A 72,089-nucleotide genomic window follows, 5' to 3' on the forward strand; every position below is an offset into this window, starting at 1 on the left:
GTTCAAGGCCTTTGCACCAGTGTGTGATGTAATCGCCACAGCTCAGCAGATTGCTGAAGGAACCACCCAGCTGCTTCTTACAAGTACATACATATCCATGGTGAAAATGTTCTCTGTGCTTGTTCCCTGGGCACAATTCACAGCAGAATTTAGAACTGTACCCAACATGCCTCCCTGCACTAAATATGTCATTGCTAACGTGTGGCTCTGTCACAGAAGCCTCCGAGCTATTCAGAAATTCTCAGGAGGTCAGAAGGGCTCCCCTTGTCCAGAGCTCTGGTTAAAGATTAACAGGCTGGAGTCTTTGGGCCCGGCAGGGCCTAATGTAGGCTGCTGTCACCTCTCCGGGGTGAAGGAGCTGTGCGGGGCAGGCCCAGTGCCCACCAGATGACAAGAACAAAAGCCACCACACCCACAGGCAGGATCTAGCATCTTGACCCCAGCTCTCCCTGAACTTCTCGGGGCCTCTGTTTCCTCAGTTGTGACATAGTGGGGTTGGACCTGACTCCCAGGGTACATGACAGAGGAGGTTTGCAAGGGAGCTGGGCTGGGGTTTGGCCTGCTGCTGGGGCCCTGAGCCCTGACTGCCCCATGGAAGCACAGCAGTGCAGCCCACTTCTGCGTCTGTTGGGGCCTCCAGCTTTCCTCTTCAGGGTTGCTGAGGAAATTCTGGCAAGTTCCATCCACAGGAAGGTGTGCTGGGGAGGGATAGCAAATGGCAGATGCAAACACTAAGCCACAGGAAGCTCCCCATGGGACCACCAAGTGAAAACTGAGCTTGGCCTTGCTCAGGGGAGCAACCTGACATGGGTTTTTTTTGTTTTTTTGGGTTTTTTTTTGAGACAGTCTTGCTCTGTCACCCAGACTGGAGTGCAATGGCATGATCTTGGCTCACTGCAACCTCTGCCTCCTGGGTTCAAGCGATTCTCCTGCCTCAGCCTCCTGAGTAGCTGGGATTACAGGAGTGTGCCACAACTCCCGGCTAATTTTTGTATTTTTAGTAGGGACAGGATTTCACATGTTGCCCAGGCTGGTCTCAAATACCTGACCTCATGATCCACCCACCTTGGACTTCCAAAGTGCTGAGTTTACAGGCATGAGCCACCACGCCCGGCCACCTGACGTGGTTTTTATGTTCTGTGAGAAGTTTTGTTGTTTTCTTCTTTTTAACGAGAAGATTTATGAGAATTCCTGCATCTTAACATCTATCCTGACACCGAGATAGAAGGCATTCTGAAACTACACGTAATCCAGAAATGTGAACTTCCACCTCGTACCCAGAGGCCTCGCCCAACATCAGGTGCTCTCAGGCTCCAGATCCATTTTCAGTCAGGAAAAGAAATGAAAATACAAAACCAAGCAATTGAGTGAGCCATCTCTTAAGGACTGAATTATCAGGCATCTATGATGCTCTTTACCCTTTTTTCTTTCCCAGTCAGCGATGCTGCTTACATCACACATAAGATAAATGCAGCCTGGAAATGCAGCCTTCCCATTTTTGTTCCAAGCAGATGGAAGCTTCTCCCTGCTGCTGTGTGGTCCGGACACACATACCCCAGTTAAAAACAAATAAAAACAGAAATGGCCCCACCAGCACTAAATAAAACACCATGTATCTCCTTTGGTCCAATCACCCCATCTCACGTGGCTGAGTGACGCTGGCAGAGCATGGACCCCTGGATGCTAGGTAACTGCAGCAGAGATTCTCTCCCTCTGTAAACAGGCTGCAACCCGAGGAATGAATGTGTGCCTTCTTCTAGGGCTGCTCCTACCCTTTGCTTGCACAGCCTCTCTCTGTGCTCTGGTTCATTACAATGCTGAAGTCACTCTGCTTATCAGGGACCTTTGAGCTGCAGAGCACTGGCAGAGGCTGTGAGGAGGGACAAAAGAAACAGGGGACTGTATTTCTGGCCCTGAGGAGTATACCTTCTAAGGAAGAAGCAGGTAAAGTGCATATAAAAGATAATATGTTACAACATACATAAAGAAATGCAAACTCCTCTGCTGTGAACGATACTCTCAAGTCCTGGGGGCTATGGGATTAGTGAACATCATCAACCAGGTAACTCAGGGAAAGCTTAGCCGGGTGGTGAATCCATCACTGATCCCACTAGCACAGATAGTCAGGTGCAGACATTCCAGTCAGTAAAGGCTTGCCCTCCAGTGTGCATGCTAGTGCAGGCATCCCAGGGTAGGAAACTGTAGGCAGGCTTGTTGCAGCAGTGTGGGAAAGAAACAGGGGTGAGCCACGCGGAAGGACTTACCCATGCAGAACATCAGCGCCCATTCACACATCTGTCCCTTTAACAAATGTGTATTGCCTGTTCTGACACTGACATGAGCATTCATTCATGCTGACAAATCTGGCTAATTCTGATAGGCAATCAGCAACCAAGCAATGATACAGTCAGAGTAGCATTGGAAGAAGAGATTTTTGAGATGACATGAGGAAAGGCTTAGAGGATAAGAGAGGCTGGAAATGAAAACTCAGAAAATAACAAGACTTGAGTGGGTTTTATTTAGAAAAAATATTAATGACACAAAACTTATAGAATTTTGTCCTCATTGTTTTGTGGTCTTTTTAATCAGCTTAACATGTTAGAAATAGACACATAATATGCTACAAGAAAATAGAGAGGACCCGGGCTTGGTGGCAGGAGCCTATAGTCCCAGCTACTTGGGAGGCTGAGGTGGAGGATCGCTTGAGCCCAGGAGTTCAAGGCTGTAGTGTGAGATGATCATGCCTCTGAGCAGCCACTATACTTCAGCCTGGGCAACATAGTAAGACCCCATCTCTTAAAAGAAAAAAACAGAGCGTGAGGTAGGTATTCACTAATATTAGTTTATGAAAAGCATAATTTTTTCCAGCAAATTCAGTAAAACCTGGAGACCATAACCTGGGATATTACCCAAAATGGTCATAGATCCCGCACGCTGTCCAACCACCTACCAACTCCACCCTACAGTCTTCATAACAAGTGATATGGTTTGGATGTTTTGTCCTCTCCAAATCTCATGTGAAATGTGACCTCTAATGTTAAAGGTGGGCCTAGTGGGAGGTGTTTAGGTCATGGAAGTAGACCCCTCATTACTGTCTTGGTGCTATCCTCATAGTACTTAATGAGTTATCACTGTATGGGCTCACACAAGATCTAGTTGTTTAAAAGATCCTGACACCTCCTCCCTCTCTTTCTTGCTCCTTCTCTCACTATGTGACATCCCCTTGCCTTCCACCATGATGGGAAGCTTCCTGACACTTCACCAGACGCTGAGCAGATGCTGGTGCCATGCTTGTACAGCCTGCAGAACCATGAGCCAAAGAAACCTCTTTTCTGTATAAATTTCCCAGCTTCAGGTATTCCTTTATAGCAAAGCAGAATGAACTAAGATAACACGGTAAAAGCAAAATGAAACAGAGACAATAGCTACTGGCTGAAGGAAGAGTCAACTGTCATGTTTGAAGCGTGGATCAAGCCTTCAGAATAACCACGTGGCCCATATTTCATGGCACTGTCTTAAAGTACATGACCATACTCCCAGAAGCTCCCACCAGCTGGCTTCTCACAGTTTTCCTTCACTGTGGCTGTGCTTACCTTCTGGTCTGCCCAGCTCCAGTCTATCAAAGACTCCATAGGCACAGACAGCACTGTCAGGGCTGAGTGGCTGCCACACCTTGACCAAGCCCGCAGCACCAACTTCTGACCCAAGGAGTGTCCCCTGAGCCTGCTCACGTTATGTGGCAGCCTTTTGTCTACCTAAAGATATTTCTTCAAACACTCTCTGGCAAAGATTCACTCAGGAAAGGCAGCTGCCTCTCACCCCGTCAGCTGCTATGTTCTGAAACACATTGGCCAAGAAGCACTATATGTGAAAATGCCTCACAGGGCTCCATGAGCTTACGAGCTGCAGGGAAATAAAACAATATTTTAACAGGCTTTCCAACCAACAGGGATCCTGGGACTCTTATATTAGGATCCATGACTAATCCTGTCAAAACTAACACTGGCTAGAACAATATTTAGCCAGGAAAATTGCTGAAAGCTGCCAGTGTGTGGTCCTCCGTTTAAGGACTCCTCAGGTTATTATGTTGGGCTGGGGTTTGGGGAGGAGAGGGCATTTCAGAGAAAGTTTTACCTTACATGGAACAATTCCTGATGTATCCCAAGAAAAATCCCATTACTGTATGGACAACAGCCCAGAGCCAGGCTGAACATTTGCAGGGGTCTTTCAGGCTTTCTCTTTGGAGAGGGCAAACTGAGGTTTCCCCAAATGACATGTTAATTTTGTTCTTACAGCCTTGGGGTTAGCAAATTCTATGTCATTTGCCAAGATTCTGAGCCTTCTCCCTGAGCCTGAGAAGGGAGGCAGGGAGGGGAGTGGCCGTGGCTCCTCCCAGTGAAGGAGGAGGGAGTAAAATCCTCCGTGAGCTCCCAGAACTGATGCCGGCTCTCCAAACGCGATGGAGAGTGGGACAGCACCATACAGGAGCTGAAGGCAGTCAGATGTAAACTCTGTCAGGCTGCAGCAGCCTCAGCCCTCCTTTGGGCTGTTTGTGTCTCTGCATCATGTCTTCTTGTACTCAAACACATACATGTGTATGCACATGCTCACACAAACATGTGTTACACATGGGCTCACATAGGCACACCGTTGTACACACACGCATGCAAAAACACACGTACATATACACTCATGCAAGCAAACACACACTCTGATGCCACAGGCACCTGTGTTCTCATATTTTACATCTTTTCGTACTCTGAATACATGCATGCAGACACACATGTACACACAAGATCACACAGCACACACACTTCTGTTTACACATATGTTTACATAAGTACACACATACCCTTGGTAGGGGAAATGGCAGAGATGGGCATGAGCGCACAGAGCTGAGCAGAGAGAGGCAGAGCACCTGGTTGTGTCTACAAAGGCAATCTGCACAGGCGGCCCAAGTCGAGGATCTAGGTCAGGTAACGTTCATGGAATCCCAGCTCCACTATGGGCCAGCTCAGTATTGTTGGGTTAGTAACTTAATCTGAGGTCCGGTTTCTTTGTCTCTAAAGTGAAAATGACACTATCTACTCATAGGATTTTGTTTTTCCTGGGGGATTAAATGAAATGGTATATGTTGGAGCTCTTTGTAGATTGCATTGCCATGAAAATCACAGAGGAGCCAAGGAAAAGGAAAGACATGCATCCCTATTTACCCCTATCAGAAGATCCTTGCAGATTTTGAACCAAGGATAAAAAGTTAATGAAAGCCCTACAATCAAAGGACATAGCTCTATCTAAAGCTCAGAACCACCCCATCTGTTTGCATGCTATTGTCAATCCTTGTACATCACCTGGTGAGGGAAGATGTGCCTTCACGGGTGTGACCTCGAACTGATTGGAAATGACTGTCCATTATATAACAACACAGAGTTACAAAACATACAAAAACATGCAGTCTTTATTTGAAATTTTGGTGCTGTGTTCATCATGGATTATTTTTTTTTAAACAGGGTCTTGCTGCTCTCTCACCCAGGCTGGAGTACAGAGGTGTCATCAGGGTTTACTGCAGCCTTAACCTCCCTGGCTCAAGTGATCCTCCCACCTCAGCCCCCCAAGTAGCTGGGACTACAGGCGCATGCCACCACGCCTGGCTAGTTTTTGTATTTTTTGTGGAGATGGGGTTTCTCCATGTTGCCCAGGCTAGTCTCAAACTCTTGGGCTCAAGTGATCTTCCCACCTCCATCTCCCAAAGTTCTGGGAATACAGGCATGAGCTACCATGTCTGGCTCATCATGGATTTGTTAAATTATTTGTACAAAAATAATTTTATTTTTAAAACATATTGAATTAAGATATTATTTATCTCGATTACTAAGTTCTTTGGTGCCCCCTTAAATTTTGCCCGGGAACCCCAGTACCTCTTCGCTTCCCCCAGCTTCAGGCCTGGTGAACTGCAGGTGCGTGTTACTCATCATCCTCGTGTTTGACTTCAGTACATCTTCTGGGCAGCCAAGTCACTCTATCTTTGCTCCCTATCTGCCCTATCTATAAAACAAAAAACTATTGCAAAGAGTATAAAAGAAATTAGAAAGCAGGTCCTTGGTGTCTAGGACCTTACAATTTGATTGAAAAGCCAACCTGATTCAAGCCACTGAGCTGCACAAGATGGTGCAGTACAAACTATTCTTGTACACTTTTGTAGGAATCAAGACTAGAAGGAAGAATTCTGGGTGCCACAGTCCCTCTCTAACAGGTTGATCAAATTGAACGTTAAATGAAATACACATTTGGATTAGCACAAAAAAATGGAGAGACATTTTCAACAGAGGAACATTGCACGGCTGAGATGGTTTGTGCCTCCTTTCCTCCGGCTCTGGGGCAGATTTCAGTTCTAAATAACCCTGGGTACACAAAAGCGATGGCAGTCAGAGTTCTTGCTCTAGAAAGAAGGGTTCAAATACCCTCAGTTGCTCATGAAACCTCACAGCAACTGGCAATATTTTTTTCGGGGCCATTTTGGCCATTTCAGCAACAGACCTTAAAAATGGATCTTGATTTTATGTGTGTGTTTTTTTTTTTTTTTTTTAACCACAATCATAAAAGAAAGGTAGAGGGAGACAAGGAGGATGAGAGGGATCTTTCTGGTCACAAAAAAAAAAAAGTCTGAGAAACAGTTATAGCTAAAGGAGCCCAGGAGATGCGACAACTCCACATAGTGAGGTATTCTAGATGAAGACTGGAACATGGTAAGGACCCGAGGTAAAAACTAAGGGAATCTGAATATAGACTTTAGTTAATAATAATGTATCAATCTGGGCTCATTAGTACTCTACTGATGAAGGATGTTAATAGGGTTAACTGTAAGGAGGTACATGGAGACTTTGTAACTTTTCTGTAAATCTAAAACTATTCTAAAATTAGAAGTTTATTAAAACAAACAAAAAGGTTTTGGTGGCTCAGTAAGATTAGAATCAGGAAGAGGGATAAAAATGTGTCCTACAGGTACCAAAGGTCACAGTAACTTGGGCTAAAGGCTCTTTTCCAAACCTCCCCAGAGGAGGACACGTGTGGGGGCCCGGACAGCAATGAACGCTTGGAGCAGGAGTCCAGTAAAACCTCAGGTAATTAACCACAGCTAGGGTGTTCTGAGCTGAAAATGACTCATACAGAAATCCCCCAGACCAAAGCACAGGATGTCATAGGCAAAGCAGAGTTCCTGCTGCCCCAGCAAAGGCCTGCGAGCTCCCAGGGCCGGTCCCGGAGGCTCCGGGATCGCCTGGACTCAGTTTACCCCCTGCCTCCTTGGCCCAGTTCCAAAGTAGAAGAGCACAGGGCTGATAAGCCTCAAAATGGAATTAAAATGAGGAGTAATTAGAGTAACAGCATAGTTCAGGGCACATGGAAATTCTACAGAAGCATGGTCCCATCCCAGCCTCTGGGGCCCCACTGTGTTTATTTAAGTTTCTTTATTTAGAAAACCATGGCAAGGCAGGGGCCCTCAAGCACTTAGATGAAAACACAGAATGTCATACTAAAAGCACAACCTGTGTGTTGATGTGCACACACACAGATGCATGCCCACACTCATGCACACACATATTGCCAGGCCTAGCGTGCACAAGCCGACAGTTCTGGACATGCAGAGAAAGGCCCACCAGCCCCAGTCCTCCGCTCCTGCACCCCGCAGAGGGAACCTGCGCTGTGCGCGCCACTCACAGGCTTCCCCTCCAGGGCACACCACTGCACACCACGTGTGTTTGCCTTTGGTTTCTCAGAACCCCGAAGAAAGTGCAGAGCTAGTCAGCTGAAGTCTGTGTTTATTCTTTCCATCTGATTGGGAAGTTTCCTGAGTACCCCATGCCAAACAGTGCTCCCTGGAAAGCAGTCAGAGCCCAGGAGCCAGAGCACAGAACCCCACCATCCAGGGAGGCAGCCCGCAAACAATCGCAGCCAACAGGCCCATGTGATTTCACAGCAGCCAGATGGAGACAAACCACCCAACTCGGCGAAGAGCCCAGCGGGCTGCCCGCCTGCAACCTACTGGGCAAGGCACAAACAGCCAGGTGAGGTGTTCTGAGCCCCAGCACTCTAGGGGCTGGTTGGTCAAGACCCACAGAACCAGAATGACAGGCCCCTGGCCCACTTCCCACGGGCCCTGCATCATCATCTCAGGGACACAGTCCAGAGGAATTGGTGTTGGCAACTCACTTCAGCACCTTGCCTCCCTCCAACTCCAGTTCTCTCTTCTCCAACACTAACTGAAGCGTTTCACTTTGGACTCCCTGAAATGTCTTTCATCCCACCCTTATTCCACCTTCTGAAGCTACCAGATAGTGAATTTATTCTGTGCACTGCATGAGGGCTCCTTGTAGGGTTTGATTTTCTCCAGAGTCTTCTTTTCTCCAGCCTGGCTTCACTTTCTGTGACCATTTTGTTTACCTCTTCTGGATGCCTTGATTTATCAACATCCCTTAAAACTAAAAATACTGTTTTTAGAGCACAGTTTGGAGTTTAGAAGGGGATCAATGTCAAGGAAATTTATCTATCCCATTGCTATGGTTTGGGTATTTGTCCCCTCCAAATCTCATGTTGAAATTTGATCCCCAATGTTGGAGGTGGGGCCTAATGGGAGGTGTTTGGGTCATGGGGGCGGATCCCTCGGGAATAGATTAATGCCCTCCCTTCAAGGCGAGTGAGTTCTCATTAGTTTCTGCAACAGCTGGTTGTTGGAAATAGCCTGGCACCTTCCTCCCCTCTGTCTTTCTTCCTGTCTGGCCATGTGATCTCTGCACACTCTGGCTCCTCTTCACCTTCTGCCATGAGTGGAAGCTCCCTGAGTCTTCACCAGAAGCAGATGCTCGTGTCATGCTTCTACTACAGTCTGCAGAACTGAGGGCCAAATAAACCTCTTTACATATATATATATATATATATATATATATATATATATACATATACATATATATATACATTATCCTGGCTCAGGTATTCCTTTATAGCAATACAAACGAATTAAGACACCTGTTCTGACTTTTCCTTTTTAAATACTATTTGATAACAAATAGGAATTTTAATTTCTAATTAACAATGAGAAATTTCAAGTCCATGACCTTCCTAATTCTATCATTCCTTCTGCATTTATTACCTGCATTCTTCTGTCAAGCAGAGCTTTCCTTTATCAACTGAAGTTATTTGGCTACCATAAAGTATATTTCCCATTGGAAGGGCAAGATTAACGATTATTATTCTTACACGACCTTCAGATAAGAAATTGATTATTTGCTGCAACAAATAGTGTGAATGGAGGACTTTCTTCTCTCTCCTTCTCTCAGTGATTAGTATATGATTGTTAGAGATTCATAGATTTTCTCCATTTTAGAAATGGAGAAGTCATAAAGCTAGGAGAGATTTTCGTCTTTCTTCTTTTTCCTTTTTTTTTTTTCTTTGAGTTGGTGTCTCTCTCTGTTGCCCAGGCTGGAGTACTGTGGCCCGATCTCAGCTCACTACAACTTCTGCCTCTCAGGCTCAAGGAATTTTCGTGCCTCAAACTCCTGAAATAGCTAGGATTACAGGTGCACATGACCATGCCCAGCTAATTTTTTGTATTTTTATTTTTTATTTTTTGTGTAGAAGGGGTTTTGCCATGTTGGTCAGGCTGGTCTCAAAGTCCCGACCTCAAGTGATTTGCCTGCCTTGGCCTCCCAAAGTGCTGGGATTACAGGCATGAGCCACCGCACCCAGCCAGTTTCCTCTTCCACTGTGATGTAGCTAATAAGTGGCAGAGCTGGGACTAGAACCCAGGCCGGTCTAACACCAAGACCAATCTCCTAACCATTATACTCTCCTGCTTCCTCGTAGCCTTTTTTTCTTTCTTTTTTTTTTATCTTTAAGTTTCCAAATATTGAGTTTGAAAGTACAAGTTCTTGCAGTTCATTTGGTTAATCCTAGACCCAGATACCTAAGTTAATGTCCCCTTTGTGGAGTATTGCCTATTCTGGGATTTCATTTACTCTTAATCATCATTCTATTCTTCCCCATTTTCAAAATCATGCTCATTGATAGGGGAGAGAGAAGCAAAACAGAAACTGAGAGACTCTGGGTTTTTTTTTTGGTTAACATTGCATTTCTTTCCCAATCAGTAACCTACCCCTTTCTCATTCATCTTTTTTTTCTATGAACAGAGCTATATATGTCCCAAATACAATCCAGAGAACTAAAAGAACTTCCAGATAAGATACACATTCCCTTCTTCTCCCAAATAGTTCTCCACTGCAATTCCACCAGCAGCTTCATGGATTTACTCTAATCCAGAGTTCCTTCTCTCTTCTCAGTTCTACTTCATTTCTTTTGAAGTACCTATACCTTTCCACATAGTATATATTCGTTTCATATAATAGCAAGTAATATTTTTTCTACTTCAAATTATCAACTTCTGTATCTGTTTATGCTGACTGTAAAGCAGACTATCTCCCAGTTCTAGGATAAGAAGAGAGGGGCGCTTGATATCTAGATTTTTTGTTGTTGAAATAAAATCACAAATATGAGTCACTAGTAAATAAACAGTTAATCAACTCATGTATTTGTGGGTTAAATAAAATCATGTTGACTGGATATAAGTCAATTATTTAGAACATTAATATTAAACAATAGCTAACACCTTGTCTTCACGTACCATGTATGAGTTATCAAAATGAGTCCCTTGCAGGGCACGGTGGCTCATGCCTGTAATCCTAGCACTTTGGGAGGCCGAGGCGGGCGGACTGCCTGAGTTCAGGAGTTTGAGAACAGCCTGGAGAACACGGTGAAAGCCCGTCTCTATTAAAATACAAAAAATTAGCTGGGCATGGCAGTGTGAGCCTGTAGTCCCAGCTACTCGGGAGGCTGAGGCAGGAGAACTGCTTGAACCCAGGAGGCAGAGGTTGCAGTGAGCCGAGATCGTGCCACTGCACTCCACCCTGGCGACAGGGCAAGACTCTATCTCAAAAAAAAAAAAAAAAAGTCCTTTACCTGAATTATCTCATTTTATTCTTACAGCAACCCTTTCAGATGAGTATTTTAACATCCCCACTTTAAAAGATGAGAAAACCAAGGCTTAGGAAGTCTAAAAAATGACCCACAGCTGGTAGGTAGCAGAGCCAGCATTCAAAACCGAGTCCCTTTGATTTCGGAGCCCACACTTTTAACCACACCCTGTAACACTATCCCTTTGCTACTTGGAATATGTTAGCCAATGGAAAGGGGTCTTGTGACATAAAGCCACTCACGTACAATACTGTCACATGAATTCTGAGAAGTGGACTTCCAGTTTCAGTAAGGATGAGTATCTTGGGGCTGATTAATGCTCTTGCCAAAAGTAACTTAGAAAGCTGGATAAAATATTTTAAAAATTATTTTCCGTGCATCAAAGAGTCACTGAAGTGAAGGGGACTAGAGGGTCCGAGATTCTAAGGAGGGAGGACCCATGTAGAAATGAGCTGACTTTGTGCAGCTACGTTAACCCTTGTGGCATTTGCTGATTCTGGGAACCAGTTATGAACTGAGAATCTGGGCTCTGCATAGGCAAAGGCTGCTTCAGGGGACAGAGGGTCGGCAGAGTTTTGGGAATTTTTCATTTACACTTGAAGGACCAATTATTTGGATGAGAATGAAAGGGCAGAGAAGTGGGCTTATCCCACTGCCTGGCTTCCTCTAAAAAAATTCCTCAAAATCTGAAGCCAGGCAGAGCAGAAAGTTAAAAGTAAGCAGACATCTCAGAAAGATGAAGTAGACCTCCATCATTCTTATTCTTTCTGCTAAGTACAACTAAAAGCCCAAGACAGTATACACAAATAAGACAAACCTAAGAAGACTTCAAAAGGTGGAGAGAGGAAGGCAGATGAGTTAGGGACCTTAGGACCTAACAAATAACATGGTGATAAAATCCCTAGGTTTGTTTTGATTGTTTTAGTTTTCTGTTAATTAGTTTGTTTGCCTCATGTATTCCATAATTGGTGCTGAAGGAGCCAGAAATCCAGAAATGCCAATGAACACGGACAAAAAGAAGTTCCAACAAAAGCCTGTTCTCTCTAGCCAAAGAGCCAGGAAACGGCAGCCTCGCAAGACAGGAAACACTTAGTTAATAATCACTCAACCTCAGCCAAACACTATAGAAAAAACATCCATGGTCTTACCCTCCCTCACTCACACCACCAAAGACCAAGTGGGGAGTCTAGACTTCACCCTGGCCAGGCTATCACAAGGTGCCCCAAAACTCCCACAGGGGTAGTACCAGAGAAGGCCAAGTAAGGAGCTAAGACTTGAATCCCCACTGGCTGGTGTGAAATCCCTTCTTCTCCCACAGCGTCAGTGGTAACCACATGGGGAGACTAGATGTTCACCCTACATGGCAGTCTTGAAACACCTCCTCTTGGGTGTCAACAGAGGCCAAATGGGAACCTGAACTTCTCTACTCCAGCAGGCAATACTGAGGCAGAATTGAGTGTCAGAGAAATCCAGGTAATGTAGGAGGTTTAGATGAGATCCAGAGTATCATAACATCAGATGAAGCTATATAGATTCTCATTGAAAATCACCTGTCATACTAAGAGCCAGGAAGATCTCAAACTGAATTAAAAAAGACAATCAGTAGATGTCAACACTGGGATGACAGATGTGTTAGAATTCCCCAACAAAGATGTTAAAGTAGTCATCATAAAAGTGCTTCAATAGTACATGAAAGTGAGAATGTATTTAATGCCACTAACTGTACACTTTAAAAAGTGTACTTGGAAACTACACAACACACTTCTAAAATGGTTAGAATGTATTTTATCATAATTTAAAAACTTCTAAGAGCTTCAGCAAGCAATTATGAACATACTTGAAACAAATAAAAAATAGAAAGCCTCAGCCATAGAGAATATAATCGGAAAGTTTAAAACTGAAAAACACAATAACTGAAATGAAAAGCTCAGTGAATGGGTTCAAAGAATAATGGAAAGAGCAGAGAAAGAATCAGTGACCTGGATGTTAGAACAATACAAAGCTCCTAATCTTTACAAGAGAGAAAATTGACTGAGAAAAAATGAATAGAGGATCAGAGACTTGTGGGATTATAACAAAATATCTAAGATTTATGTCATCAGAGTTCTGGAAAGAAAAGAGAAAGAGGGCAGGACTGAAAACATACTCAGAAAAATAATGGCTGAAAATTCCCAAATTTGGCAAGAGACATAAATACACAGACTCAAGAAGCTGATTAAACTCCAAATGAGATAAAAATAATGAAATCCACACCAAAACACATCATAATTAAACTTCTGAAAACTAAATATTTTGAAAACAAAAGATTAAAAAACAAAGATTATAAAACAAATGACAACAAATTTATAATCAGAAAACAAGGAGGCCAAAAAGAAGTGGCACGATATTTTTCAAATGCTGAAAGAAAAGAACTGTCAAATCAGAATCTTTTTTTTTTCTTTTTTTTTTTTGAGACAGAGTCTTGTTCTGTTACCCAGGCTGGAGTGCAATGGCGTGGTCTCAGCTCACTGCAACCTCCGCCTCCTGGGTTCAGGTGATTCTCCTGTCTCAGCTTCCCAAGTAGCTGGGATTACAGGTGCCCAGCTAATTTTTTTTATTTTTAGTAGAGATGGGGTTTCACCTTGTCGGCCAGGTTGGTCTCGAACTCCTGACCTCAGGCGATCCACCCACCTCGGCCTCCCAAAGTGCTGGGATTACAGGTATGAGCCACTGCGCCTGGCCAAATCAGAATCTTATACCCATAAAAACAAGCGAGCAAACAAACAAGTCTTCAGGATTAAGGGGAAATGAAGACATTGTCAGATGAAGGGAAACTAAGAGGATTTGTCACCAGCAGACCTACCCTAAAAGAGTGGCCAAAGGTTGTTCTCTACGTAGAAAGAAAACAATAAAAGAAGCAAGTTTGAAACATCAGGAAGGATGAAAGAAGACAGTAAGCAAAAAAAAAAAAAAAAAAATGGGTAAATACAATAAACTTTCTTCTCCTCTTGAGTTTTCTAAATAATGTTTGACGTTGAAACTAAAACTATAACATTGTTTGGTGTGACTCTTAATGTATATAGAGGAATACTTGAGACAAGTATGTTCTAAATGGCAGATGCAAGGGATGTAAAGGCAGGTAAGATTTTTTTGCTTCACACAAATTGGCAAAATATGACTGTAAGACTATATATAGACTACAATAAGTCATATATAGAAAATGTAATACTTAGAGCAACCATTAAAAACTATACAAAGAAATATATTCAAAAACATGATAGATAAACCAAAATAAAAATTTTAAAAATGTTTGTTACCCACAATAAGGCAGGAAAGAGCAAACAGGGAAAAGAAAAGCAGAGAGAACAAACAGAAAACAAAAACATAAAACAACAGACTTAAGTCCTAACATATCAATAATTACTTTGAACACAAATGATCTAAATACACCAATTATAAGACAGAGATTGGCAAATTAGAAACCATGACCTAAATACAGCTTGCCTAAAGACATTCACTTCTAATACAATAATATAAGCAGGTTGAAAGTAAAATAATAGAAAAAGATATACTACACAAACATTGACCCAAAAAAACAAAAAGCAGGACTGACAACATTAATATCAGATAAAACAGACTACAGAGCAAAGATAATTACCAGAGACAGAGAGGGACATTCTATGACGATAAAAAGGTCAGTTCACCAAGAAGATATGGCAACCCTAAATGTAAATGCACCAAACAATGAAGCTGTAAAATATGATAGAACTGAAAAGAGAAAAAGACAAATCTACAATTATAATTAAAGACTTCAACACCCCTCTTTCACCAATTAATAGGACAATTTGACAGAAAATTAGCAAGTATATAGAACTCAACCATACCATCAATCAATAGGATCTAACTGACATTTCTAGAACACTCCATCTGTGATGATTAATACTAGCTGTCACCTTGACTGAACTGAGGGATACCTATAGGGCTAGTGAAGCCTTGTTTCTGGGTGTAACTGTGAGGGTGTTTCCAGAGGAGACTGACATGTGAGTCAGTGGACTGAGAGAGGAAAACCCATCCTCTATGTGGATAAACACCATCTAATCCACTGCGGGTGCAGCCAGAAAAATGCCAGGCAGAACGAAGGAGATATTCAGCTTGCTCTTGCTTCTTCTCTCTCTCCCTTCCAGAGAAGGATTCTTTTTTCTCCTGTAGTCCTTGGACATCAGACTCCAGGATCTTTGGTTTTTGGACTCTGGGGCCTGAACCAGCAGCTTCCCAGTAGTCTCCCAGGGGCTCTCAGGCCTTTGGCCTCAGACTGGAGCTGCAACTGTTGGTTTCCCTGGTTCTGAGGCTTTTGGACTTGGACTGAACCACACTAGCTGTCTTTCCAGGGTGCCATACTTACCAGCTTCTCTACTCCTCCAGCTTGAAGATGGCCTATCCTGGGACTTCGTCTTTCTTATCATGTGAGCCAAATTCCCCTAATAAACTCCCTTTCATATATATCCTATTGGTTCTGTCCCTCTGGGGAACTCTGACTAATACACTACCCAACTGCTTCAGATTATACATTCTTCTCAAATGCCCATGAAACATATACCAAAATGGACTGTATCCTGAGCCATAAAACAAGTTTCAACGAATTTAAAAGAATTAAAATAATATAGAGCATGTCTTCCTACCACAATGGAATCAAACTAAAAATCAATAATGGAGAGATAACAGGAAAATCTCCAAGCACTTGGAAATGAAACAACATACTTTTGAGCAATCCACAGTTCAAAAAGGAGGTCTCCAGGAAAATTGTTTAAAATGCATTGAACTGAATAAAAATTAAAATACCATACACCAGAAGTTGTGAGACACAGCTACAGCTGCACTGAGGGGGAAATTTATGGCATTAAATGTATACTTTAGAAAAGAAAGTCAGTCTCAAATCAATAATCTAAGCTCCCATCTGAAAAACCTAGAAAGAGAATAGCAAAATAAACCCAAAGCCAGTAGGAGATGAGAAATAATAGAGATAAGAACAGAAATTAAAAACTGAACAATGATGGGAAAATAAATGAAACAAAGAGATGGTTCTTTTTTTAAAAAAGATCAACAAAATTGGCAGAACTCTACCAAGATTGACAAAGAAAGAAGAGAGATGACACAAATTGCCGATATCAGGAATGAAACGGGATTTCACTGCAAACCCTACAGACATCAAGAGGATAATAAATACTGTGAACAACTAACTCTACATACATAAATTTGACAACTGAGTGAAATTGACCAATTCTTCAAAAAATACAAACTACCACAACTTATTCAATATGAAATTGATAATTTGAATTATCTATACCTATTATGAAAATTGAATTCATAATTTAAAACCTTCCAAAGAAGAAATCTCCAGGCACAGATTATTTCACGAGAGGTTCTATTAAACACATTATAGAAAATTAACACCAATTCTACACAATTTTTCTGGAAAATAGAAAAGGAGAGAACACTTCCTAATTAATTTTATAAAATCAATATTCTAGTTTTGAAAAAAGAAAATTATATACCCAATATCTCTCATGAATATAGAAGCAAAAATCCTTAACAAAATATTAGCAAATAGAATTCAGTAATATGTATTTTTTAATTTATACACCATGACCAAGTAGGCTTTATTCTAGGAATGCAAAGATATTTCAGTAATTGAAAATCAATCAATATTAACATAACCATAGTATCTGGCAAAAAAGAAAATACCAGAATGTATCATAAATAATTTGTCTGGTCTTTGTCCTTGGTTCCTGGGAGGGATCTTCTACACCCTTCTTATCACCAGAAATTTCCCTGATGATAAGAATGCCTTTGTTATTCATTGCGGGACCATACCTGAGTTTATCCAAACGAGGTAACTCAGGGTGAGCATTAAAAAAAATGCTCACTAGAAAGTTTCAGGTTGGGGGCTGGCCATGCCAGAAAGACAAACATGTGATTAGAGGTTTGGAACTTTGAGCCATGTGACATCATCCCAACCTCCCAATGTTCAAGGAGGACAGAGAAGCTGGAGTTTGAGTTCAATCATGTGGCAAATAATTCCATCAATCATGCTGACATAATGAAACTCCAATTAAAAACTCTGGACACTAAAGCTTGATTGAGCATCCTAGTTAGTGACCATATTGATGTGCCAAGAGGATAAGACATCTTGATTTTCTAGGAAGTGAACACAGAAACTCTGTATTCATAACCCTCCAAGACCTTGCCTTCTGGATGTCTTCTTCTTGCTGGTCCCAATATGTATCTTTTATAACAAAACTTTATTCATAAGTGTAGCACTTTCTTGAGTTCTGCGAGTTGTTGTTCTAGTGACTTATTAAACTGGAAGAGGTAGGAAGTGCCACTACCAATTAGTCAGACGTGTGGATGGCCTGAGAAACCCAGAACTCATGGTGGCATCTAAAGTGAGAGCAGTCTTGTTGGGACTGTGCCATAAACCTATGAAGTTTACACTAATTCTGGGTTATTAGTTTCAGAATAGCATTAAAATACTGCATGTTATTATATCAATTGATACAGAAAAAGCATTTGACAAAATTCAATATCCTTTCATGATACTCTCAGGAAAATAGAAATAGAATTTCAACTTGATTAAAAAAAATGTACAAACAAACGAACAACAAACCCTATAGCTAAAAGCATGCCTAACAGTGAAAGACTAAATGCTTTTCCTTTAAGGTTGAGAATGAGGCAAGGATGTACACTCCCACCACCCATATTCAATATACTGTTAGAAGTTCTAGCAAGTGCAGTAAGTCAAGCAAACACCATATTGTTAAAAAAAAAAAAAAAAGGAAGAAATAAAACATTCCTTATTTGTAGATGATATCATTGTTTTTGTAGAAAATCCCAAGGAACTTTTACAATAAGAGATGTTAGCAAAGTTACAAGATATAAACATACAAATATTAATTATAATTCTATATTGTAGCAATGAACCCACATACACTGAAATTAAAAATATAATACCATTTTCAATTGTTCCAAAAATGAAATATTTAGGTATAAATCTAATAAAACATGTGTAGAACTTGTTACTGAAAACTACACAATACTGATGAAAGTAATCAAAGATGATGTAATAAATGGGGAGACATATCATGTTCATGGATCAGAAGACTCAACATAGTAAAGATGTCCATTCTCCCCAAGTTTATATACAGATTTTCTATCAAAATCCCAGCAATAATGTTTTGTAGGCATAGACAAGATTATTCTAAAATGTATATGGAAATGCAAAAGAACTACAATAGCTAAAACAATTTTGAAAATGAATGAAGTGTGAGAAATTCATTTACTCTATTTTACAACTATGAGGTATTGTCAAAGGGGTAGACACAAGCATCAATGGAACGGAATAGAGAACTCAGATATAGGACCACAGAAATATGCTCAACTAGTTTTGACAAGATGCAAAAGCAATTCAGTGAAGGAAAGATAGCTTTCTCAACAAATGATGCTGGAGCAACTGGACATCCATAGGCAAAAAAATGAACTTCAACCTAAATCTCATACCTTATACAAAAATTAACTCAAAATAGTCATAGAGTTAAATGTCAAACTTAAAACTATAAAACTTTTAGAAAAACTACTAAGAGAAACTCTGAGATCTAGGGCTACACAAAGACTGCTTACACTTGATACTGAAAGCACAATTCATACAAGGAAAAATTGATAATTTGGACTTTGTCAGAATTTAAAACTTTTGCCCTGAAAAAGACCTTTTTTGATAAAAAAGACAAGCTACAGAGTGGGAGAAAATACTGGCAAATCATACATACAACAAAGGATTAGTATCTGGAATAAAAGAAAAAAAAACCTCTCAAAACTCAACAACAAAAGCAAAGAATCCAGACAGAAAATGAACAAAAGATATAAAGAACAGCTAGATTTAAGACCACATGACTAGTTTTGCCCAATGGGCTGTGAGCAGAAGTGATATGTCCCTTCTAGTCAGAGTAGTTAAGAGTGGGTGTGAGATTTCATATTTCCTCTCTTCCCCTTCCTAAAAACCATATATTGAAATTCTGGCATCACAGAATGGAGTGGCCTGAATCCCTGATTCACCTCATTAAGGAGAGATTCTCTTGTTAGTTGATCAGCTTACACTGGACATTACCTGAGTAAGAGATATGGTCATGGTGTTTCAGGATCTTGGGGTTGTCAATTTTCTGGCCGGAAACCTCTGTGGCTATGGCGGCTTTGTCTGAGTCCTGTGTCCAGGAAGAGGTACACAGACAATTGAAGGGTGAACAAGACCAAGATGAGCTTTACTGAGTGTTACAACAGCTCAGAGGAGATCCTCAGTGGGCAGCTCCTCTCGGTAGGCAGGTAATCTCTCAAGTGTTCAGTTCTCAGCAGAGAGGAGGCCTTGGAGAAGGTGGCTTCTCTCTGCCAGCAGGTTGTCTCTGCAGCTCTCAGCAGAGAGGGTAGCTCCTCTCTGCAAATGGTTGTTCTGTCATCTCCAGCTATCAGCAGAGAGGGTACTCCTCTCTGCTGCTGGCCATCCAGTCTTCTCTCCAATGTCTTCATCCTCTCCTGTCCTCTGCCCTGCTCTGGCTGAGCCCAGGGCTTTTATGGACCTCAGAGGGGAGGAAGTGGGTGCCAACTGGTCTATGGGCAGCCATGGGCAGACCGGAAGAGGCACCACGAGTTCCCACTCTGGTCAGCGGGACTGGCAACCAGGTCCCCAGCCTTCAGACCCTTCCTGGCCTGAAAGTGAGAACTTACTGGGGACCTGCCCCATCCTGCCCAGTAATCAATCTGCCTTCCACTACCATTCATGGCCCCTGGGCCTTGGCCCTAACCCCTGCTCTGAGATTAGAGCAGGCACTGGAAGCAGCCTGGGGGCCACCGGGCGGCCACCCCCAACTGTGACCAGGCTCCAGGGTGTCTGCTCCTGCTGCTTGGCCTCTCTCTGCTCTGCAGGAGAAGTGTGGGGGTCCTTCCTGGGGCACCCAAGGGTTCAGGCTGCAGAGACACCCGGGTCCTGCACCTGGGAGGGCAGCTGCACCCGGGAAGGCAGATCCTGCCCGCTCCCAGCCCTCCCGCAAGAGCACAGGGAGGCTCTGATGCACAGCTGCAGTTTGGGCAGTTATAGCCCTGCCCAGGAGGGCAGGGCTTTTGCCTGCTCACAGAGCAGGAGGCCTGGGTCTGCAGTCGTGGTTTGGGCAGCGGCAGCGGCACCTGGGGAGCTCCATGGAGTGTGCAGCTCCATCCACACCTCCCTGCTACAGCCACCATGATGGTAGCAGCCACTGTCATCAATGGTGTGTTAGGTGACTGCAATTTCTGGAATTATTTGTTATTGCAACCATAACCTATTCTGCACTGACAAATATAATGGATAAACTATCGTAATAATTTAATAAACATTTCTATATCATTGGACAATTATGTAACTTTGCTTTCCACAATTATTTATAATTAGCAACGTTGCAATGACTCTCTTCATCTATGTATACATTTAGTGCAAGTTTTTCATTGGAGTAGAGCAGAAGTGAAGATTATTTCTTTAGAATTGTTTCTTTAGAGTATTACTGGGTAAAGGGGAGTAAGGGTTTCTATTATTCTGCATATCAGTGCCTTTCAAGTGTCTGATACACAGAATTTGGTCAACATGACTTTGTTGAATGAATACTCTCTAATACTGGCCACCACCAATCTTGCCAACTCTTACTATTACCATGTTTTTAGCAAAGTTAATGGGCATAAAGCGATTCTTTCCTGATATTGCCATTTGCATGGCTTTGGTTGAAAGTGAGATTGAGCATCTGCTCATATGTTTGTTTGCTCATTGTAATTCTTCTTTTATGAATTTCATGAACAGAGAGGTTTATATTTGAGAAACAAAGTGGTAGATTGGCCTGATGATGTTACTTCTCTTTGTTGGCTTCCCCCAAATAGAAATCAGTCACACTGGAAGGTGAAAAGTATACTATCACTTTCTCTAACTATAATTCTTTACCTAGAACAAAGCCAACTCTTGCAGCTGAGGTTAGCTTTAATTAACCCTTTCAGCTGAGATTCTCAAATATTCCCGCATTGTGTTCATCCAAATGTTTAATTGACTTGGTGATGATTAATTAATAGGCACCATTTCTGCCATCTGGAACAAGCTCCCTCTACCTCCTGGCCTTCTCACTTCTCCAGTTTAGTTAAGATCTCTATGAATGCACTTGTCTTCTTTCTCAACCAAACATCTTATTTTTCTTCCTCTTTCTTTTTAATGTTAATGCTTAGCAGAACTCAAGTTAGGAAAACTGCTGCCTAGGGAGAAGCCTAGGAGAATTCAACTGGATGTTCTGCACCAGTGCTACCAAGTTTTGTTACCTCACTGAGTGGGCCAATCCTTTATTGCCAAGCCCCTGAAGTCATTTATTTGTTTCTGTTGTCTATAAGCCATAGTAATGTGTTTATTAGCAAGTATGAAACCCCTCCTAAATAACAAGGCTCTTCTTGCTTCCACCAGGGTCCACTTTCCCAGCCCCTGTTCCTAACACAACTTTTTAAAAAATAGAGATGGGGCCCTGCGATGTTGCCCAGGCTGGTCTTGAACGCCTGGCCTCAAGAAATCTTCCTGTCTCAGCCTTCCAAAGTGCGAGATTACAGGTATAACCCACCATGTCCAGCCAATTCTACTCACACTTCTTTGCATGTACCCTGACCTTACATCACTATGTGCATTTATATAAGCTGGTCCTTCTGCCTAGAATATCCTTTCCCACCTTTTCCACCTGATATTTTCTCTCCTTCTTTAGGGCACACTCTCAGGACAACACATCTGCGAGGGCTTCCCTGCTTTCAGGGTCCAGAGCTTGTCATTCCCTTCCCCACTCTCTGCAGGACATGCCATCAATGTGGCACTTTTTCATGGCATGACTCTGTCTTCCTCCAGATTATAAGTCATCAAGAACATATCTTCTCTACCTTTTTTTGTTCTTAGCATCTATCACAGTGAAGAGAAAGCATGTAATAGTTTTTGTTCAATGAATGACACTAGGTCAAACCAGTTAGCAAAAATTTTTCACTTCCAACTTCTGACTGGGCCAGACATCCTCCCTAAGCAGTCATCAAAAACAAAACCAAAGTGATCCTTTTTGAGCAAAAGCATCCAGAAAAACATCATAAAGCATGAGGCAAGTTATACATGCTTTGATGTAGGGCTCAGTGTCTGTATTCCAGACCCTGTGTCGTCTTCATTTCACCCATCAACCTCACCATGACCTTGGGCATTCTGAATTGCTTTCCATTCACACGGGGAAGGGGTCTGACCAAGTCTGTGCATGCTTTGAAGAAGTGCTAGATCCAGGACTGGACTGAATCCTACCATCCCTCATAATCCTCACAAAACTTGAATAGCTTTCTAAAAGCCGAGGATGGTTCTTATGCCTATATGGCGTGAAATATATAATTGGTCTTTTCAGTTAAAATCATATATGTTGATAAAGCTTTGATAATCTGGCCAGACACAGTGGTTCATGCCTGTAATCCCAGCACTTTGGGAGGCTGAGGCAGGCAGACCACTTGAGGTCAGGAGTTTGAGATCAGCCTGGCCAATATGGTGAAACCCCATCTCTACTAAAAATACAGGCTGGGCTTGGTGGCTCACACCTGTAATCTCAGAACTTTGGGAGGCCAAGATGGGCAGATCATTTGAGGTCAGGAGTCCAAGACCAGCCTGGCCAACATTGCGAAATCCCATCTCTGCTAAAAATAGAAAAATTAGCTGGGCATGGTGGGGCATGCCTGTAATCCCAGCTACTCGGGAGGCTGAGGCAGGAGAATCGCTTGAACCCAGGAGGTGAAGATTGCAGTGAGCTGAGATTGCACCATGCACTTCAGCCTGGGCAATAGAGTGAAACTCTGGCTCATAAAAAAAAAAATAGCCAGGCGTGGTGGCACATGCCTGTAATCCCAGCCTCTCAGGAGGCTGAGGCAGGAGAATCACTTAAACCCAGGAGGTGGAGGCTGCAGTGAGCCGAGATCAAGCCACTGCACTCCAGCCTGGGCGACAGAGTGAGACTCTGTCTATAAAAAAAAAAAAAAAAAAAAAAAAAAAAAAAAACTATAGTGTTTCTCCCAGACGAATTTGGTTGATATTGGATGTTTCAGCACTTTCACAGCCTGAAGCATCTTGATCTGACCTATGTTACGGGTGGGGCTTACACAATGAGGGCCACCACCTACCTGTTTGAGTAGGACAGTTATAAAATGCTATTCCTTGGATACACCATGGAATACTACTCAGCCATAGAAAGGAACAAAACAATGTCCCTTACAGCAACTTGAATGGAGCTGAGGGCCATTATTCTAAGTGAAGTAACTCAGGAATGGAAAACCAAAAACCGCATGTTCTCACTTATAAGTGGGGGCTAGGCAATGAATAAGCAAAGACATACGGAGGGATATGTGATACAATGGCCTTTAGAGACTCAGAAAGGGGAGGGTGGGAGGAGAATGTGAGATTAAAAACTTCATAGTAGGTACAATGTACACTACTCGGGTGAGTGGTGCGCTAAGATCTCAGAACTCACCACTATATAATTCACCCATGTAAACAAAAACCACTTGTACCCCAAAAGCCATTGAAATTTTAAAAGTAAGATAAAATGCTACTCCTTGTAGCTCACTAACTGCTCGGACTTTCGTTTAGACAATAGAAATGATTGAAGAGGTACTGGAGGAAGGGAAGCAGAAAGAAGAGAGAAATTTAACCCCTTTTCAGGAAGCAAGGCTCTACCTAGAAACAAAGGTAAAGGTATGATTAATAGGGGGAAATTACCACTAACAATCCAAGTTCTCACCCAGAAGACCAATGATTTAACATCCTTGGCTAGGGTCGTTAAAAGTCTCCTTGACACAAATGGAAAGCTTCAGACACTGAGGAGGGTACTGCCCTTAAGGGGGCCCACGCCCTAGCAGGGGACTGCAGGGGAACAAAGGTATCTCCCAGCCTAAATGAGGAGCCTGGGTTTTGTGCTTGGTATCTCATCCTACGATCAGGTTTTAACAGCCTCAGTCATTAGGAGTGAAACTTCCCAGGAGCCTTTTGCCAGAAATGGGGTGTGTTAAGTTCCAGACAGTTCAAGTCAATATGATGGACCATTAACTCCATGTTTTTGTTTATAGTTGAGTGGGAATGAGTAAGTAATGTCCTTCATCCAGAAAGTTCTCAGAACACAGGATACAGAAGGCATTTGGAGCTGTCCCCCTCATGTGTGAATCTGCTGCGTTATGATTGTGCCTTTGTGAACTTTGGGCTCTGATACAGGCTAGGCTCCTGTACTAATGAGCCTGCACATCTAAAGAAACATGGAGCCTGAGATGAGAAAACTACAAAAGCAATCACAATTTTATGACTTCACTGGCAACAGAACGTTCAACTGGCAAAAATAGTTTTAAGTGGCACTTCATACAAGAGAACAATAAAATAACAGAATAGCACTGACCACATGCAAGAGAATCTGAGGATTGGATGGACTTGAATATTTAAAGACCTAACTGTGTCACTGTTCACGTCTCAAGACATTTGAATACTAAATAAAAAATGCATGAAAAACCCCAGATTTTCTCTATCCTAAATAAATCGATCATCTCTCAGTTGTAATAGGGTGGCAGAATTGTGAGAGCTTTTTTTTATTTTCCAAACTTCCTGCTATGTTGTTTTACGGTTTTGCTAATAATAAGAAAGAGATAAATTCACCTAACAACAAATTAACATAAACACTTATCGTATGTTTTTAAACAATGGCATATATAGATAAAAAGATGAAAAAATACACTGTGTTTCCTTAAATAGCATAACAGCGACATTAAAATTCTTGATGCTCTGCAAACTTCCTCAGTCAGGTGCCAACCTCAGGCAAACTGAATAGAATGTATTAATACCTTAAATTTTGTGATTAGGTGTCATATAAATATTATCAATATTCTTGATTGTTGTACAATTGTTAAAATGCAATCATTCATGCTATGTAATTGCTCTCAAAACTCCACTTTTTAATGTGTCTTAGTCTGAGGCTAAATAATTATTATTTAAAGACCTTATCTTTTTCTAAATTCTGGTAAAATATAGATAACAAAACAGCACTGTAACCATTTTTAAGTGTACAGTTCAGTAGCATTAAGTACATTCATATTGTTATGCAACCATCACCATAATTTATTTCCAGAACTTTTTCATCTTCCCAGTCAGAAACTTTGTCCCCATTAAACAATACCTCCCCTTTCCCCTTCCTCAGTCACTAGCAAACACCATTCCACTTCCTGTATCTATGAATTTGACTGCTCTAAGTATGTCATAAAAGTGGAATCATACAATATTTGTGACTGGCTTATTTAACAATGTCCTCAAGTTGCATCCATGTTGTAGCCATGTGTCAGCATTTTCTTCCTTTTGGGGCTGAATAATATTTTGTTGTATGGACATATCATGTTGTTTATCCATTCATCAATCAATAGATACTTGTGTTGCTTCCCTGCATAGCTACTGCACATAACGCTGCTATGATGGGTGTACAAATATCTCTCTGTGTCCCTGCTTTGAATTTTTTGCATATATACCCTGATGTGGAATAGCCGAATCATATGGCAGTTCTATGTCTACTTTTTGTGTTTTTTTTGAGACGGAGTCTCGCTCTGTCTCCCAGGCTGGAGCGCAATGGCGCGATCTCAGCTCACTGCAACCTCCGCCTCGTGGGTTCAAGCGATTCTCCTACCTCAGCCTCCTGAGTAGCTGGGATTACAGGCTTACCACCATGCCTGGCTAATTTTCATATTTTTAGTAGAGGTGGGGTTTCGCCATGTTGGTCAGCCTGGTCTCAAACTCCTGACCTCACGTGATCCACCCGCCTTGGCGTCCCAAAGTGCTGGGATTCCAGGTGTGAGCCAGCACGCCCGGCCCTATGTCTAATTATTTTGAGGAACACCATGCTGTTTTCCACAGTGGCTGCACCATTTTTCATTTCTACCAGCAATGTGCAAAGGTTCCAGTTTCTCCACAGCCTCACCAGTACTTGTTGTTTCCTGCCATTGTCCTCTTCAAGAACACCGAATAATGCACTGAATTCTGCCCCAGCCCTGCACCGCGTCAGAAGGAACCCGACCCTCCTTCTGAGCAGGTCCCAGTGACCTCTGCCAGTGAGGCCCACGATCAGGCCCATCCATCCCATCCGTCCCCAGCAGGATGGGTTCTGGCTGTTGATGGAGAAAGGGAGGCCCAAAAGGCTAATGAGAAAAGTGGTGACTCAGCTTGTAAGCCTATGGGAGAATCCCAGTCCCTGATTTGGCTTCCCTGGATCCTTAGAACTCCGCTGTTAGCTGTCCCATGATGTGCTTTCCCTGGATGCACAAGGCCGAAACCCCAGAAAACGGCGCACCTCTGCATGCGGCCCCCAGGCCTGGAAACACTTCTTCCGCCCCACCTCCTAAGAAGCCGTTCACAAGAAAACTCCCACAGTGACCAAATGGGTGCCCACTCCGCCTCCTCTGCCAGGGCACTGAGGCATCCATTGGCCCCTAGGAGGATCCAGCTGCCCTGGAGAAGAGGTTCCTCCACCCCCTCTGCTGTGTCTCAGGCCCCACATGGACCAGCTGTAATCCCACGCCCGCTATAAATCTCCCACCTCGCTCTGCAATCCCCCAAGGACCTTCAGAATTCACTTGGCCTCCCTTTGGCCCCTTGTGGCTTCCCAGCCAACTGAGTGGGAAAAGGAGGGCCCAGAAAGGACAAAGGTGGCAGTGGGGGCTCTGATGCTTGTCCAGGTGAATGACTTTGCTGCCTCGTGCAATGTCCGACACACCTTGAAGCAGAGTTATGGGCTGCCATCTTTCATGCAGGGATGACAGCAGCTCCATTCATCTCCCAACACGCATTTCCAAGGCCCAGAAATAAGAACCATTGGCTGTGATTTACAGAGAGCCCAGAGAAAGGGGGGAGGTTTTTTGGCCAAGAGTCTCTTAGCAAAGCAGAAAAAACAAGAAGTGTTTTGTTTTGTTTTTTTCACTTTCAGTTTGCAGCTCAGAAAGCCCAGCCACCCTTTTTTTGTTTCAAGCAGGCACTGAGAGAGAAGGCAGCCCAGCAAGGTAAACCGAAGCAAGTAAAGGCTCTGCAATACAGTCCTCCTCACATGCTCAGCCTCAGCAGGCACAACTGCTGAGAGCTGGGAGGCCAGAGATAAAAGGGATGAAGCCATCCCTTCCTTATACACAGACAAGGAGAAGACCAGATGCTGTGGTCTGAATGCTTATATACCCCCAAGAATCTTACGTTGAAATTCGAACTCCAAGGTGATGGTATTAGGAGGTGGGGCCTTGGAGAGATGATTAAGAGGTCATCAGGGTGGAGCCCTTGTGAATGGGTTTAGTGCCCTTATAAAAGAGGCCCTAGAGAGCTCCTTCTATCATGCGAGGACACAGTGAGGAAATGCCATCAATGAACCAGGCAACCTGTCCTCCCCAGACACCAAATCTGCTGATGCCTTGATCTTGGGGACTTCCCAGCCTCCAGAACAGTGAGGAATAATTTTTTTTCTGTTGTTTATAAGCCACCCAGTCTATGGTATTTTGTCATAGCAGCCCGAATGGACTAAGACATCAGCACATGCCTGCCGCTGGGAAAAGGAACCCCTAAAATTTCAGAATATCTAAATGTATCATTGTAAGATGACACCCCAACCTGGACCCTAAGACTCAAATCCACGGCTGCATTCTGAGAGGCCTTGTGCTTCCTCTCCAAGTTCCTGCATGGACCGTCTGTCCCCACCCTCCCATCCAATAGCACACTAATGACTTTGTCCTGGTGACCTGTGCCCAGAACCTCACTGGGCCTCCCCTCACTGCTCTCCTGTCCTTGTACCACTGTGGTGCATGCTCTTGAGGACTGCCACCCTCTAAGCCCTCTTTGTCATTGTCAACTGTGGATCTTCTGATCACCACCCTTCTTCCCAAAGGCACCTGACTCACAGTCATCCTCTTCCTCCACCCTCTTCCTTACCTGCCCCCATTCCTGCCATTATGCTAAGTGACTTGACCATGTGTAAGAATGACGCCCGAAACCAGGTCAGCCTCCTGCTCTTGACTTTCTCATGTCAAATGGCTCTTCCCCACCTTCGGCACATAAGCCCAAGCTCCCCGTGAAGCTGCTAAGCTACTGCTTAGGAACTCACAGCCTTCAAGAGTGCTGCCTCCCTCCAGCATTGTTCTAAATTCCTCACCTGCTTCACCCCTGCCTGCCAGCATCTGCAGCAGCCACCTTTGACCACTGGAAAAACTCCAAGAGGATGGCCCAGAGGCCAGCCCTGACCTCACCACGCCTCTGAACCAAACACAGTGCTTACCTCCTCAGGCTTCTGGTCACATGCTCCATTTTCTTAAGTTGAATACACTCCTGACTGATGCAGGGCCTCTACAAATTCAATAGTGTCATGAGGGCATGTGGGCTTTGTTTTAAGCTGCTATGGTGAGAGACACAGGCACAGAAATGATTGTCATGAAGAAAGAAGTTTATGTTCACAGTTTCCTAGAAACAGGAGTTACAGCACAACACAGAGAAGGAATGGGTGGGGCGGGGCAGGGCAGGCAGGTTTAGAATTGGCTAGTTTGAATAATTTCAGGGCTGTGGGGCATAGTGGCTGTCCCTGGTTGTCTGAGGTGATTAAGGCAAGAGATAGTGTCCCAGAGTGTGACAGCTCCATATAGGAGGCGGTTGGGAGTGGGAGCTCTGATTGATTGGTTTGCATTTGAAAGGTGTGCTCCTGGGTGAGTCCTTTACTTCCTGTTGATAGCTGGAAGTCTCCCAGGGTCAGCAAGGCCCCATAATGAATACAGTTGTCATTTTCTCAGCTGGGTCATCATTGGACAATATCTGCTTATTACGCCTCTAAAACGACTCTGATCTCCTCACTATACTTCTCTAACTCAGATCATCACTATTCCAATATTTACCATGGGCCCCTAACTGGCTTTCCTGTTTTCTCTCTTGCTGTTCCCAATGCAAGCAGGCAGACCTTCCTAAAATGTTATTTGGATCATGTTATAGCCCTGCTTAAAACTCCTCTATAGTTTTCCATTGCTTTTAGGATAACTCCAAACACATTTAAATTCCTGTGCATCTTTTGTCTTTTTACAAAATGGAAATAATAAAATAATACTTAACTTGCATGAAGAGGCTACACTGCATAATTTCTTAACATCTCTTCCAGGTCAGAATCAATGATTCGGTGACCTAAACATTTTCATCCCCCGCTGCACTGCAGGTGGTGCAGGTGGAACGCCCCCCTCCGGCTGGGTCTGTGTTTGTATCTTTCACTCCATCATTCTGTCTTCCTCTTCTTCTTCCTTTTCTTTCTCATTCTCTTCCACTTCATTTTTGACCAACCTCTTCCTTATCTCAGAACTCTTGGCCAAACTTAACCTCCTTGGATCTTTTTACAGGAGCCCCTATCAGTTCTCACTCATCATTCAAGCAAACTTCATTTAAGTATAAATCCCTACAGAGCAATTATTAGGAATTAGTAAGCCTTTCCATGTGCCAAGCACTGTGTCAAAAACTTTATATCTTCCAATTCCCACAAGAACATATTTCTTTATAAAACAGGTATTATCTTCATCGTATAGATGAGAAGACTGAGGCTTAGATAAGGGAAGTGACTTGCTCAGGGTCACAGAGCAATTGGCTGCTCCCAGAGTTCTGTGCCAAACTCATGCATTTTTAAGAGTTTCTGTATGCAGAAGCTGTACACTGGCTGTGGGCACTGACAGCCACCTGTCCTCTCAGGTCTGTTCCTGTTCCTACTAGAGCCCAATCAGGTCAATAACATATTATTTTAGTTTTCTTTCTTATGCAAAGGTGTATTAGTCACAGTTTTTCAGAGAAATGGAGCTGATAGAGTGTACATGTATAGAGAGAGATTTATTTTAAAGAACTGGCTTATATGCTTGTGGGGCCTGGTAAGTTCATAAACTGTAGGGAGGGGTGGCAGACTGGAAATTCCAGCAAGAGTCGACGTTGCAGTCTTGAGTCCAAAGGCAGTCTGGAGGCAGAATTCCCACCGCTTCAGGGGACCCCAGTCTTTCCCTTTAAGCCCTTCATCTGATTGGTTGAGGCCCACCCACATTATGGCAGGTGTCTGCTTTTCTCAAAGTCTGCTGATTGAAATGTCAGTCTCATCTAAAAAAATACCCTCACAAGCAACATCCAGGTGGAAGTTTGCCCAAATATCTGGGCACCACGGACCAGCAAAGCTGACACATAAAATCACCCACCGCAGAAGGCTTAAGTCAAAATAAAACCAGCTGTCTGAAGAGCTCTAAGTGGAAGGACGGCACTCTGGTGAAGACCTGCATCATGAAAACCCTGCATTCAGGCCGATGTTCCCTCCCCTGTTGGGCTGAGCCCCGGCAACTTCTCACCACCTATATGCTCACTGGGTGGCTGTTTGCCCTCCTCACAAATTAAGCTTTCATTTCCTCCAGCCGGCACCTAAAACTGGAGACAGGAGCTCTCATTAAGTTGATCTATAACTTTTCAATTTGAGGCGGCAGGAACCGCCTCTGGTTCAGACTCACCTGGTCAATGGATTGACAAACCAGTTCAGAATCAGTGGGAACAGTTGCATTATATTTTATTAGCTTCTGGTGAGGCAGCTGCTGGTTTCCTTTGAGTCTAATTAGTAAATGACCATGTGAAATTTGGTTAGTAGAAGAAGCTGGAGAGGCAAAATTTAAAAATGCTTTCACTCTTGGCTGGGCGCGGTGGCTAACGCCTGTAATCCCAGCACTTTGGGAGGCCAAGGCGGGCGGATCACAAGGTCAGGAGATCGAGACCATCCTGGCTAACACAGTGAAACCCCGTCTCTACTAAAAATAGAAAAAATTAGCCAGGTGTAGTGGCGAGTGCCTGTAGTCCCAGTTACTTGGGAAGCTGAGGCAGGAGAATGGTGTGAACCCAGGAGGCAGATCTTGCAGTGAGCCAAGTTCGTGCCACTGCACTCCAGCCTGGGCGACAGAGCGAGACTCTGTCTCAAAAAAAAAAAAAAGTGCTTTTACTTTTCTAGGATGCTACATCACCTTTGCTGGTACTAGCACTGGTAGCTGCTACCAGTTAAATGGTGACACCTTGATCCTGGCCAGTTCTAAATAACTGAGATGAGAGAGCTATTAACTGGTTATTTCATTTTCTCCTTGACAATTGGCTAGGAATTTTGAGAATCTTCTATCTGTTTCTTAGAAACTCTCTGTCCAGTGCAGGACACATCCTTATCTAAAAAGGCTCATTTTATCTTCTGTTAGGGTTAGCATTAGCTGTATATATTAGAAAACCCAAATAATAGTGGCTTAAACACACAATGATCTCTTCCATCACACAAAATTCCGGATGAGGCAGCCCAAAGATGATGCGGTGTTTCCATGAAGTTATCAGGCACTTTCTTTTCCATCATCCTCAGTACTTGGTTTCCATTTTCAGGGTTACTGCCAGGTCCACGGTGGCTGCTGGGGCTCCAGCCATCAGATCCACCTTTGCAAAAATAAAAAATAACAAGAGTAGAAGTCTTCTCTAGACTTTTGATACCCCTTTTAGGAAGCCCTTCCTAGAAGTCCTTCTCAACAATTTTCACTTATATCATGTTAGCCAGAACTCAGTCACATGACCATAACTTGCTATAAGGCAGGCTAGGTATATTTCCACCCAAATGATACAGGAGTTGTGACCATACAAAGGTGGACATGAATGGATGTTGGGGAGAAACTGGCAGTCCTAGCACTACTTTTCTTCCTTCTTTCTGTCCCAACAAATCTTGCCTCCAGGTCCAACTAATGCTACTGACATTTCCGCAACTTAAACCATCCTGTTAGTGAAACATTAAGAATGAAATTATATGATGCCAGAGGCTTGCTTCGAAATAAACAGAGGGGAATTGTAGTGGGTGAGTGCATGGAGACCACAAGAACCATGATTAAAACTGGATGATGTATATATGGGGCTTTATCTTACTAGCCTTTCTACTTTTGTATGTTTAAAATTTTCTGGCCAGGCGCGGTGGCTTAAGCCTGTAATCCCAGCATTTTGAGAGGCCGAGGCGGGCGGATCACCTGAGGTCAGGAATTCAAGACCAGCCTGACCTAGGTGGAGAAACCCCATCTCTACTAAAAATACAAAATTAGCCAGGCGTGGTGGTGGGTGCCTGTAATCCCAGCCACTCAGGAGGCTGAGGCAGGAGAATCGCTTGAACCCAGGAGGCAGAGGTTACAGTGAGCTGAGATTCCACCAGTGCACTCCATCCTGGGCAACAAGAGCAAAACTCCATCTCAAAAAAAAAAAAAAAAAAAAAAAAGAACAAAAAACTTCTGTAATAAATTTTTTTTTTCAAAAACACACACGTCAGGTTTCCTGATTTTTGTTTAGGCAACACTGCAAACTCCCCATAGATATTTGTTCCATGAATGAACGGATGCTCCCCTTTCTGGAAGTTCTTCTTGCCCTGCTGAGATTCCTTAGCCTCTAAGGCCTGGTGCAAACATCACCTCATCTGTGCAGCCCTATCCTAAGCTACTCTCTCCTCTTCACTGTCCCGTCACGTTATGATACCATTGCTATTGTATTTATCACATGGATTGTCATTATCAAGTCATCGGCTCGTCACTGATCATCATTGCATTGTCATCATTAAATTCATTAACTATTATCTGTCTGTCTCACCAAAACCTTCTGAATTCTGGGAGAATGAGCACCATTTCTCAGCCACTTTCTGCCGCATTTGCCTAGCACAGTGCCTGATATTACAGACAACTGTGAATAAATGCCTGACTTGAAACTGGCTTAAAAGCAAAACCTAGGGTTTAATTGGGACTTATAATCACTTGGTCCAGTCGGCAGACATGATATGTTTGTAGTAGCAGTGAAATTTAGAATTATAGTGCTGGACCTAGAAGCCTTGCTGATTTAGTTATAGACATTGAAATGATGCTAAAAGTCAATCATCCAAAGGAAAGGAAACAGCAAGTAACAGAGTCAGTCAGCCAAGCAAATGTCAACTGAAAGAGGAGAGGGGACTCTCCGAGTTCTGGGAATGGATAACGTCATGAAAAAGCACAAAGAGTAAAGACAGACAGAGCACAGGCTGAGTACATTATCTTTTTAATTGTTTCAGGGAACACTTCATGCCAGAGTGTTCCAGTAAAATGCATAAACGCCTCTCGAGGGATATGGAGGCTTGACCTGGTCGTTTAGCATTTTAACAGCTCTCACTGTGCCTTCCAGGAAGCGGTGCCTCTGTCTCCGTCTGTGGGTTTGGGGCACTCAGATTTCATGACCATGAGCTCCTCAGAGCCTGCGTGCAGACACCAGCCTGCTGTGAGAGAGACTCAAACAGGTTCCTTCTCATATGACAGGTAGAGAAACTGAAACCCAGAAGTTAAGAGTTCCAGGAAATCTCCTGCAGCTGACCCCAAGTACCTGTGGTGAAGGCTCTTGGCTCACAGGGACAGGCAAAGGAAGACAAAGAAAGACTAGCCTGAGACCAGCACGTATGTTCGCAACTAAGCCCATCAGTCAGCTCCTTGCTCAGTGCTTTCTCCTTCCTACCAAAGAGCGGGAAAGCTCACCTCCACAGCAGGTCCAGCTCACCTCCACAGCAGGTCCAGCTCACCTGAGGTGGAGACAAGGGACCCAGGCAGGACTTGAGCACCCACAGTGGCTACTAGGGTGAAGAATGAGAGGGATGAAGAAGAGGAAGAAAAGAGGGAGGAAGGGTGGCGTCTGCTAGCAATGTGACCTTGCATCTGGCCAGGTAGGACTGTGCTAGACCCTAAGGAGGAAGGAGAGAAGGCAGCCTGTGTAGCCCCAGCTGTGGGCAAAGCACAGGGTACCTCAACACCTTTCCACCCTCCACTGCTCTCCTTACCCCCAAATCTCAGTTGCCATGTTTCTAGACTCTGATTGAGGGTAGTTATCTTTACTTCAGCTTACTTTATGTTAAGATGAAATATTTGATATACACAATGGAATATTATTCAGCCATTAAAAAGAACAGAATCCTGTCATTTGCAGCAACATGAATGGAACTGAAGGTCATTATTTAAGTGAAATAAGCCAGGAACAGAAAGACAAATATCACATGTTTCTCTCTCTTATGTGAAATCTAAAAAAGTGAACTTCATGGAGATTAAGAGTAGAATGGTGGTTACCAGAAGCTGGGAAGGGAAGAAGGGAGGGGAAGATGAAGAGAACTTGGTTAACAGGTAAAAACACACAGTTAAATAGAGGGAATGAGTTCTAGTATTCAACAGTACAGTCGGGAAATTATAGTTTACCATGATTTATGGTATATTTCAAAATAGCTAAAAGAGAATTATAATGTTTCCAACACAAAGAAAAGATAAATGTTTGAAGTGATGGATATCTCAGTCACCCTGATTTCATCATTACACGTTGTATACATGTATCAAAATATCACATGCTTCCCCTCAAATATGTACAACTATGATAGGTTAATTTTTAAAAATACAAAAAATGTATATTAACTATTGGAGGAGGCCCTAAGGTCTGCCTCTCTCAGCTCATAAAAGGGAGTGAGCATCCTGGGGGCGGTGGCTGGGAACCGCATCAAGGAGGAGGCAGGAGAAAGCTGCTTTCTTCCAGGCATAAAGGACCTTGCGTTTTCCTGTGTCAAAACACTGCTCTGCTTTTGGAAAGGAACCAAGTTCTGAAGACCTCTGTACCTGAGACAAGTTGTGAAAGAAAAGGCAAGCCATGGATGGTTAAGGTGCTGTGTGTTAAACTGCCATCTCCTAACACCAGGTCCAGCAGCCGCAGCCAGACCGCCAGGAGGAAGGGTGTCCTCTGTGAGGGCCTGGATGGTCCCCCATGCTGCCAGGACCACACTTTGGGTCGCTGTGCCCTGCTAAGTAGGTCTATGCAAAACTATCCCCAAAGTCCAAAGAAGCTGAAAAGTTGAAAACAGAGGCTGACAAATCTAGTTTCTCAGGAAGAAACACTTAATAGGGACTTTACGAACAGAGGCCACATCTCAGGCAGCCACAAGACAAGATGGTGGATCCCTGCTCAGTTACCCCTACGACCCAGGGCTATGTACCATATAGAATTTGTCTAAGGGCAGGATGTATGGGAAATGTGTGTTTACAATAACATCAAGGTTGTTTTGACATAAGGGCAGGAGTTAAGGTAAGTACATGAAAGTAAAAATCTCAGAGGCCTTCCCTGAACTGGGGTTAATCAGGAGTCAACATGGCGGATGAGCATCCAAGATGGAGCTGCTTTTGTCTCCATGAGGCTGTGCCTGGCACCTGCTGAGGCCTTAACACAGATTTGTGGAGAACAAGGCAGAACTAGAGAGTGAAACGTGGTGCAAGATAAAAATACACATCGCTTCTCCTCCCCAGAAAGCAGTTGCTTCATCTCCTTAATTCCTCCCAAGAGAGCATAAATTAGCTTGTAGTTTTAATCGCCTTGTATTCACTGTAACTCAGCAATAGAAAGCTCTGTTTGGTGGGAGCAGGGAAGCAAGGTCTCCATCCTTATCAGAGAGTGGCCTATTTCCAAAAACAGGGGATCCCACAAGATCTTGGCACACACGGACGTGCAAAAAACACAGTTCAAAGTGTTCTTTGCTGTGTGGATGCGAGGGTTAGGGACAAAGTGAGGCTGCTTTGGCTGCCGCAGTGATGATAACCCCATGTACCAAAGTCTCCAGCTCTGATAGAGGAAAAAAGCTTCAAAGCTGTTTCTTGACAAGATTCTCTTGGCAAGATTCTCTTGGCAAGAAACAGAGCTGTGTTTCTCAATCGACTTTAATTCCTCTGAGCAGGCGAAGCCTGACCCTTGGTTTGCTAGTTCCATGTCAGATGGGAAGTGCTTATTCCACTTCAAAGCCAGAGGCACAAAATCCTATCTGGGGGAATAAACTGGTCAAGTGGCTCACTGCTGTGCCCTGAGGGCAGCTGCCTTGGCCTCAGCCCAAGGCCCAAAGGCTGGTAGGGGGTTGTGAGAGTGTGTGATAGCTTTTTTCCCCTCCAAATATTAAGGTTCATCCTTCATCAGAAGACATAATGTTTATCCATATAACTAAACAAAATATCACATTTTGAGAATGATTCCCAAGTTGGTATAAGGAAACTAATGTTCTTTGTTCAATCAAATCTGAAGTTTTCCTTTATTGTACATGAAACAATGAGTTCGAGGCTCCATTAATGTCTAAGGGCCATTGGCTTACTCCATCCAGCCCAGTCCATTACACTGAGTTCTGGTTGAATGCTTTTCTCTGAATTTGACACAATCTCAAATGGAGCTCTAGGCGGCTATTTACGAACCAGGATGCAGTCCCCCACCAGACATTATTAACTGCCAGTGCCTGGATCTTCCCACTTCCCAGCCTCCAGAACAGTGAGCAATAAATGTTTCTTATTTAAGCCACCCATTTTATGTTAGTTTGTTATAGCAGCCTGAGCTGACTAAGACAAGACATAATAATAGTATCTACATATAGAGTTATGGAGACAGTTAAATAGATTAATATTGTACACATAACTCAAGTGACACTGAGTCTTCTCCTTTCAACTAGTCTGAGCAGGTTATCACAAAGAACACACACACACAAGATAAAGGAGAAAAGGAGGCTACTTCCTTAAAATCTTCTTTAACCTAAATTTCCTCTCTCTTCAACAACTGCCCCATCTCTTTCCACAGCCCTCTTTGCCAACCTCCCCTTTTGCCACCAGTGAAAAGTAGACTAAAGAGGTACAGGAGTTGATGTGGGCTGACTGCAACCTGTTAATCCAGAAGAAGTGGTTTGTTGGGATGGACTGAGGTGTGGCAGGTATAGATAAAAAGAAGTGGACCGATTTTAAAGATATAAAGGATGTAAAACTGATTAAACTGGTGACTGGGAATGGGGTCAAATATACAGTCAATCTTCCTTATTTGTGGATTCCATATTTGCAAATTTACCTACTCACTACAATTTGTTTGTAACCCTAAAATTAATACTCATGGTGCTTTCATGGTCATTTGCAGAAATGCACAGAGCCCTGAAAAATTTGAGTTGCTCAAGGCACACATTCCTAGCTGAGGTGGAACAAGGTGGCACCCTGCCTGCTTGTTTCAGCTGTCACACTGCATCAAGTATCCTTTTCAAGGTCTATTTAGTTACACAATACATTTTTTGCCTTTTTGTGCTTTTTATTGGTGATTTTGCTGTTTTAAATGGCCTCTCAGAACAGAGCTGAAATGCTGCCTTTTGTTCTAAAGTGCAGAAAGGCTATGATTTCTCTATGGAGAAAATACCAGTGTTAGATAAGCTTTGTTCAGGTGTTGATTATAGTGCAGTGAGTTCAGTGTTAATGAATCAACAATGTGTATTGAATAAGGTATCTTTAGACAGAAACAAATACACAGCAAGGTTGTGTATTGATCAGTTGATAAAACTGTGATTAGTTGCACACAGGAACTTAACCCTTTATTTCCTCTAGGAGCAGTGGTTTGGTATTCACTAATTCAGTGTTCATGGTGACCTTATAGAACGTAACTACTGTGAATAAGGTGAATCAACATAACTTCCAACCAGTGTTCTGGCTTGAACAACTGGGTGGATATGGGTGTCATTTGCTGAGCCAGGGCTCACTAGGGGAGGACAAAGTTATTATGCAGGAAGACATGATAAAATCCTGGAATTTTCCCTGGGACTCCTGGACTTTATTTTGGTATCATAAACACCTTTGTAGCTGGAAAAGTCCCATCTTCTTCTGTGATGTTACCTGGATGATGTAAATCAAGAGTTACATTCAAGATACAGTTGTCCCCCCCTCAACTAATTTATGGAGAATACATTCCAAGACCCCAAGTGAATGCCCAAAACCTCGGATAGTACCAAACCCTATATACTACGTCTATGTGATAAAATTTAATTTATAAATTAGGCACTGTAAGAGATTGGCAACAAGAAGAAGAGGAACGATTATGAGAATATACTGTAACAAAAGTTGTGTGAATGTGTTCTCTCTCTCTCTTTCGAAATATCTCATTATATTTTGCTCTTCTATTTTTGGACCAAGGTTGACCATGGGTTACAGAAACCATGTATATTAGTCCATTCTCACACTGCTATAAAGAAATACCAGAGACAGGGTAGTTTATAAAGAAAAGAGGTTTAATTGGCTCACAGTTCCACAGGCTGTACAGGAAGCATGACTGGGGAGGCCTCCGAAAACTTACAATCACTGCAGAAGGCAAAGGGGAAGCCAGCACGTCTTACATGGCTGAAGTGGGAGGAAGAGAGAAAGAGGGGAAGTACAACACACACACTTTTAAACAACCAGATCTCATGAGAACTCCCTCACTATCATAAGAACAGCAAGGAGGAAATTCACCCCCATGATCCAGTCAACTCCCACGAGACCCCACCTCCAAAACTGGGGGTCACAATTTGACATGAGATTTGGGTGGGGACACAAATCCAGACCATATCCCCAGGGAAAGCAAACTATGGATAAGAAGGGACTACTGTACTTCACTGAGTCCAACATCTAATACCATTATCCTCCCTGCCTTCTATCTCATTGAGCTCCCCAATTTAATCTCCCAAATTCAAGAGGATGGAAACTATAGGGAGATGCTCTCAACAAAATGGGAGCTTTGCACATATAATTTTGTAATGATCCCAGAGTTCACTAACAGCAAATTAGATAGCAGAAGGAGAGGGTGACAGAGATGGGTAGAAAGAAGACTGCTGGGTAAGATGAAAGAGATGAAACTGTCCTCAGCCAGGCCAGCATCTTGTGGAAATTAACCCAGGCTGAGTGCCTGGAAGATAGACCAAAAGAAAGGATTCCAGGAGAAGGAAGCATAAATTTGAAATATTAAGGAGAAGAGAAAGGGAGGAAGCAAGGGAGAGGGATAAAAAGAAAGAATAAGAAGAACTTATAAAGAGAGTTCAAACCTGCCTGCTAAGCTGAAGGGGTATAGTTTTGTCATTTACCTGAAACTTTCCTGACCACCGTGAGGTTTATCACCTTGGAATTTTTATTTTTTAACGTTCTTATTTTTATTTTTTCTAAGAGACAGGGTCTTGCTTTGTCACCCAGGCTGGAGTACAGTGGTGCGAACATAGCTCACTACAGCCTCAAACTCCTGGGCTCAAGTGATCCTCCTGCCTCAGTTTCCTGAGTGTTTGAGACTACAAGCATATGCCACCACACCTGGCTAATATATATATATATATGTGTGTGTGTGTGTGTGTGTATATATGTATAGATATATATGTATATGTGTATATATATATATGTTTTGGTGGAGAGAGTCTCACTTCAAACTGCTGGGACTGCAGGTGTAAGCCACCATGCCCAGCCACCTTGAGATTTTTCATACTATGATAAAATAGAGCAGTGGTTGGGCCAAATCCACGGGCTGAATCTGGCCCACCTTCTGTTTTGGTATGGTGCATCAACCGAGAATGTTTTTTATATATTTAATAGTTGAAGAAAAAAAGTCAAAGGAAGAATATTTCAGGATGTGAAAATCATGTGAAGTCTAAGTTTAAGTGTCCTTAAGTGAAGTTTTATTGGAACACCACCAAGCTCATTCCTTTGCCTATTGTCTACAGCTGCTTTCAAGCTGCAACAGCAGAGTTGGGAAGTTGAGACAGAAACCACATGGCCCACAAAGCCTAACGCATTTACTATCTGGCCCTTTACAGAAAAAGTTTGCCAACCCCTAAATGGGAGCTTGCCTTTTACGCAGTAAACTAAGTGTATGTTTGGATACCACGCCACAGGAGAAGAGAGGACAGGCCAAGGGAGCCAAGGGCAGGAGCTGCGTGCTGCGTGTACAATTGAGAGGCAGGGAGTGTGTGCGTAGGGGGTGTGCATTGGAGGGGTTGAGGGTGGTAGATACAGTTCCTTAGGTAAGGTCCACAAAGTCAACACGGACTATAAGAGTGGGTATCTTTGCCTTTTTTTAATGATCAAATGTTAATTTTTTAAAAAGCTACAAAATAAAATAGAATCTCAGAAATCAGTGCAACATGGTAGAATGGACATCCAGCTCTAAAGTCCTCCATTGATTTCTCTTTTAAAGAAAGCTTAGTCATTCTTTCATCACCCCAGCTGGGAAGGCTGAGACCCCTGCCTGACGTCAAAGCTGGAGGTCATGCTTCTCCCTGCCTGCCTTGGAGTGCAGGCTGGCTCTGCCTGGCCACAGCCGACTCACTAGCTTGGGCTACTCCAAGTCAGGTAGGCCTGTATTGAGCCTTGGCCCTATGGACCAGACAGACTCACTCCCACAGGCCTGCACTCCACTCTTTCCCATAATCCGCTTTCTGTTATTTGACCTTTTGTTTCCTTGCTGCTGAGGTCTAAGTCTCATATAATTCATGCTACGGGAATAAACAGCCCATCAGTGTCCCCTGCAAGTTCCTCCTCTGTCCTGACAGTCTCTGCTCACACAGGTGGCTGCACAATCCCCTTTGATTTTCCACCTTGCTCCTCCTTGGCCTGGGGTTAACTTTATCTGGCTCACCTGTCCATACCTTCTCTGTCTCTCACACATGTCTCCCTGCAGCCACACGCTCACACACAGCACTTTTAATTTGTGGATCTCCCTCTTCTTGGAGCTGTTCCTACAAAAGATTATTATTTTACAAAATGAGCCTCTCACTCCACACTAAAACACTACCAGGTTAGTGAAAACTTTATCTACAGATACAGGTATGTATATCTGTGTAACCAAGAGTCTGTGTGTGTTGGTGTACACATATATGCATGTCCATGTACACAGACTCACATGGATATATGTGGGTCTGCCTGCAGGTATGTGCACAGCCCCAGCTAGCTCACCTGTCACCTCAGTGTGTTGGATCATGCAGTCTCAGCAGCCAGGCTCAGCTCCAAATGCCCATGACACAGGTTTATGATTGATTCATATTTATAACAAAAAGAGACCTTAAAAATTACCCTATAATTTTTACATTTTTATAATAAAGATTACATCTTTAAAATGATATTTTACCAAATTCCCTTTCTGAATGGTTGGCAAGGTTGGTGTCCTTCCCTATCTTCAAAAAGAACAGAGGGGTTACAGAAAGCAGACAGCTGGCAACGTAAGTATGGCCATGGGTGAGGGATGAAGTAAGGGGCAGAGAGAGATGTGAGTTTGAAGAATGTTCATGGTTCAGACTACTGAGGGCTTTATAGTTTGGAGCAACAGGGTTTTTGTTCATTTATGAGTTTCCTGTGCCAAACCACAAATGGGGTAACTTAAAACAAGACAGGCCAGGCACAGTTGCTCACGCCTGTAATCCCAGCACTTTGGGAGGCCTGAGGTCAGGAGTTCGAGACCAGCCTGGCCAATATGATGAAACCCCATCTCTACTAAAAATAGAAAAATTAGCTGGGTGTGGTGATGCACGTCTGTAATCCCAGCTGCTCAGGCAGCTGAAGCAGGAGAATCACTTGAACCCAGGAGGCGGAGGTTGCAATGAGCCGAGATCGTGCCAGTGCACTCCAGCCTGGGCGACAGAGCAAGACTCTGTCTCACAAAAAAATTTTAAAAAAAGAGAAATCAAGCACTAAATCAAGCACTTTAGTTCCTAAGAAAGTAAGTAGAGGGAGAAATAAGAATTATTCCTTTCTAGACCTATTTTTTAAAAAATAGATAACAACTCATTTACAAATATAGGCCCACATGCAAGGATCGTCTCCTGTAGCTAGCATAGTAGTGCACACAGTTATGAATAAGTTCATAAGTTAATCAGTGAAAGTGCATGTGCATTGGAACACCCAAGGCATATTTCTTTCTTTCTTTTGAGACGGAGTCTCCCTCTGTCACCCAGGCTGGAGTGCAGTGGCACGATCTCTGTTCACTGCAACCTCTGCCTCCCGGGCTCAAGCAATTCCCCTGCCTCAGTCTCCCGAGTAGCTGGGATTACAGGCGTGCACCGCCACACCCGGCTAATTTTTTTGTATTTTTTAGTAGAGATGGGGGTTTCTCCATATTGGCCAGGCTGGTCTCGAACTCCTGACCTTGTGATCCACCCGCCTCAGACTCCCAAAGTGCTGGGATTACAGGCGTGAGCCACCGCTCCCAGCCATCAAGGCATATTTCTTATGCTTCAAGTCTGTTTTGTTAGTACACTTTGTTACTTGTTAGTTTTGCTAGCTAGTACACTGACTGACAAATAGGAAGAGCTCACATAAAAATGTTTAGAATGCATAGCGGATAGCACTTGCCTTGGAATCAGTCAAAACTAAGGGGGGCCTCACAGAAACCAGTTTGCATTAGGGCATTTTTCTAGTGAAGAAGAGTATGGAGGATGGGGGGAAGAGGAATTTGCACCCCCTAACAACAGGTTGGGGGATGGGATGGGGAGAAACCCTGGCATCTGTTCAGACACTGGTCCTCCAGCTCTGGGCCCTGGACTTAGATCTCAGCCCCACATGGAGAAGGGCTACAGGCAGGGAGAGAAGCCACCAAGTTTCACCAGATGTGGCTTTGGTGCCAGAAGACACAGAGTGAAGCCTCCTGCACAAAACAGAGCCTACCCTGGCACTCAGGGCCTGAGGCAGACAGTGCAGAGGAGGAGCCAGCCTGTTTGGGAGAACAGCAGCTTCACCCAGAGCACTGGCCAGTTGGCAGCCAGGACAGGGGAGGCAGCATTCCTAGGAGGCAGCATCATTCGGGAGGCAGGAGCAGAAGACGAGGACTAGATACAACCAAATTGCCATTCATGTGACCCCTTTGGTACACAAAAGCCAATGAACCTGTATAAACTCAGCTATCCTGTGCCTGTATGTGATGGAGATGCAATGCTGTACGATTTTAGGTGCAAATGACCTGGCCTTATCAGGCCCCGAGGTTACTGCTTGAGTCCCTTGAAGCTAGAAGTCTGGTATTGCACTCCCGTACTGTCTAGGGATCCCTGGACCCTTAGGGTATCTTGAGGGGTGGGGGTCCTGGCAGCTCAGTCCTGGCCTGTGGCACTGGCTAGAGGTCTTGGTGAGTCCAAGTCACCTGACTGCAGAAAAAGCAGAGCTTGCAGAAGGCTGTTCCTCCATTCCTACCTTGCAAGTGGCTTTGGGATCTAGATTGCCTATTTCAGGGCCTATTTATAAGCAAATTTCTTAGATGGAATTTTTTATGCCTCAAAATTTCAAAGGATTTTTAGTCAATTAATATCTTCCACCACCCTACTAGATGGTTTCTGGTTGCAGTGGGAGAGAGACAGAATGACACAGCCTACAGTGGATTTCTTCAAAGATGCTCAGGAATTAGAGAATCTGTTTCCCCACCTCCTTTTCCTTTCTGGTCCTGTTTTCAGAGCTCCTTCCCACACTATCAGACACATGCTGGCTTATCATTGCCTTTGACAACTAGCTCAGTACCCGGTAGATGACTGAAAAGAAGTGAAATCTGCTGTCACTTTCGATATGTGTGATTGGGCTTCTGTCCCCAGGACCCCACTGAGACACTGAGAACCACCCAGCCCTACTGACACTTTTCCACTGAGATCTCACTCCCATCCCCGCCTCCACTGCTCTCTTAGTTCAGGTCTCAATCACCTCTTAACCTGTATGTCTTCTGTAATCTCCAAAGTGATGATGTTCTTGACTCCAGTATGGGTCTCTCCAATCCATTCTGTCTTTTACTCCCAGGAAGGTATAACTAATTGCCAACCCTGACTGTAGCAAGCTGAATTACAGCCCCCAAATATATGCAGGTCCTAATCCCTGAAGCCTATAAATGTGAGCTTATATGGAAAAAGGGGTTTTGCAAATGAGTTAAGTTAAGAATCTTGAGATGTGGAGATAAGCTTGAACCATGGCCCTAAATGCCATCACAAGTATCTTTATAAGAGGGAGGAAGGGGGAGATCACAGTGAAAGAAGGAGGCGATGTCACCACAGAGGGATAGTTTGAAGTGTTGTGGCCACAAGCCAACAACCACCAGAAGATGGAAAAGGCTACAAACAGATTCTTCCCTAGAGCCCCCAGAGGCTGTGCAGCCCTGCTCACACCTGGATTTAAGACTTTTGACTTTCAGAATTGTGAGAAAATAAATTTCTCTTGTTTTGAGTCACTGCATTTGTGGTTTGGCACAGGAAACTCACAAATGAACAAAAATCCTGTTGCTCCAAACTACAAAGCCCTCAGTAGTCTGAACCATGAACATTCTTCAAACTCATGTCTCTCTCTGCCCCTTACTTCATCCTTCATCCTTGGCCATACTTACTCTACCAGCTCTGTGGGAGCTCCTAGTCCTTCCTCTCTCTGAAATTCTCCGATGGTTCACCTTGTGGACACCTGCACATAGCTCCTGTCTGGTCTTGAAAGTCATCACCTTTCTGAAGCCATGAAAGTCTGTTCCCACCTGTTCAATATGTTTGATTTTTAGTTCCCTGTGTAACCTACAATTTATTCCACTTGTCTATTTATGTTTTTATCTTCTACTAGACTGGAGGATCCTTACCGGCAGGGACTGAACCTTATTTACTTCTGATAACCCTATTCCTGGTATAGCAATTGTCATATAGTGGAAGGCTAGTAAATGTTTTAATGTTTAATGTTTAAATAAAATCACTTCTGTGCAACAATTTTATACAGATGTTCATTCCTCCTCCTTCTTCTTCAAAAATCCTCCTCTGACTCTAGCACACATTCCCCGTTTTGTCCACTGTGATTTTTGTGATTGTCTTTCCTCATTCTTCTTCCCTGGCATTTCATGTTATATCCACCTCAAATGGCATTGCCTATAGGTCAATTTTCAGTTTTCCTTCTCTTTTAGCTCTCCCATGTATGGTCTTTTTGAGTAATTTTGGTCATTCTTCTATGTCTTCGGCTTCTAAACATGGTTCCTTCCTCTCCTCTGAACTCTTTCCTACCTGCCCACTGGAAATCTCTGCACGGATGTCCCACAGACACTTTTAGCCTAACATGTCAAAAACAGTTTTCTCCTCTTCTTCCCTCCCTATTAATCTGGACAAGAAGGGCCCCTAGGCTAGAATTCTGGAAGCCAAGGTAGGAAATAAGAAGAGTAGGATGAAGCAGAGCAGAAGCCGAAGGCCTTGGAGTCAAGAGCACCCAGTGCCAATGTCATGGGATTGTTCAGATTAAACTTTTCTTTGAAAGGCCTCGGCATAGATGCAGAAACCAGACAGGAGACCACAACCAAGACACCAAACCAGGCCACCAGGGAGGGCTGTGCAGGAAGGAAACAGTGCACAAAAATGTTCTGCAGAGACAAAGCCTCCAGGGTCTTCTTATGGGGCACTCTAAGATGTCAGTTGGGGTAACATCCACTGCTACAATTCCTTTTTCCTTTTACTCAGCTGTTCACATTAGAAACCTCAAAGTTATTCTTTCTCTTACCTCTCCTTTAACCCACCCTGCTTAGCAGATTCTAGGTTAAAGGGAGCTCCTATTTTCTGTCCTTGGCCTCTGCTGCCCCATTTCCATTGTCTCTTCCTGTCTCCTGCCTGGGGCACTCAAAGACCTCCAAAGGCCACCCCCTCACCCCCCTTTACAGCCTCTTCCCACATCAGTCACTTCCAACACAGCTGCCAACATTCAAGTGCATTGAAATTGTTGGTGGTGTCCTGTTGCTTCTAGGATGAAATCTGAACTCCTGAGCAGGGCACTCAAAGTCCTTGACACACACCAACCCTCTCCTCTCTTCAACCTAGTCTGTTGCTGATTCCTGCTCTTACCTTGAACCCCTGCCCAGCAACTTGCAAGCACTTTTATACCGTGGCGTATATCCACCTCCTTACCTTTCCCACCTGCACATTCTTGCTCATCTCTCAGAACTCCACTCCCATGCCACTCCTTCCTTGTATCCCCGCTGAGGGCCTTCTGGTTCATCTCCATTTCTGAGTTCCTGTGTTTGCAGTCATCCCCAATCACTTATCACACTCTGCAGGGGTAGTTATTTCCACATCCATATGCCCCACTAAACAATGGGCTTCTTGACAACAGTGATAGTTTCTTATAAACTTTCAAACTCCTAGTAGTTGGTGTGGAACCTGGCACATTGCAAACACTTCAAAATACTTATTGTGAACACTTCAATAAATATTTGTCAAATGAATGAATATGATATAAGCAAAGATGACAACTAAGAACAGAAAGAAAGAGAGCATGTTATTTGTTAGACAGGCCTCAATGGCTCAATGCTTCCCCAAGAGCTCCAATTCACGAACTTTTCACTCTCAGGTAGAAAGGTTTTCATAGCTTTTACTGGCAGCTAAACAAGCGATCAGGGAGTAAATTATTCCTGCAATTTGTCCAGGGCTGAACATCAGGGATGATGCCAAATAGACCAACAGAAGGTCAATGAAGAAAGCGAGTGTGGGTCTCAGATCATCAGAGCTGGAAGATTTTCAGCTCTCACCACCCTTAACTTACAGCTGAGCAGACAAAGTCCAGTGAGGCCCTGTGCCTTATCCTAGCAAGTGACAAGGCTGGGGGACAGAGGTGAGGACACAGCCAACAGAGAGGGGAATGGATGGAGATGGAGCCAAAAGGAAAACAAAGTCGATTTAAGTGAACCTGAATTGCTTGAGTATCTTTCTTCTCTTTGGTAGTTATAGATTCCTCATGCACACAAATATTAAATTGCGTGTTTGTGCTACTTTACAAAGAGCTTTTTTCAGCCAGGCATGGTAGCTCATGCCTGTAATCCCAGCACTTTGGGAGGCTGAGGCAGGCAGATCATGAGGTCAGGAGTTCAAGGCCAGCCTGGCCGACACAGTGAAACGCTGTCTCTACTAAAAATACAAAAAAATTAGCTGGGCGTGGTGGTAGGCGCCTGTAATCCCAGCTACTTGGGAGGCTGAGGCAGGAGAATTGCTTGAACCTGGGAGGCAGAGGTTGCAGTGAGCGGAGATCGTGCCATTGCACTCCAGCCTGGGCAACAGGTGCAAGACTCCGTCTAAATAAATAAATAAATAAATAAATAAAAGAGCTTTTTTCATACATCTATTCAGTAAACAAGTGTTTCTCTGTTTTCTGACCAGATTAGGAGCTCCAGAGGAAGGGGGCTTCTCTTTTCTTGGGGTTCCCATCTCGCTACTCTACAGACCCCTACTACACACAAACACACACACACACACACACTCACACTCACACACGGTCCTAACATTGGGTCTGCTTTGGCATCTAAGAACAGGATGTAGACTTACAGATGACTGTCATTGCCACTTTAGGTAACCCATCTAATCCTGTCTGGTCAAAGGACTTTTCTTCTGTTCCTCTTCTAATTTTAGTTCTACTGATCTGATTAGCCTAATCAATTTTCTGTGGCCTCGGCCTCATTTCCTAGCTTCATTTTGAGCATAATTTCTCCTGCCCCCACCCAAGTCTTCTCTTGAGTCTCTAATGTTGCCTTAGAACAATGATGCTTTTCCACCACTGCCTAGGCCTAGATAACCATTCCTACATTCACACATTTTCATATCCCCACTACTGCAGAAACTTCCCCCAAAACAGATAAGGTCTGCGGCCAACAGGCTGCACGGCCTGGTGCCTGGGCTGGTCATTTGTCTTTTGCTCTCCGGTCCACCCCTCATCTTCCTCCTGCCAGCTCTGCCTCGCAGGGAGTTGAGCAGGTCTCCAGAGTTGTGTGTGTTTTTATGCCCACAGAGGTCTTGGCATAACTTGGGCACTAAGCCTTTTTGGAAGATGTCAAGAGCCATAATCAGCTATTTCATGGCTCACTGATGGGATAAAAGGCACGGCAGAGGCCAGTGCACACCCTCAGAAACCACCCCAGCTTTCTCCAGCCATGCAGCCCCCAGCCTCTGGACCACCTGGACACAGATGTCCTTTCTCTCCCAAACTCTAAAGCATAGAGACACAGACAGCGACAACCTCCCCAAAGTGTGACCACAGCAGCAAACCACACCCTGCCAATGCAACACTATGCGAATGTGTCCAGAGTCTCCATCATGCAGGTTGTTTCTGGAGGGAGAATGATACCGCATGGCCAGCACTAAGGACTTTGTGTGGACACCCAGCTGGAGCTGCTCAGCTCCTCTCAGCAGGCCTCTTCAGCTTCCCTTTGGAGGGAAAAAAGTCAAAGACCTCTCCCTGGATTGTGCAGATTTTCTTTGTCAGCAACCAAGGCTCACAGGTACTCACTCTGTGAGATGTATACCTGCCTAGTGGGGCTGAAGAAGAATCCCAGGGGCCAAATGGAGTGTGCCCCTCCTTTACCATCCCAGTCTACCTTCGCCCCAGCAGGAGGGGAACCTCACCTTACTGTGTTTTGGAAGAATTGAAGAACTGAGGAGGGAAACACTGCCTCAGAAGCTGAAAGTGGTGATTTCATCTTATAATTGCATGAAGTCAAATAGCTTATGGAGGGCTTTTGCACATGTCATTTAACATGATCTTCCCACTAACCTGTGAATAAGCTGGGCCGGTCCTGTTATCCCCACCCGATATGTAATATGCCAAAGCTCAGAAGTAGGTGACTTGCCAAGGACATCGTCCACTTCAGCAACAGCTTGATAAAGGTACAGTGAAGGTCTACTAAGTACAGGTGACCCTTGAACAACACGGGTTTGAACTGTGTGGGTTCACTTATATGAGGATTTTTTCCAGTAAGTAATTGGAAAATTATTTGGAGATTTTTGACAATTTGGAAGAACTTGCAGACAAAACGTGTAGCCTAGAAACACTGCAAAAATATGCCTGGCCGTGGTGGCTCAGGCCTGTAATCCCAGCACTTTGGGAGGTTGAGGCGGGCAAATCACTTGAGGTCAGGAGTTCGAGGGCAGCACAGCCAACATGGTGAAACCCTGTCTCTACTAGAAATACAAAAACTAGCTGGGCGTGGTGGCACCCGCCTGTAATCCCAGCTACTCGAGAGGCTGGGGCACAAGAATTGTTTGAACTCAGGAGGTGGAGGTTTCTGTGAGCTGAGATCGCACCACTGCACTCCAGCCTGGATGACAGAGCGAGATGCCATCTCAAAAAAGAAAGAAAGAAACATTGCAAAAGTAGACAAAAGAAAAAAATTTAAAAATAAAAATAATTTAAGAAGTTTTTTAAAAAACTAAAAAGAGAAGCATTGCAAAAAATAAGAAAAAGTTAGGCATGTCATGAATGCATAAATATATGAATTGGTCAACTGTTTATGTTATTGGTAGGGCTTTGGTCAGCAGTAGGCTATTAGTCATGAAAATTCTGGGGAATCAAAAGTTATACTGGGACTGTGCTGAGGGTCAGCTGCCATAATCTGCATGTTGTTCAAGGGTCAACTATATTCAAAGTACTAAGAATGAAAGGATAAATAGGACAAGATCCCCTGTCCGGCTGGTATCTGTAGCCCAGTCTGAAAAAGACATACTCGTAAATAGGTCATTTGGCCACTGAGCAACAGGAGCTGTGAGACAGGCTGTGCTGGGCAGTGGGGCTGAAGAGTGGATGAAGGATGGGGGAGCAGTGGAGAATCTGCCCTGGACAAGGAGACTCCAGGACACAACCTAAAAGACCAGGGAGATGACTTGACAAGGAGGGCCTGAGAACACATGGCGCCCAAGACACAAAGTCCAGAGCAAAAGGATGAGAGCGGGCCCCATTGGAGCACTGTGGAAATGGCGGTAACTGCCTGCAGCACAGCGGAGCACAGAGGACAGAGGGCAGCTGAGCAGGGAAGTCGGCACCAGGCAGGGCTGTCACAGTAAAAAGTTTGCTCAGGAACAATATTAGGGCTTCAGCAAGGGTGCAACTTGGCAGATTTTATTTAAGATACAGCCATCATCACTCAGATAACTATTGGGAAAATGGAGTTGAACAGAGTAAAACAAGAGATAGACCAGTCAAGAGGCTAAATACCCTAGACAGGAGAGAGATGGCAGGAGCAGGAGGGTGGGAGAAAGGGATGGAATTGGACTGAAAAATATTTAGGAGGTAAAGAGTGAATGTGAGAATTAAAAAAAAAAAAGGAATGGTTCTAGATGACCTGAGTTTATGGTCTGGGGACATCTTTGACAGAGGCAGGTAATATCGAAGGAGGAGCGGATCTTGGGAAAATGGTGACTTGGGTTTTGAACATGTTGCATTTGACAGGTCTATGAGACATTTAAGAGGCACAGCTAGAAATGTGAGTATGAAACTCAGGGAAGATAGATCCGAGATGTAAATTTAAACTGAGAATGGGCACCATCGCCCCATGAGACAGTACAGTGAGGAGAGCTCATGCCACACTCAAGGCCAGGGAGAAATGGCCAGAAATGTAGAAGCAGAGATGGAAGCCATGTCAGAAGCCAGGGTAGAGGAGTGAATGACAAGGCCAAATGTGGAAGAGAGGACTGAGAGGCGTCCCCTGGACTGGCCAAAGGGAGCTCACTGGTGACGTTGGACAAGCAAGGTTGAGTGTCGTGACTGAGTGCACTGTGGGTAGATGGGTCTTGAGCTGGAGGTGATGAAGAGCAAGGACAGATTCATTGTTCTCAATGCTGGTAGAGAAGGTAAGACCACAAATAAAACAGTAGCAACAGCGGACATTTCTGTGCTGTTGTACTTAGGATTGGAGAAATTTGAGCCTCTGTTGATGCTCCGAAAGAATGCTTCAAAGCTAGCACCAGGAATAGTTGGTAGGATTAGGGCTACAAGTGAGAACTCTGGTTCCTAAATCCAATTTCTTATTCATATCCCAGAATGAAAAAGAATACTAGGAGGAGAATGGGACTGAAGCAGGCAGATCATCTCTAAGTGGAAATAGGATGTACATTACAGTAAAACACATCCTACGTAAAAAGGAGACTGCATAATTCTCTGAAAAAGTTGGCAGTTGTCTAGATCTGGGTTCCCAAGGAGTGGGGCATGTCTACCCCAGATGGCAGCTGAGTGCCATGCCAGTTTCTCATGGCATGATCAAGAACTTGCTGACCCTACCCCATGCTTGCTAGAGTGCAACCTCCTGCCTGCTCCATCTGCAAGGGTGTTGATCTGACCAACACCCTTGGTCAGATTTTCCAATTACCATTTCAAAGGTAACTGTGAAAATCATTTCTTTCCTTAATACTGAATACCTTTTTTTCTCACTACCATTCCCCTCTCCCCCTGGCCTTCGGGGCAAGTGTCTTTGTGGGGTGCCCTGAAAGAACAGAGCAGTTGAGCATGGTGTCTAAGAGCCTGGGACCTGCAGCTAGAAGGCTCCACTGTCTATTGTTGTGGGACCCCAAGCAAATCATTTTATTGCTCTGTGCCTGTTTCCTCAGGGAGTATAAATACTACCGGCAAGGCACTTAGAACACCGTCCAGGACTGGGGCTCATAGGAAGTCCTCTGTCTCTGTTAGGCTATCATTCTGCCTCTGACCTGGGGATCTGCAAATTTGATTCAGTCCCTGCCTGCCTTTCCAACTGACACCATGAACCCTGGTTAAAGTAGAAATCAGATACCAGTTTTCAACTCCAGTTTGATTTCCCAGTACAGACAGTTCCCCACTGAGATGCCAGTGGGTGAAATATAACCAGGTTCCTCCATAATTAGTTTCAATTATTACACCATCTTTCTGGGTAATGAAATTATTCCTTGTCCTTATGGTTTTTACTGACAGCAATAAAAAATTATTTTCAGTCTTATTGCTAGAATTCTTTGGGTTCAGTCATAGGAATACAATTCCCTAGAATAATCAAATTAATTCATTATCTTAGTATTTTACATATTTTTTACTCTAGGGGATATGAGATTGTTGCTATTTGACTATTTCTGACTGACAAAATGAGTATTTCATATGATTCAACCTAATATTTTCAACCACTGATGGAATTTCTATTTATGCAGGTGGGGTGGGGAAAATGAATTGTTTGCTGTCTAAGATAACAATAGAATTCCTTTTAGAGAGGGAACTATTTTTTCTTTGGGGAAATACGTCAATGGACATTTTGTTTTTGCAGAAGATTAGAGATGAGAGAAGACTAAAAGGAGCAAAATCGCTCTGCTCGATCTGAAGATCTCAGGAGTTCTTGTTTTGCTTTTGTGATGGGGAGAGTGAGATAGGGAGGCCTTGTTAAGCTTCACCTAAATCTACCTCCCAACATATTTTAGGTTTGGCCTAAAGGTTTCTCTGTACATATGAACTGCAACCAAACTGGATATGTAAATGAACTGTAGCCTACTCTTATGCCAATCCCTGAGTTTTGGTCAATCAAAGGCAACCAACTGTTCAAACCAGGATCAAATAAGGCGAACACCAGGCTGTAACCAATCCGGCTGTTCCTATACCTCACTTCTGTTTTCTGTACATCACTTTCCTTTTTCTGTCTATGAATAATCTTTGATCACAGGGCAGTGCCAGGGCCTCTGTGAACTCCTCCTGGTTCAGCAGCTGCCCAACTTGTGAATCGTTCTTTGCTCAGTTAAACTCTGTTAAATTTGTCTAAGGTTATTATTATATCAGCCTAGGCTGCGAGAAAGTGTAGGCTCTGGTGCTAAGGAGGAGGCTGAACAGTGATGCGTGGTGTGGCTACATCATGGCAGAGACGCTTGACGGGGAAGCTTCAGAGCAGCCACGTCCCCTACACACTCAGCTCCAAGTTGCGCTCTCCATCTCCACACCCACCCAGCTTTCCTTACTGGCTTAGTAGCATTTCAGGGACGTCAGTACCAGAGTACTGTCTACACTGCAGCTGAGAGAAAGGGCCCTCTTATGGGATGGGACAGGACAGGACAGAAGGGGCACGAGAAGCAGAGGTTCACACTCAAATGCAAGCCTTCCTTGGGGCTGCTCAGAAATAATGCACGACCTGGCAGGCGTTGGCCGTCCTGAAACTTCACACATGCAGTTCTAGGAGTTTGGGAGATTGGGCAACATCTGGAATTGTTCACTCCGAGAACGCAAATCATCTGCACCCTTGAAGCTTACTGTCTACATTAACATGACTTTGCTCTTACATGAAACACTTGTCCAGGAAAATAAAAGCTGCAAATAACTTTGTTTGTTTCAGGAACTTTCTGGAAGAATTCATTCAAATGATCATTAAACGATGAGACTTTTCAATAGATAGCATCAGTGACTATTTATACCTCAAGGTTCTTTGAATCCCTTGCCTCAAAACCCTCACATTACTGCATCCACCAATCCTCATACTATAAACCCCTCCCCTGCTGCACTGAACAACCTCTAAAACCCAACCCCAAAGCCTCATAAGTACCCCAACTTGGATGCCCCATCTGAGATGCTGCTATTCAGACTATCAGGGCAAGGCTCTCCCAGACCACAGTAAGCAATGCATAACTTCAGCTTATTGACAGGTTGTAGGAGGGTATTTTTAGGGAGCTGGATTTTGCTTGGAGTAGGTAGGCCAGGTGCTGGGGATACGAAGGCGAACAAAACTGAACCCGTGACTTCACAAAGCTGATGTTGTGATGCAGCAGACACATTAAACAACTCATCACAAGTAGTTCAATAATTATTTAAGCACGACTATGGTACATGCTACAAAAAAAAACTACAGAGCCCCAGGGGAGTGCAGCCTTGACTGGTGTGGTGGGAAGCAGGGGCTTGGGAAGGAGCAACAGGGGTGCCTGCAAGGGAGGCAGAGGAGGTTACAACACAGACCTGTACAGACTACATCGCTCACTTCCATGGTGCGGCAGGGGAGGGCCTTAGGCTTATTAAAAGGGAGCCTGAGTTTGTAAAGTGGGAGAAACACTGCCCTAGCCCACAGGGAAGGGAATGCAAAATATGAGCTGTGCACCAGAGTGCCTCAGATGGGAGGTTGGTGCATGATCAAGGAAGGCCTGGGGAACAGGGTTGATGCCGCCGCCGCAGGACTCAGCAGAAGTGAGCCACTGAGTGCTTACCTGGTTGGGGGATGCATGGCTGAAGGGGGATTCTGGAGCTAAGTGAAAATTCATATGGGCCTAGGCTTGGGAGGAGGAATCTTGGAGGGAATGTAGAACAATTGCCATATGGTGCCCTGGGAGGAGATGGAAGGTGAGGGCAAGGGAGGGTGTGGTTTTAAGTGGCCTTAAGTCATTCCTGAATTCCAGAGTCTAGAAGATCATAAAGGTAGAGGCTGGTGCCCCGGGGTATGAGAGATTACAACCAGTTTCATCACAGAGTGCAAGAATTGGCCTCGGAAATTCAGGGACAGCCGGTCAATAGAACTGGGCCACTAGGTCTAGACTGACTTGGATACAGCAAGGGAGAAAACCCTACCTTAAATGTGGGGTTCATTCATGGAATAGTAGGGATGAGGCAGGAAAAGCATGCCAGAACTGGAGGGAGGAGAGATAGCCACAACTTTCTGTGGACCATTGGGTTGGGGCAGGTGAGGAGCATGTTAAAAGCCATGTGTTAGCAAGGGTTATCTGGCATAGGAGGCAGCTCTGCTCTTCCCCAGGCTAAAACAAATCACATCTTCAGCAGGATGGGTTGCAAGAGGACTGCGACAGGCAGGGAGACACTCCATGAAAGGCCAAATCCCTGGGGTCTCCCGATGGTACAGAAGGTGTGAAGTAGAGGAGGGGTTACTGAGGCCACATGTGGAGCCTGGGTTCCTAGGAAAGTGAAGATATTGATGACACAGCAGGAAGCCTGGGGGAAGCAGGCTTGGAGAGGTTACAACATCCTCAGCTTGGAATGTGCTGAGTGTGAGGTGGTGGAGGATGTAAAGTCCAAGCAGAGATGGACCATAATGAGGCCCAGAGATGTATCTGCTTCTCCAGTGGACCAGATACTGACGGAGCCCCAGGACTGGCTGGCTTGCTCCTTGGTTCCCGCAATACCCAGCACCTGGTCTGTGTGCAGTGGCCTCGGTCAGTGTCTAATGTGGCTGCATCGAGCGTCCAAAAGCGGCTGCAGAGGTAATCATGGCGATCTAGTACCACCCACCACATTAGATGCTTGTGTGCATCTCCCCGTCATTGGGAAGTAATAAGCACTTACTATCAAGCCCACTTATGGACAGGGAGCTAAGCAGTTTATCAGCTAGAAAGTAGCAGAATTGGACTTTGAACCCACTCCCTCTGATGCCAGAGGCTGCTCCTGGCTGTTGGCTTCCTGTGCTCTGTGGACACGGAGCAGAGAGACTGCAGGTTGTAAACCACTAAAAGAGTTGCACGAGAAAGGGAGGCAAGACCTCACCCACTCAATAGAGGCGGAAAACAAGACGCAGCAGGCCCTCACACACATCCCCTCCCCATTATGGGGTAAAAGGAGTGGGAAAAAGTATAATCCTTTCCCTTCTTCCTTCCCACCCTTTATCTGCAGGACAGAACTGAGCTACCACATCTCTTAGGAAATAGATCCTTAAGGGGCCCAGAACCTTGGAAGCAGTCACTGTGTTCTAAAGCTGGATGACTCACCTGGACTCTAACAACAGTCAAAAGTCCAGGGTGCTGAATGCCAACTCAGTGTTGAGCTCTGAAAGGAATCACAACACAGCATCATCCCTATGGAGGTAACCTTCCAACACCTCTCCTCTCCCCACACACCACACCCACACACACCCACACACACACCACACATACACATCACACACACACACACCACAGTACACTCTACACACCACACACACATGCACCCACATGCACACAACACATACACATCACAAACACACACCCCACACAGCATACTCTACACACCACACACACATGCCACACACACATCACAAACAACACACACACACCATGCATCACACACACCTACACCACACCACACACATGCCCCACATGCTACATTGGCACATCATGCAAACATACACCACACTCCGTAAACATACTCCTACACACAGACACACACCACAAACACCACACACATGGACCACACACACTACACTACACACACAGACCACACACACACAAAGACCATACATACAGACCACACATACACACTACACACAGACCACACACACACAGACCATGTACACACACAGACCATACACACAGATGACACACACACACACACTGCACACACAGACCACATACACACAGACACACACTACACAGACCACATACACACAGACTACACACACGCAGACCATACACACAGACCACACAGACCACATACACACAGACTACACACATGCAGACCATACACACAGACCACATACACACACACTATACACAGACCACACAGACCACATACACACAGACTACACACACTCAGACCATACACACAGACTACACACACACACTACACACACAGACCACACAGATCACACACAAACCACATACACACCGACTACACACACACAGACCATGCACACAGACCAGACACACAACCATACACACAGACCATACAGACCACACAGACCACACATACACACACATGCACACAGACACACATCACACAGATCACACACACACATACAGACCACACACAGACACACAGACCATACAGACCACACATAAACACAGACACGCACACACACACACCCCACACACACAGACCATACACACAGACCACACACACACACACACACAGACCACACACACAAACACACACAGACCATACACACAGACCACACACACACACAAGCACACACAGACCACACAAACACAAACCATACACACACAGTCCACACACACATCGTACCACACACGTGCACACACACACACACACAACCCTATGTAAAAGAATTCTGGGAGTAATTACAAAGCCTCCTTGTCCCTGGATGCTGTCTTCTATCTGAAACTTAAGCTCTGGCTCAGGATTTCTAATTAGACCAATGTTTTCCTCTACTGGGAGACACTGAGTCATTAGATAATTTTCTGACGATCTGCACGTACCTCTGAAACAGATGTCCCCTGCCACCATCAGCAGCACATAAACATTTAGATGTAGCTGAATTCCCCACAAGTAAGGAGATTAAGCAGGGTTAGGGTTTGGGATGTGTGAGCCATATCCTATCAGAACTAAAGATAAAGATAAAATGTATCTAAATCTCCCTTCCCCCTCTTCTGTGCTGCTTAAATCACTGCACAGAAGCACACTTAGAACTAAGCAGTGACTATCACCAGTGTTCTTGCTCTATTTCACCCGTCAAGTTAAGCACCTTCTTATCGCAGCTGAAGTGGTGGTACGAAGAGGCTGGATCTTACACAGCCTGCCCCTGGTGGGATACATCCCCAGGGAGTTGACATACTTAACGAGTAAAGCAGCTCATTTCATCAGATTAGTTTACACAGAAGAGAAAGGAGACTTCAGAAGCAGTAGGTAAAGAGACTTTTTGTTCTTTGTAATTTGACTCTGTAATTTGGTTATTATTTTTGTTTAATTCTACAAGCAGCCTGTGAGAGGAACTGACTCTGCATGGGGCCATCTTGTCAAGGTTAACAACTCCCTTATTTATTTGCCTGGGAGAATCCTCCCATTTTGAAATATAGCATGAGATTCAGGGCTTATGTCTGCCGAGCTGCTGCCCAAGACCTTCCTCAGTTAAGGAGGCACTTGTCATGAGACCCCCCCCCACCCCCCCCAGGGCAGGGTCCTGTACCACGAGATAGGGACACCAAGGCCCAGAATCAGGTCATCTACTATCCCCTTCTTCCCACCTTCCCTCCTCTTCCCAGGACATTCTGAGCTATGGACACCAGACATTCACAGTCCTGTCTCCTGTGTCGTTTTTTAACTATCTTACTCTGTCTTGATTCCTTTATGTGCATTTGACATGCCCATGCAACCATGTAAAAAGACTTGCTTCTGGTCAGTCTCAGTGGCTCATCCCTGTAAACCCAACACTTTGGGAGGCCGAGGCTCAAAGATCACTTGAGGCCAGGAGTTTGAGACCAGCCTGGGTAACATAGCAAGACCTCATTTCTGTTTTTTAAAATGTAAATTAGTCAGTCATGGTGGCACACACCTGTAGTCTTAGCTACTCAGGAGGATAGTTTGAGACCAGGAGTTTGAAACCCGTGAGGTATGATCATGCCATTGCACTTCAGTCTGAGTGACAGAGCAAGATCCTGTCTCTATTTTTTAAAGACTTGCTTCATTTCTGTTTATTTTCTATTCTTCATTATTCAATTTGTTTGGTTTTGTATGTTTTTGGTTCCTACTTTTGTCTTACTCCTTAGGTGGGCCACCCAACATGGACCTTAGTCCCCTGGGGGCTCAGCACTTCCCTGGACACCAATCACGCCCTAATTGGACTCCACCCTGATTCTCTATCCATGGGGCTGGAGGGGGAGACCTTTTGAAACACCATAGGATGGACGAAGCACTAGGTTTTTCTCCAGTGCTTGTGAAAATGCAGATTCTGGGGCCACACTCCAGACTTCCAGAATTAGGATCCCTTAGGAGTAGAGCCAAGGAATCTGCATTTTACAACCTCTCCAAGTGTGTCTTACACCTACTGAAGTTTGAGAACCACAAAATCTAGATTTTAGAGGGACCAACTTCTCCAATTTATGTCAGATAGGATTTGTGCTAAATGCTTCAGAAGCCCAGGGAAGCCTTGATTGAGATAAGACTGTCCCCTCAACGTCACTGCAGAGGCTTTCTCTAGTTATTTCTGTTCAAAAATGGCTCATATTTTTTGAGCAGTTAACATACCAGGTTAAACCCCAAATTAATCTTTCCAACAACCCCATGACATAAGTACAAGAAACTAAAGCTGAGACAGGTTGAATGGCTTGCCCAAGGTCACACAGTTCATCATGGAGTTAAAATCACAACTAGATTGTGCCACATACAAATATAGGAAAGCTGGATCAGGTGGGTAGCCTGGCTTGGGTCAGCCTCCAGTGTCTGCAAATACACAGAATTCTGATTCCTAACTTCATACAGACAGCCCCTTAGCATAGAGCTTAAAGCAGGGGAACGACAGAGAGGGAAAGGATGGCCTCAGAAAGATGCTCATGTGGATGGCGTGAGTTCTAAGATCAGCAAAAGGGACTCAAGTCAATCTATGTGGGGATTCCAGCTGGGTTGGGCGCTAACTCTATCTCAAAGCTCTCAAACTGGGCTACCAGGCAGGGAGAAGTCAATGTCCAGTGATGTCTAGTAAATTTGATTAGGGTGGAGACCAAAATCAGGAAATTCAATTCAAATAACTGCCCCTACCATTAAATATTGCATGTTTTTAGCTGAATTATTCAGAATTTTCCAGATAATCACCCTACATTATTAATGACCTCAGTATATGTCACTTTTGGCTCTCAATACATATCTAAGCAACTCTTTCTCAGTAACCCTGTGATTCTGAGAGAAGAAAAAAAGTGGACTCAAGGAAGTCCATGGGGAAACGTGGAAGGAAAGCATGAGCCAGCTCTGTTTGGCCTTACCCTTGGCTGTCCCAGGGAGAGTCATGCATCTGCTGTGTAATGCCACCAGCAGCCATGCATTATGCAAGTCTGACCTACATTATGGTATTGAGACATAACTGCTATAATAGCAGGCAAAGTTTAATGTTCCTTGAAATTTTTAAGTTATATTTTTATCAGAGAAATACATATATAAAGGTTTTTTGAAATTTTTTTCTCTTAAAAAAAATGAGATGGGGCCAGAAGGCAGGGGTGGGCAGTGGTCATGCTATGTTGCCCAGACTGGTCTCGAACTCCTGGGATCAAGGAATCCTCTTGCCTCAGCCTCCTGAGTAGCTCAGACTAAAGGAACACTCCACCAAGCCCGGCTTTACATAAAGGTTTTTACATTCAAATATACCACAAGTCCTGGAAATTAAAAAAGAAGTTTCCTGACACCGTTTCCTCTACCCTGAATTCCAACCCCCTGAGGTGACTCTTTTGTGTTGTTTTGTTTTGGAGACAGAGTCTCAGTCTGTTGCCCAGGTTGGAGTGCAGTGGTGTGAAAACAGTTCATTCCTGGGTTCAAGCAATCCTCTTGCTTCAGCCTCTATGACTATTGGCACGTGCCACCATTCTCAGCTAATTTTTTTTTTTTAGAGACCAGGGCAGGGGGAGGGGGGAGGGAGTGTCTCACCATGTTGCCCAGGCTGTCTTGAACTCCTGGCCTCAAGTGATCCTCCCATCTCAGCCTCCTGAAGTGCTGAGATTATAGTTGTGAGCCACCACATCTGGCCTCTTTTAGCTTTTCTTTGGAATTTTTAGGAATTTTCTTAGGAATTTTCCTTTGTATTTTTAAATGATACACTTATATGGTTGTGGGTTTTTTCTTCATTTTATAATTTTAAGCATCATCTACTGACTTCCTATTACATAAGATTGGAATCCAGCTCTTACATCAACATATCCCCCTTCCCACCCACTGCCTGTACTTCCTCACTCCCATCCTCTTAAAGTAGTTATGTCACAAATTTTGGCTCAGTCAATAGGTAATGTTTACTTTATTTACAACCATGTGAATATGGCTCAAGACTGAGCCATATAATATACTATAAATACATTTTGTTACTAGCACAACATTGTTTTTCCAGAGATAGTATGTTCTTTTCGTTTGTGTAGTTTTCTATGTACCTGTCACTTATTCCTAATCAAATTCTTCAAACAAAGCTACAAAATTCCTCTGAATAAAATATAGACAAAGGTATCAGATAATACACCTTTTTTTTTTCTTGGAAACATCCCTCCTAAAGCCTCCTATCTTCTTGACCCACCTGCACAGGCTGTTCCCCAGGCCTGGCCCACACACCTGGGGCTCCACCCAACACAACCTGGGAACTCCCTGTGACTCTCTCCTGTGTGGGATCTGAATCCCAAATCATTTTTCTCAATTTACTTCTTCTTTTGATTAAGTTTATTAAGAAGTGTGCATGGAAAATACATGTTTTTTAGACCTTGCCTGTCTGAAATTGTCTTTGTCGTGCCATCTGACTATACCCAGTTAACTGCATATAGAATCCTAGGATAGATGTCATTTTCCCTCAGAAATTTGAAGGCCTGCTGCTCAGTTTCCGAGCTTCCAACAGGACTGTTGAAAAGTCCAATAGCATTTGAATTCTCATTCTCTGTATATGAGCTACGTTTTCCTCTGTGGAGCATTTTTAAATCTTTTTATCTCAGCCTCTGAGAGCACATGCTGACATACCTTGCTGCTGGTTTTTTGCACTCATCGTGTGCTGGCATGTGGTAGATAGACCCTGAGGCCTTGTGTCTTTCATTTCTGAAATTTTTACTTAAATGACATCTTTGACAAACTCTTCCCTCCATTTCCCTCGTTCTCACTTGGAATTCCTTTTAGTAGGATGTTGGGCCTTGTGGATAGACCATTTAATTTTGTCTTTTTCTCCTATTTTTAAAATGCCTTTGTATTTTTTTTTCCAGTTCCTAGAAGATTTTCTCATCCTTATCCTACAGTATTTCTTTTTAATTTTTTTCCACATTAAATTTTGTTTTAATGGGCTGAAAATTCTGAGGCCAATTTTTGGTCACGTTGTTTCCATTTTAAAACATCTATTTTGAAATCTAAAAATTTAATATTACTGTGAAACAACTAGTCCACAAAACATTCTTTTCCTTTTGAAGCTTTTATGGTCCATTGTACCAGTAGCCGATGTTTTACCCTTGAACACAAATGACTCAAATTGTCCATTAGGACAAGTGGTGCCGAGTCAATTCTGGGTCAGATTGAGACTAGGGCACAGATGTGGGATGGAATATTCTTTTAACCTCAGATTTCTGGATGGACATTTTGTCTTGCTGCCTCCATCAGCCTTCTTGTTAACTGTCTTCATGACACCCACAGCTGCAGACCCTGTCATATCTTGACAGCAAAACTATCTCAGGTCTGAGAAGCTCTTTACACTTCTGACCCTGGCAGGAACCACACCAACTGCAATATCATCACCAGACTTCCAGATGTTGTGCCTTTTCCAGCTTCTTGCCACATCAAACTTCTCCTTGCAAACAACGGAGCAGTGTGGCCACTCAGCCTGGGGGTTGGCCAACTCTGATTAGGCCTGGATGGCCCAGGGTTCTCATCTATGCAGCAAAGTTGGAAGCTTCCACAGCAGGGAGAAGCCATTCCTTCTGCAATGAACATCGCTGATGGACAGGTTTCTGATGCTGAAGTCTATGCTGTCATGAGGCAGAACTTTGCTGTAAGCAAAGCATTTCAATAGAAGTTGCCTCGGTCGTTGTTTTGACTTGGAAAAAGTGAACACCAGATCTGCACCTAGAGTACCAGTCACCACTTGACCCATGGGGACAGCACCAATTGTCCTGGAGGAGTGGACACCTCTGTCCTGTCGGTTTCACGCAGTCGGTTTCACGCAGTCGGTGGTGCACTCCCACAGCACCAGCATTCTCATGGTGATGTTAGCACACAGCTCCCGCATTTTGTCACCTGAAAGTGATGCCAATGCTACTGTGTGGGTTATGGTAACTTTTTTTTTTTTTTTTTTGAGGCAGAGTCTCACTCTGTTGCCCAGGCTGGAGTGCAGTGACACAATCTCGCTCACTGCAACCTCCATCTCCCGGATTCAAGCAATTCTCCTGCCTCAGCCTCCTGAGTAGCTGGGATTACAGGTGCATGCCATCACGCCCAGCAAATTTTTGTATTTTTAGTAGAGACAGGGTTTTATCATGTTGACCAGGCTGGTCTCGAACTCCTAGCCTCAAGTGATCCACCTGCTTTGGCCTCCCAAAGTGCTGGCATTCCAGGCGTGAGCCACCGTGCCGGGCCCTATGGCAACTTTTTAAAAACATACATGGGACTGCTTTGGTGGCTTCCTCATGTTTCTCCTGGCTCAGTGGAATCTGCTTTCTAACACCAGCAATGAATTGTTTCACACCCAAGATGTAAGACAAAGAGCACACTCTAGGTCTGCTAATGCTTTGCATTACCTGCTGCAAATTCTTCAGTGCCACAGCCACAATCAGGAGGGCCGGCCCCAGATGTGCGTGTGCTCATGTTTCGGGTAAAGTCTCTTCCGTATAGTGTTCTGAGATGTGGTAGGCCAAATAACAGCCCCCAGAGATGTCCATGCCCTGGTCCCTGGAACCCTTTACGTAATACAACAAAGGGGGCTTTGCAGATGTGGTTAAGGTTATAGATCTCAAGATGGGGCAATTATCCAGAATTAACTAGGAGGGCACAATCTATGAGCTCTTAAAAGTAGAGAACTGGCTGATGTCAGAGAGATGAGAAGACAGGAGAGATTCAAAGCATGAGAGGGACTCCACTCACTGTTGCTCGCTTTGAAGATGGAGAAAGAGGCTAGAGTCAGGGAATGCGGGGGTGGCCTCTAGAAGCTGGGAATGACCCCGCTGATGTCAGCAAGGAAATAGGGACCTCAGTCCTACAATCACAGAGAACTGAATTCCACCAACGATCTGAATGCTCAAGGAAACAGATTCTCCCCTCTTGAGCCACCAGAAAGGAATGCAGTCCTGCTGACACCTTGAGTGTAGTCCAGTGAGACCCATGGAGAACACATTTCAGATAACACATCTGTAGCTGGGCCCAGTGGCTCGTACCTGTAGTCCCAGCTCCTGAGGCAGGCGTTAGGGAAGAGGGGCTGAGGCAGGCAGGAGGATCACTTGAGCCCAGGAGTTTAAGTCCAGCCTGAGCAACATAGAAAGACCCTGTCCCTAAAATAAGAAAAAAAAACACACACACACACAAAAGATAATACATTTGTGTTGTTTTAAGCCACCAAATTTGTGGTATTTTGTTACAGAAGTGATAGTGTGTCCGGAATTGGTGGGTTCTTGGTCTCACTGACTTCAAGAATGAAGCCGCGGACCCTCGCCGTGAGTGTTACAGTTCTTAAAGGCGGCGTGTCCGGAGTTTGTTCCTTCTGATGTTCAGATGTGTTCGGAGTTTCTTCCTTCTGGTGGGTTCGTGGTCTCGCTGGCTCAGGAGTGAAACTGCAGACCTTCACAGTGAGTGTTACAGCTCATAAAAGCAGTGTGGACCCAAAGAGTGATCAGTAGCAAGATTTACTGCAAAGAGCAAAAGAACAAAGCTTCCCCAATGTGAAAAGCGATCTGAGTGGGTTGCCACTGCTGGCTAGGGCAGCCTGCTTTTATTCTCTTATCTGGACCCACCCACATCCTGCTGATTGGCAGAGCCCAGTGGTCTGTTTTGACAGGGCGCTGATGGGTGCATTTACAATCCCTGAGCTAGATACAAAGGTTCTCCACGTCCCCATTAGATTAGTTAGATACAGAGTATGGACACAAAGGTTCTCCAAGGCCCCACCAGAGCAGCTAGATACAGAGTGTCCATTGGTGCACTCACAAACCCTGAGCTAAACACAGGGTGCTGATTGGTGTGTTTACAAACCTTGAGCTAGATACAGAGTGCCGATTGGTGTATTTACAATCCCTGAGCTAGACATAAAGGTTCTCCACGTCCCCACCAGACTCAGGAGCCCAGCTGGCTTCACCCAGTGGATCCCGCACCGGGGCTGCAGGTGGAGCTGCCTGCCAGTCCCACGCCATGCGCTCGCACTCCTCAGCCCTTGGGTAGTCGATGGGACTGGGCGCCGTGGAGCAGGGGGCGCCGCTCATCGGGGAGGCTCGGGCTGCACAGGAGCCCACGGAGGCGGGGGAAGGCTCAGACATGGCGGGCTGCAGGTCCCAAGCCCTGCCCCGCGGGAAGGCAGCTAAGGCCCGGCGAGAAATCGAGTGCAGCGTCGGCGGGCTGGCACTGCTGGGGGACCCAGTACACCCTCCATAGCCACTGGCCCGGGTGCTAAGTCCCTCATTGCCCGGGCCGGAGGGCCGGCTGGCTGCTCCCAGTGCAGGGCCCGCCAAGCCCACGCCCACCCGGAACTCCAGCTGGCCTGCAAGCGCGGCGCGCCGCCCAGGTTCCCGCTCGCACCTTTCCCTCCACACCTCCCTGCAAGCTGAGGGAGTCGGCTCTGGCCTTGGCCAGCCCAGAAAGGGGCTCCCACAGTGCAGCGGTGGGCTGAAGGGCTCCTCAAGTGCCGCCAAAGTGGGAGCCCAGGCAGAGGAGGCGCCGAGAGCAAGCGAGGGCTGTGAGGACTGCCAGCACACTGTCACCTCTCAATAGGAGACGAATACACAAGGCATCCATGGTGGTCGCTGAGTACTTGCTGGTCTCAGACTCCCACATGGAGCCATCGGTGGGGATCCATGTTCCTGTTTAGCTGTTAATTTATGAACCAAGTGTGTTTGGAAGCCCTTTGCACATGAGGGTTTATGAGGACCCTCCTGGGTTTAACTGGCTTTTAAAAACTACAGACCTCTGATCTGGGTTTTCTCCTTACTAATCAGAGTACAGGATTCTGTGTGCCTTTCGCTTCTCCTCTATATTAGACTCAGCATCAAGAGGGCTCTGGCTTTGTCCATCTCCCCTGATTTTACCCACACATTACAATGGGTGAGCCCTGCCAGCAGGCAGTGAGGTGCAGGGGAGGGGAAGGGAGCGCACCGGACCCTCTTTAGAAGACAGGTGGGTCAAAAGCACTTAGTTCTCCAAGACCCACAGCATCTCAGGGGATGGGGCCCTCACATCCCCCAAGCCTCCTTCACAGGTTGTTGTCAGGAAATTAAACGAGATCATTTATGTAAACATTCTCTCTCTCTAGCTTTCTCACTCTCTTGCTCTCTCTCGCCCTCTCTGTCTTGTGTGTGTGTGTGTGTGTGTGTGTGTGTGTGAATTCTCTTTTTATTTGTTTAACTTTTTAATGAAATGCAAACTATTTACAAAAAAAGTATACGACTTGCAATGACCTATTTCAAAGTGAATAAACTCAGTATCAAAAATAGAACATCTTCAGCACCCCCAGATGGCCCTTTCCTGCCCCCACATCACTACCCCCAACTCTAACCGCTATAACCACCCCCATCATTACTCCCAATTATAACCACTATAATAACCACCCCCCATCACTACCCCCAACTATAACCACTCTGGTCTTCTAATGCCACAGATTGGTTTTGTCTGTTTTTGTTTTGTTTTGTTTAGATAACTATTACATAAATAGAATAATAGCATATAATCTTCTGGGCTTGGATTCTTTTGCTCAACTTCATGTTTGTGAGGTACATCCATGTTGTTGTGCATATCTGTCATTATTCTGAATGTTTTAAATACAAAACAATAGATAAAATTGGGCTTTCACTATACAGTTCAAATGCCATTTAGGATAATAATTTCTTCCACTTATCTTAAAAGCTACCAGCAGGAGCAATGAATTGTTTGTGTTTTAAACATATTCATGTAATAGATCTAAAATTCTTTACTTTATGCAAAAAAAATGGCAAGGGAACCATGATTTGTCTGTATCATCATAGCCTGTCAAGTTCTCCAGGTGCCTAATGGGCTTTGTCTGAATGTCTCTTGCCTGCTTCCCTCCCACAAGTCCTGGGGAGGGCCCCTTTGCTCCAGGCAGTCCCTCCCACAAAGAAGCATCCCAGATTACCCTAAGAACAGACAGGAGAACCATAACAGTATCCAATCTTAGATGCTGTTTTTAATCTATATTTATATAGCTGCGAAAATTAGCAGGGCCATGCCATCCATCTCCAAGGGAAATATAAAGATTAAACCGAATAGGAACAGTGTAACTACCTGCTCACATCAAAGTCTACCATCCAGTGTAGTTATGAGGTCACTAAAATTAATGAAACTTTTCTTTTAGCTAATGAAATAGCCTGTGGCAAGATCAAATACCAATGAAATTTATTAACTTCTAATCTAGGGAGCAGGAGAGCCAAATCAAATTTTACATGCTAATGTTTTCTGAAACAAAGCAAAATCAAAAGCCTCGGCAAAAAGAAATGAGACATTTGGAAGCTTATCAGTAGGCTGCCAATATTGCCTTTCTCTCTCTTTTTTTTTTTTTTTTTTTTGAGACGGAGTCTCGTTCTGTCGCCCAGGCTGGAGTGCAGTGGCGCAATCTTGGCTCGCTGCAAGCTCTGCCTCCCGGGTTCACGCCATTCTCTGCCTCAGCCTCCTGAGTAGCTGGGACTACAGGCGCCCGCCACCACGCCCGGCTAATTTTTTGTATTTTTAGTAGAGACGGGGTTTCACTGTGTTAGCCAGGATGGTCTCCATCTCCTGACCTCGTGATCCACCCATCTCGGCCTCCCAAAGTGCTGGGATTACAGGCATGAGCCACCGCGCCCGGCCTGCCTTTCTCTTTACCCTCACATCATGCACTGTCCCTAACTGTTGTACCTTGTCGTGTTCTGTGTTAGGAAAGGAATCCCACGGACACTATAAAAAATTCTGTAAAGGAGTAAAGTGCCTAGGACAGATATAATTATTACCTAGCTGGCAATTCATGAGAATAGCAGACAGGTTTTCAGCAGAGAGAAGGCAGATTGATGACAGCTTGGATGGGCGCAATTCACAGATGCTGTGTTGGATACCCAGGAGCAGGACGCCGGCAGCCAGCACTTTCCCCAAACACTTGTTACTTTATTACCTAATTTCTACTCACCTTTTATTATATTTGCTCTAGAAGTCAATGCACTCTTGTGGCAATGACTCCAACTCAGTGACTCTTTTGTAAAACAAATTCCAATCAGTGGCAATATTTGAAGAAATGAGAATGTAATGATACTGACTACAGACCTGACACTAGAGAAACACGACACTCTCTCCCAGGGGCATAGCAACACACACTGGGGCCCGCTGGTCCCACAAACTGGTAATTTAGCCCAGCAGATGCAACAAGGCCACTTGGAAACACCAAATTGCATGATCTTGGCTCCTGGCCCAGCTGCTTATTTGTTGAAGGCAGAAGTGACCCTGTGAGCCATTCAAAGGTGTATGTTACTTTGAGAGGAGAAGTGGAAATATAGACTATAAACTGCTCCAAGAAAAAAAAATCAGATGAGAGAGAAGGAAAACTTCTATGCTGTGACAGTTTATTTGTAAACAAAACATCTAAACATATGACTCTGGGAGCTCCCTTTCTTGTGGATCTCAACCACAGATAGTGTACAAGAGATAAGTATATATTGGAGTTAAAACTGACAGCTTCCATCTCACACCTTTGGACCTCTTTTTATTATTGTTTTCCATTCCAGAATGTTCATGGTAATTTGAATGAACATGGGTTCTGGCTTTCAGATTTTGATTTCTGATGTCTGCCACCATCCCTCCTGAGCACTGTCACCAGATTCCTCTGTGGAGAACAAGGCAACCTGCACCCTTCCACTGACACAGTGGAATCTCTCCACTCGGAGAAGCGCAAGCTTCTCTGCCAAGCACACAGGACCCTTCGCAACCCAACACCACATCTCCCTCCAGTTTCCTTACTATACCCTAACATAAACCCTTTAGCCCAGCCAGCCAGGCCCCTTGCTGTGTCCCCTGCAGATCATGCATGGTTCTAGGTCTGTTCCGTTCCACCCTCCTCACTAGCCTCAATTCTACTGCGTTCTGATAACCTTTTGTGTTGCAACGCAGATGTTATTCTCTCTGTCCACGGTGCTCCTGGGGCCAGGCAGGCAGTGTAGAAGCATGATACACAAAAAATGACTTTGTGTTTTAGGGTGTTCCAGGGATCAGACTGGACCAAGGGAGACAGTCACCCAGGATGAGTAAAGAAAAAAATCTAAATCCTAGCCAACGAGTCACACGAGGGCACAGGAGTCTGGGAAGTGGCACTAAGCTTCAGGTCCAAAGGGTGGAAGAAGGCACAGCCACAAATCCCCTAGACACATGGTGGGACTGCACACTGCCACCGTCTGCCACATGGGTTAGGTGTGGCCACAGGTCAATGAAATTGGAAGTGGTAATCCTGAATAAATATTATTTCTCTTTGCTGTTTTGCTTTGTTTTACAGAATATTGGTGCATTCCATTTCACTTGATTTCCTTTCTCCGTCTAACTACAGTTGAAAAACTTATTTAGTATTTGGTCACTCCTGGCCACAAGCTATAGACTTCCTTTATTTTCATAATCTCATGATATTGAGTGACAGTACTTGAGAGGAAGAATCTGGTGTGAGCAAGGAGCTCCGAGTTCTTGGGTTAATTTTGTGAGTGGAAAGGGCATGCACCTCTTTCTGTTTAATTTATATAAACACTTTTCTTAAGAATACTTAGATTTGAAGAAAAGTTGCGAGAATAGCATACGAAGTTTCCACATGCCCCTCCCCCAGTTTCTCCTACTAGTAACACCTTACATTTTCTGGCTACCTTTGTCATAGTTAAGGAACCAACTTTGGTGCATTAACTAAAGTCCACATGTTACTCAGATTTCACTAGGTTTCCCCTAAGGTCCGTTTTCTGTCCGGGGTCCCATCCAGGACATCACATCGTATTTGTTTGTCATCTTTTTTTTAGCCTCCTCTGGGCTGTGGCAGTTTCTCAGACTTTCCTCATTTTCGATGACTTTGACAGTTTTGAGGAATCCAGGGCAGGTATTTTGTAGAATATACTTCAATTTGCGTTTGTCTGATGTTTTCACCATGATTATCAGACTGAGGAAGACCACAGAGGAGAGACGCCCTTCTCGTCACATCCCATTAGGATCCTGCTACCAACATGTCTCATCACAGATGCGTGTAGACCTTGGTCACTGGGCCGACGTGGTGTTTGCCTGGCTTCTCCATTGTGAAGGCCCCACGCTTTATGAGGGGAGTACAGTAGGGCACAGCGCATTCTGAGGGCTGGACAGTTAACCCATGCTGCCTTTGTATCTGTCATCTGGCATCCTTCCACACAGGAGGTGTGTCTCTCGGTGCTTGGGCCTCTCTGGGATGAAAGTTTTAAGTGCACACAAAGGCTTTGCCAAGCTCTCTCTTCCTGATGCCATGATGACTATGAACAGCAGCTCCGTGGCCTGGATCCAGAGGGAGGACAATGACACCGTGATGTATAATGTGAACAAGAAATAAATCTTTATTGTTTGAGCCGTTGAGACTTTGGGATATTTTTTATGGCACCATAACTTACCTTCCCCAAGGAAGGGTAAAGCAAGGTTATATTCTCAAGGGCAGTAGTCAGGAGGGTGGGGGCCATGAAAGGGCCAGTGTGTCTATTAATGGTTTACGACTAACGCTGGAACACAGCCATACATGGGAGGTCTGCTCTGACATGACGTGGCCTCCACAGACGGGTCCAGATGGCACTAAACCCTCTTCCAGAGTGCAGCTTCTCCTTCCAGATCTCTCCTAATCACTGCAACACACATTAGTTTTATCACACTTCAAATCTAAAATAAAATCATCTCCCCTCAATCATAGCCAGTGCCTCCTCCTGACTTTGTATTTCTGCCCCTGGTGCAGTTATCTTCCCTTTCCTGGCTTAAAATCTTAGTGTGATTGTTGAGCACAGCTTCTGCTGTGGTCAATCATTTCTAGAGATTCCACCCACAATGTGACGTTGGCACTCACCTTTTCATTCCCATGCCCCCCTCTCTCAAGCTCAGAGCCTCCTCCCCTTCTGTCTACACCACGGTGACAGATCCTGACTAATCTCCTGCTCTCTGTTCACCCTTCTCTTCTCCTCCAGGTATCTGTTTCTAAACTAAAGACCAGATCAGTTCTTTTTTCTATGTAAACTACCTTCTTGTTCTACCACTGGTCTTCCATAGTCTGGTCCTTCCTCATCTATCTGTCCAGTCTTATTTCCCATGAGTCTTTCACCTCAATTCCACACGTCAGATATCCCTGTTAGATCTGTTTTCCACGTACTTGCGATTCTTTGTAATAGAGTTACTCTTCCTGGTCTACCTTAACCTCTTGTCTCCTTCTCCAAGTGGCAAGTTCTGGCACCTCTTCAAGATCCGGCTCAAATGTCATCTCCTCTATGAAATCTTTACTGACTTGTCCTAATCCAGGCAAAATTAATCATTCCTTCTTCCTTTTTCAATTTAGAAAAAATCACATTCATTCTTTAATGTTTGACTCAAGAAAGACCTCTTATGTTCCTTCTTTCTGTATTAGTTTGACAGGGCTGCCATAATAAACACCACTGACTTGGTGGCTTAAACAACAAAAATGTATTCCTCACAGTCCTTGAGGCTAGAAGTGTGAGATCAAGGCGTTGGCAGGTTTGGTTTTTTTCTGAGACCTCCCTCCTTGGTTTGCAGATGGTCACCTTCTCCTGTGTCCTCACATGGTCTTCCCTCCATGTGTGTCTGTGTCCTAATCTCCCTTTCTTACCAGTCCTACTAGATCAGGAGCTACCCATATGACCTCATTTTACCTTAATTACCTCTTTAAAAATCCTGTTTCCAAATAGAGTCATACTCTGAGGTACTGGTGGTTAGGACTTCAATGTATGAATTTTGAGGGTGCACAATTCAGCCCAAAACATCTTCCTTCCTTCCTTTTCTCCTTCTCCTCCTTATCCTTCTTCTCTTTCTCCTTCTCTCTCTCTCCCCCTTTTTCTCTTTCTTTTATATAAAAAAGATAAATTGATCCCAGAACTTTCAGCAGCAATAAAGAGCAGTAAAGACATGGCCCTTGTCCTCAAGCAGTATCTAGTCTCTCACAGGGGACAGACATGGGACCGAATAAGCCCAAGCTCCCTTCAGAAGAAGGCAACAGCCTCTGTGGCGCTCTGTCAGGGCCCCATGCCCCAGGTTCCAGTGCAGATCCAAGCATTGTACTAGAGTGCCTCGTCTAGCTTCCTGTCACAGGGAGAAATTGTGAGCTTCTGAGGTCAGGGCCACCTTAGTCATCTCCAAATTTACAGTGCCTTGAAATGTACGTGGTACATAACAAATGATAAACAAATATTGGTTGAATTGAACCCAAATAAATTGATATTATATTTTTACTCCTGAAGGGTTTTTTGCTGATGGATTAACTTTTTCATCAGACTTAAACAAGGAACAACTTTCTTTGGTAAAGTCAGCAGCTCGAAAGTGATCAGTTAAATGGCATTTTGCAAGTCTTTTTCTTTTTTTTAGAAACAGAGTCTCACTCTGTTGCCCAGGCTAGAGTGCATGGCTCACTGCAGCCTTGACCTCCTGGACTCAAGTGATCCTTCTGCCTCAGTCTCCCAAAATAACTGGGACTACAGGTGTGTGCCACCATGCCTAGCTAGTTTTTTTTTTTTTAATTTTTTATAGAAGGAGGGTCTTGCTATGTTCCCCAGGCTGGACTTGAACTCCTGGGCTCAAGTGATCCTCCTGCCTGAGCCTCCCAAAATGCTAAGATTACAGGCATGAACCACCCGTAATTTGCTTTTTAAACTGATAAAAATATAAATTAATATCTTTGAAAAGGC

The sequence above is a fragment of the Pan troglodytes genome, chromosome 1 (assembly GCF_028858775.2).
Source record: "Pan troglodytes isolate AG18354 chromosome 1, NHGRI_mPanTro3-v2.0_pri, whole genome shotgun sequence".
Classification (NCBI taxonomy): domain Eukaryota; kingdom Metazoa; phylum Chordata; class Mammalia; order Primates; family Hominidae; genus Pan; species Pan troglodytes.